Here is a 72,089-nt window from a genome sequence, read left to right on the forward strand (position 1 = left end):
AGCTCCAAAACGCGTGTTTAAAACGAGTTTTTTTCGATTTTTAAATCGATTTTTCAAATCGATTAACACATTAAAATAAATGATTTTTCAAATCAAATATACTCATAAAATGATTTTTCAAATCAAATATTTATTTTATTTTCAATAAAATAAACTTGAGAAAATAAATTCAAAATAAAGCAATAAAATGAATTCACTTAAAAAAACATTTAATTTAAATATCATTTAAATTAATAAAATACTCCGTCGACAACGCTCATTCTACATCGTAAAACGAACCCAAATAATGACAATGACAACTAAAGAATACATGTATCCTATCATCATCAGGTGTTTGTCGGGTTCTCTATAAATTCCAATATCGACGGATACGGGTATCTACAGAGCCCCCACTTTGACTGGGGCTTGGACAAGGCGAAAGTCAAAGTATACCCCAGGTCCCTTTCGACCTGAGGATTCTGCGGGTCATTTATAGTCCATTAGACTTGCGTATATAAGCTCGCCAGCCATAAGAAGAGATCATACCTGAAACTTCGTTGGGGATTGACTCTTGCTTCTGTTGTGTCAAGTTGTCATCGTTGGTCATCGACCCATAAAATTGCATATATGGTGGATTGAGCCTTATCCTTAGGCGCCTACGTATCCGTTTCTGACGGAATCAAACCCGCGTCGTAGTTCGGCAACTGCTGACACATGCCGAAAGTTTATCATCTGCTGGCGTTTGTCCAAAATTCATCATCTGCTGACACTTGCCCAAAACTTATCATCTGCTGGCAGGTGCCCAAATGGGACAGGACTTTCCAAGGAGGTTGCCGCCGCTTTCATCATTTGCTTTCAGCTACGGAATTCTTCCATTTCATACTCTTGTATTGAATTGAATTCTTGGTGGATGTCATCCTTTACATCTTGATAATGGTCTCTGAAGCCAACGGCTTCAGAGCCCCCAGTTTGCAATGGCTCTAAAGTCGAAGACTTTAGAGCCCCCAGTTGAAGCATATCCTGCTATATTTGAAACACAAAAAAATGTACAAGCAATAATCATCACATAAGCACATCTGGATCATCGATCTTAAAATTGGATCATTTGAAATACTGGGTCATCGACCCGAAAATTGAATTTGAAAATTTTGAATAATTGGGCCATCGACTCGAAGTTTAAATTTGACATCACTTGGTATGTTAGGCCATCGACCCTTCAAAAATTGAATTTGAAATTTTGAATTTCGAAAGATTGGGGTCATCGACCCGAAAAGATTCCACTACTTGGATCATCTATCCATAATTCGCAAAAAGTTTTTGGAATTTTGAAATTTTGAAATCGAACCTTGATGGGTGAGCATGAAACATGATACAGACACTGCGTATGACTTGTAAACAACGTGAGCGTAGCCCGCTACCGTAAAACAAAAAAAGAAAATAAAACCGTAAGTGTGCACGGGCTTTAATTCAAATATGGACTTGCTGGGGGTAAAAATGTAAATTGGCCATTCTGGCACCAAAAGATGGCAAATGGGAATCACTAGGTCGCCGGACTTGAGACAGAGATATCGTATGGCATGGGCGTGCTCCCGAGGGCACATGGGAATCAAGATCACTTGGCATTGACAAAGAGGTTTAAACTCACAGAGCAACAACGTTGGCTTCGCCCAGACACTAAACACAAACTGATTTTATGAGAACACTTAGACATCACATATCACTCTTGTTGGGAACATTCTGTCACTCTTCTCCTCGCCTCCTTTCTTTTCAGCGAGTTTCATCATTTCTTGTCACCGCCTTCTTTCTTTTCAGCGGGCTTTTACTATTTTTCTTCCACGCCTTCTTTCTTTTCAGCGGGTTTTTCATATTTTCTGTTCCCAATACAAACCCACATCAATGTGACTCAGCATCTTTGCCTAAACCATTAGATAAAGCTCATTCCGAGACTTGACACTACTTATCTGAACCTATATCCTTATCCTAGCCTACATCGAGTGCTAAGACCGACTCAAATAAAGGTGGCTTCATTTGGACTTGGTTAAGACCCGTAATAAACCGACAAGACGACAACTTGGTTGATGAGGGGATTGAATCCCTTATTCTGAAGGACTGCCTACGAATTCGCGTGGAGCGAAATCAAATCCGACGTAGTTCGATCTTGGTGCATAAACATGGCATTTTGATTGTGTGTACACACTCAAAGGTTTCACCTAAAGTATCATGTCGTATCCCATTCTAGCCTGTAAGGTACCGTTGTATCCCGTGTCTAGGGTTGGTACAAAAGGTTTTGATTCTTTGGGATGTGGAGCTTGGTAAAAATAGGTTCGTAAGGTAAACCATCATTCTGAAGATTCGCTTTGTGGTGCTAAGGCCAACGGGTTATGGCTTACATCGTGGTTGGAAAAGGTGTCTCGGTTTTGATGAAATCCGAGTGCAAATGGGTTGGAAAATAATGTGGGTTCAAATTTCCATATCTGGACCCTAAAGGTCAAAACAAAGACAAGCGGAATGATTCTCAAAATTCCCGACTATCCCCAGAATCGTCTCGGAAGGACTTAAAGGGTAAAGAGGTCACTACTTACGCTTTTGGGCTTCGCCCATTGAACCTCAACTATGGGTACTTGACTTGACTTCTGGCTTCCGTAACTTCGACATCCAACCAAAAGCACTCTGCAATAACTTCAACATTTTTTTTCTTTTTTCTTTTTCTTTCATCTTTTTTTCATTTTTCTTTTTTTTTTTTCATTTTTTTTTTCATTTTTCCAATTTTTCTCTTTTTCTCATTTTTCATTCTTTTTCATCTTTTTTCTCTCTTTGAAAATGATCTTCTATTCATTCTCTTAGTCATAAATGGATACACCTTGAAAACTGGGCTTCGCCAACTAATTTGGGTAGGAACTAACAATTCCTTGTTAGAACGGGTTGATATCTTCTCTCTTCGAGATGGGATGATTTTGTTGGGGAAAAGGCTTGCCTTCCATCATCGATAGGGGAAACAAGGAGCTAGTCCGGGTTTGTCATAGAATCATCTAAAAGCTTGTCACAAACATTGGTTCAGATGGAGGTTTTCCACCACCAGACATGGAATAGGTAAAGGAATCTAACACGGGATCCTAGTGTACCTTACATTTTGAAACGGGACATATTTCTACCCCAGGATGCCTTTGAGTGTGTTGTGCATTTTATCATGTTTCGGAATGATTGAGGATTGGAAACAATACATATTTGGAAACGAAACTGCAACTTTTATTGGAATGACAAATGCTTAACAGACTCGAAGGAACGATTCCTAGGACACACCCTAGGTCATCGCGGAACAAACGACTCAACTTCAAGAAAAGAAAGTCCTAGACTCGACTCGACTAAGATAAGAAAACAGATCCCGGCTCATAATTTTCAAATCTGGTCTTGAGCTTTCTCTTGTTCAGCTGTCAGCTTAGATGCCCGGCTCTGGTCCTTGACCCCTTTGATGGTCTGCCTCCATCCCGAGGTAGTCCTCTGAGGATCTACGCCAGTCATAAAGGTTGGTGAACCGAATTGTCCTTTATTAACTTCGTTAATGAGAGGAGTACATTCTAGAGCAAGACTCCCGACTTGAATTTCATTCTTCGGGTTTGGCAAGAATTCAGAGAAATCCACAAATATCTTCCCGATAAACACCCCTTTCAAGTGACATGGGCGGATAAGATGGGAGTAATCGACATTGTCTTCAACAGAAACAAAGTTGGTATGATCGCCAAATGGATTGGTGATGTTATTGGGTTTAACAGTTGGGATCGGGAGTGTTCCACTCTCAATCATGTCTTGGATTTCGTGCTTCAGTCGATAGCACCTTTCAGTATCATGGCCTTTCCCTTGATGGAAGGCACAATAGGCATTTGGTTTATACCATTTACCTTGTTGCTCAGCGGGTGGGTCCGGAGTTGGACCAATAGGTTTCAGCTTTCCTTGGGCTATGATCCTTTGGAGAGCGTATGTATAAGTGCATCCGATATCGGTGAATGCCCTAGGTGTTTGGCGCTGCGACTTCTTCGACTGCCCTTCTAAGAGATTGATGGCTTCATCAATATGGGTCGTTGCTGGGGCCTTGGCCTTAGACGATGAGGCCCCTTGGTACCCTTTCGGCTTTTCGGCCTCTGCCCTTATGACATCATCTTCTACCTTTATCCCGATTCTTATAAATTCTTTGAAAGAACCAAAATTCTGGTATTTCAGAGCATTACGGTAAACAGGTCGTAGATTCTTTACGAACTTATCTACCATTTCAACTTCATCAGGCTTCTTGGCTAATTTCACACTTTCAGCGCGCCATCTTGCAAGGAATTCAGTAAAGCCTTCTTTTTCTTTCTGTGTCATAACCTCTAGCGTTCTTATATTGGTTCGTATCTCGACATTGTCAGCATAGTGCTTACAAAACTCCACCGTGATATCTTCGAAAGTAGGGAAGTTCTTAAGGTCCAGATTGTAGAACCACGCCTTCGGTGTTCATCCGAGAGATTGAGCGAAAATTTCGGAGAGCATGTCGTGAGCACTCCCTTTAGTGCTAAGTACCCCTTATAGGCCTTAACATGGTGGACTGGATCTTCTGTGCCCTTAAACTTTGGGATATCAGTGAGTACCATGTTTGTGGGCAACTTATCCTGAACTGGGGCATAGGCCCTAGCATTTTCATAGTGGATGTTCTTCCCCTGGGAGAGTTTCAGACGGTCTTCGATGAACTTGAACCGTTTCTCCAGATCAGTCAGCGGTGGGGTAGATAGAAGGGAATCTTCACCCAGCTTAGATTCGATTGCATCCATTCGGGTCATCATGAGGTTCACGGCCTCAGTGAGTTTGTTAACAACATCTTCCATTACTTGACGTCGGGTTTTTGGCGGCCTTTCTACAAGAAAACCCCGAACTGAGTCAATATTCGAATGTAAGAGCCCCTGCACACTTAAGGACACGACACCACCTTGACTCAAACAAAGACTCGACTTGAGACTGATTAACCAAAAGGTTCGACTCACGGTTGGATTTAGACCTTGATTCATTTGGACTCGACAAAACGACACGACCCGAATCATCATAATTCGGTTCTAAACCGGACTCGGTGTGATTAAACCCGTGATTGGACTAACATAGCCCATAGGTTCGTATGAAACGTCCACAATGGCCTACCTTGGACGTTTCTGTGGACTATCCTAGACAAAAAGGTGGACCAACATGACTCGAATCCTAAGAGGTGAGCTTGGGCGACCCAACAAGGTCGGGTTCTAGACTCTTAGAACGAAACATGCCTAGCCAAACACGGCCAGGACCCGGACACGACTCGACGCATTTCATGCTTGGTTAAGGTTCGAGAAATATTTTGGATTGAATTCGAAAAAAACGAATAATCGATTTGAAAATGAGATTTGAAATGGGCAGCATGCCGGCTATAAAAGCTTATTTTGGGCCGAAAAATCTAGTCCTACTTGGGCAGCATTCCGCGTTTTTAAAACCATGCTATTTTGAAAGTAAGTTGTCCAAAAAGTTCGGTTTTTGAAATTGATACGGAAAGTTTTGAAAAGACTCGGGAAATTCATTTCGCACATTGTCATTCTCATGTTACAAGGATGTATGCTCCTAGACATCTCTAAGTCTCGGCAAGTCTTCTACAAGAAGGTCTATGCCCTCCATCCTTTTTGGGTCTTATAGAGCAAGGGCCTTTAGGTAGAGTACCTAGAAGAGCATCCCCACCATCAAGAACCACGACGAGGCGGAGTGGAAGCAAGCAATGTGCGAGTTCCTAGCATAGTGGGACGTCACCCCCCACGCATCACAAAGAAACGCTGGGACGGCCCGGGAAAGTCCTTAAGGGTTTATGCATGAATCGTAGCACTATGAGTAATGTTTTACTTTCCAATACTTTCTTTTCAAGTTTCACCTCGGAGGAAAAGACCCTAGAAACAAAGTGTAACTAGTCCTCTTTTCCCCAGTAGTCGCCAAACCGTGGACAAGGCCCTCGGGAACGTCGTCGGGATCCACACTAGGCATAATCGACTCGAGGTTCTTTCGAATCGAATTAAGACAAATTAGAGTCGCCACCAAGTTTTTTGGGAACTTGGAACCGTTCAAGTCAACTTTACACCTTTCATCGAAAAGCATAAAGCCAATCGACTACGAGTGATTAAAGATAAAGACTTGTACCCTATATCACTCGATTTGAATGACTCTCGTAATCCAATGGTATTTAGACGGATCCACAAACCATAGATCTTGAGTAAGGGGTGAGGGTACGTGTTAGGAAGCCCATAAGGACACCTAACCCCGCCCGTCAATAACGGCCTCTACTAAGTCAAGTATCGGATTTCAAACAAGGTCATAGCTACTACGATATATGATATGCAAACATCGTTTTAAAACCCTAACATGTGACAACAATTTCTATGTCGTTTTAGATGCAACTAAACTAACTTTGTCAAAGTTGTAATTTAGCATGTGGGTTGATTGATCTAATAACATATAAACGAAACAAACAAGGCTTGATGGGGATGGGGGAGCCGTTGGGATCTACCCTATTACAACCCAGGCATTTCATGCCGACACAACGAGAAATTAGAGATACAACTCGATCTAAAATACAACGCTATACACAAAACCGTACATGACGCATTACACGGCCATTCGGCCCAAGAAAACGTGCACAAAGGGGTGGCCCACGGCTTACATGCCTCACGGCCTTGGGTCACTCCTCGTAATGTGTGCTTTCACTTAATCTCACCGAATTAGACATAGGGCTACGCACCAAAGCATGCATTAGCATAAATCGGGCCATGTTGCTTTAAACAACATGCGATTTACTACGCTCTTACATACATTGGGGCACAACCATCTAACCAAACAAGACTAAGGTTTTTGGAAGAGGTTTTGACTCGATAAAAGAAAGCTAACTTGAAAATTACAACTCGATAAACAAACGATAAATCACAAGCGACAAAATAATAAAGAACAAACGATGTAAAACAAACGAAACAAGAAAAACCAAAGGACACGGCCAAGCCACGGCCACTCTAGACACGGCTACCCTAGGTCCTAGGTCAGGTTCATTAGTTAGATCAATTGATTGCGAAACAAGTTCGAAAGCGGGCTAGAAAACAAGTTAGAAACGACGTTGATCGATTGAAAAGATGTCTTGCAAACGTGTATTCTACACGGCCTAAAGGGGTCAAATTAGGTCAAGAAGTTACGATATTAATGCTACTCATCGAGTGTTAATAGGAAGGTGCTAATCACGCACTCCTATGCTAGCGAGAAATCGAGTGAAAAGTGAGATGCGTACAATTAGGTTATAGAATTGTTAGTTGATTTTTAAAGCTATGTCGATGTACCCTAACGTGTCTAATTAGATTATTAAATTGATCTAATGTCATCTAAACGAGTTATATGTTAACAATCAGAGGTCATACTAACATGTGAATGGTCCTAGGGTGGGTCGAATTACACGAAACAAAAGAGGGGTCAAAAGCGAAGAGCGAAGTTAGAATTCGTTTTATTAATGCCCTACCTTCAAATCAAATATTTATTTTATTTTCAATAAAATAAACTTGAGAAAATAAATTCAAAATAAAGCAATAAAATGAATTCACTTAAAAAAACATTTAATTTAAATATCATTTAAATTAATAAAATACTCCGTCGACAACGCTCATTCTACATCGTAAAACGAACCCAAATAATGACAATGACAACTAAAAAATACATGTGTCCTATCATCATCGGGTGTTTGTCGGGTTCTCTATAAATTCCAATATCGACGGATACGGGTATCTACAATTATGAGGTGTGAAGGTTGGTATTTATAGAGAAATGTGGAGTGGTAGGTCGGTTGAGCTTGCTTAGAGGCTACGCAGGAAGCCTAAAGAGGCGCAAGCCACCCTGCTACGCAATGGGGTGCCCTGTCCTTTTCAATTTGGACGTGGCCTTTCCCCTATCCATTGTTTGGTTGGTTTGATTTGTGGTAATCAAATAGGATGTCGTATAACAATATGGGCATCTAATAAGATGATTTTGGGTGTTACTTGAGGTAGGTTTTTTGTGTGCTTGACTCGGGTTTGACCCGTGTGAGTCGGGATTTGAATTTTGAGTTGGTTTTTGGCCCGATGTCGGTTTTGACTCTAATTAGGGTCATTTTAATGGAAATGACATGATAAAGACATTCATGGCATTATTTTCGACATTCGAGACTCGGGTTGACTTAGGTCGACTCATGTTGCGGGTTTCTGAGTCGGTTTTGGGTCCGAAGACGGTTTTAACTCTAAATAGTGTTGTTTTAATGCAAATGAAGTTAGAAAACCATTTTTGAAATCATTTTTCATATCCGAGTAATGCATTAAACCGTCTCATGTATAGCCAAACCACGCACGCATATCAAAAACACGTTATAGTCCGATCATCATCGGGTGGTTTTTGGAAGGTGCAGATACTGGGTATCTACAAATGTGCATGCTTAACATTCATTCTATTGCACTCGATGATTAGAATAATCAATTGACTACCTATGGTTGGCCGTGTATGGTTTGTGAGCTTCTCGGCCTTCATGCCTCTTCGTTTTTGCATCGTTTGTTAATTATTGTAATTTACCCAAGTTCAACCACATGTTAGGATACTCTAGAAGAGCATTTTCATTGTTAATCATTTCTTTCACAGAAGTGCAAACACCGTCTGTTAATCATTCATTTCACATAAGTGAAGTATTTTCATTGTTTTCGTGAGACCAATAAGGTAGCTGACTTTATGACCAATTTGAAATATTTATGTCCTTCTTCTTCGCGGTGGGTTGAAAGTCATTAACTTTTACTTTTCTTACTCATGCGAAAAAATGAAATATGTTAGTACACGCTTAAGTTTCGAGCAATAAACCTATTTTTCTTTCTTAATAATAAAAAAAAAAGTATAAAAAGAAAAGAAAATTGTATTTCCTCTTATTACAGTAGGTCCCACTAAAAAGTCAATTACACCCCCACATATCGGACTCCTCAGTCCTGACTTCTCTTTTCTCCTCAACTTTCTCTCTTCTGTCTTTCTAACACTTTGAACCCCGGCAAAACTAAATGGAAGCCAAACCAGTAGACCAAAAACTCACCCCTCAACATCCAACCGTTATCGAAGTCCAACCACCATCACCTCGCTACACCGGGACTTCCTCCGTTGCCGGAGCACCGCGGAAGATCGCGATCCCTGTTGATCTGAGCGACGAAAGCGCCTACGCCGTCCGATGGGCAGTTCAGAACTATCTCCGCCCCGGAGACGCCGTCACACTCGTCCACGTCCGTCCCACCTCCGTCCTTTACGGCGCTGACTGGGGTTCAACCCACTTCACCACCGCGGCGGCTGACTCCGGAAGCGGAGACGACGAAGTCAAGAAGAAGAAGAAGCTGGAGGATGATTTCGACAGCTTCACTGCTGGCAAGATAGCTGAGCTTGCACAACCATTGGTTGATGCAAAAATAGGTTTTAAAGTTCATGTGGTCAAGGATCATGATATGAAGGAGAGATTGTGTTTGGAAATTGAGAGGCTTGGTATGAGTGTTGTGATTATGGGTAGCAGAGGATTTGGTGCTTCTAGAAGGGATAGTAAGGCCAGGTTGGGAAGTGTCAGTGATTATTGTGTCCATCATTGCATTTGTCCTGTTGTTGTTGTTAGGTACCCTGAGGATACTGAGCCTTCTGCTGCCTCCCTTCACCCTGTGCCGGAGGAGGACCCGGAGCCTGAGACCGAGCCTCATGACGTCTCCAAACTGCATTTGCACTCAGGTTCATTCTACCTCCTTCTATTGTCTCATTTTCTTTATTTCATCTCATTGTTTTCGTACTGCCAAGTTTGATTCTGCTATATTGACCCACTTGATTTACTTGAATAACTCCTTGGATTTCTTGCATCAGTCCAATTGCCTTTCTTGGCTGGGTGCTTGATTTGTCTTTAATTACTGGGTTCTTGATGATTGATTAGTGTTATCAAATGTTTGTTTGTGGATAGTGTTATCGAGATGAGCTTCTGATCTAGCTAATGTATTCACACTTCGTAGTTTTCTCTAGATTTTTAAGATTAATTATACTCAGAAATTTGGCATGAATTTTAAAAAGTGAAGGTTGAGGAAGCAAATGTTTTAGCTATTGACTAATTACTAGAACTTTTTACTTTAATAAAATGTGAATGAACTAAAACTATATATTTAACAAAGTGGGGTTACTTTGAAAGTATTTATCAAAAATGGGTCCATGTTATCATATGCTTACTTTTCTAACAATATTTTATTTCTTTTCCCAAAAATAACCTTATTCATCCATAGTTAACCTTCTCCTTTCTCCATCCCCTTCCCTCTGAATCTCCATATAAGAACTAAAACGAACATCAAATCAAATAAATACCCTAAACGAAGATCCTAGAATCGTTAGGAATTCGCAACTCCTATACAACCCTACCCACTAACTTACAGAAAATCTCAGTTTTTGTTAAGAGAAGGCTGGGCTTTCAGAAGAACAACACTCCATATCACTTCAATGTCGACGCTTTAGCCATTCGTCGACAACCCGACATTTGAAATAAGTTTCTGCAAACTAGCTAATGTAATGTAACAAGAGCATTTCTTATAAAGCGTAATCTTACTCTTATCACTACCCATTACAATCCTTAAATTTGACAATTTATGATTCAAATGTGTAATAAAAAACATGGGATTAAGAGAAATAACACAAATCAAAGAAAAACCATATGATCTTAGAGAAGCTTAAGTTCGGGTTTTAGGGTTTTATCAACATTAGAAAATAAAATGGGGGGATAAAAAGATACAGTCTTATGAATACGGGAATCATTAAAACCATGTTGCTTTAAGAAATAAATCACAGAATCGGCATTATCAGAAAATTTGAACCCAAATGATTCCTTGTTGTAGTTGTTGTTGTTATGGAGTTTGGTTTGTAGTAGAGGTCGATTTTTTAGGGGAGAAACACAGTGAATTAGCCAAGTAATTTGCGATAGATAGATTGAGTGGATACATATGCAAAAGTCGTAGTTAGAGTAGAGTGTAGAAAGGAGCAGAGGATGTTCACCTCAATTCTTATATAGAGATTGAGAGGGAAGGGGATGGAGAAAGGAGAAGGTTAACTATGGATGCATAAGGGTATTTTGGGAAGGGAAATAAAATATCTAATATCTAACTAGTATAAAAGCAGAGTTTTTTCTTACATTCTTATTGGTCCCTGATTTTTAGGGATTGAAAAAACCTTTATTTAGTTAGGACCCTCCATGTAAAACTACATATTTAATTACTCTCTCTCCTTCGGTAATTAATCTCTCCCCTCCTTTCACTAATTCTACTTCAAATGTGGGTTTAGAGGAAGATTAATAATAGATCTAGCTAAGATAGATTAATGTAAAATTTCCAAGAAAAACATGCTTTCTACTATACACAAATTAAAGCTCTATTACTTACAAAATTTCTTTTATTTCTTAAATCAACTAAGGGATGACTAACCATTTACAAAAGATATAAACGAAAACGTATTTCAATAATTTGATGTTGATGCATGTCGAAAAGTAAATGAAAACTGATAATCAATGGACTATACAAGGTATGACAAAATAGTATACCGATTCTTCATCTTTTATTATAAAAAAATCAAACCCATAAAATAACCGATATATTTATTTCAATTTTTGACAAAAAAAATTAAAATTACCAACTGAAATGAGTTCTTTTTTCACCATGCATTCATTTTAGTGCCATAATTTTAGGTTTGTGAAGTAGGAATGACTAATGAGGTGAAGATGAGAGTAGGCTGGATGAGAGGGGGGGGGGGGGGTGATAAGAGCAAAAAGGGTAAGAGTAAAAATAATTGAATATTGTGTGGAGCGGTTAATGATTGAATGTAGCGGATTCTTAATTTAGGGTATGAATAGTGGTATGAATTATGATGGACATGAGTTACATGGTTCGTCCGACTTTTGGTTGGTTTAGGCCCAACTCACTAATCAATTTTTATAAAAAAAAAAATTAATTTGTTAATATACGTGCGAAAAACTTTAGACTCTAGATAAGATTAGTTTGTTAATATTTGCTCATTATTAATCGGATTGGATGTTGAACGTACGAATATTAACATATAGTATTTGCTCATATTATTAAATATAACTACTATTAGATATTCCCTCAATTCAACTCCACATTACACTTATGCTTTATGCACAAGTATTAAAAAAATCAATAGAAAATAATAAAAGGTACTACAAGTGGAAAGTAAAAATGCTTTATTAATATGCTTATCCAATTAGAGTGGGTTATTGAGTGGCATTGTATGTAAATATGCTTGTCCAAGTAGGATAATATGGACCTTTATTTGCCATTTTTAGAAAAGTGTAGTGTGGAGTTGAATGGCCCAAATATGAATAGGTGTAGTGTGGAGTTGAATGGACCTTTATTTGCCACTTTTGTTCATACTAAGCTTATCACACGAGAACTCGACTTGGTTAAATTCCCCAACAATAAGATACGGGTAATTCAAACTTCCCAGAACAACTTTAACTCCAAAAAAACCGAATTCCTCGAAGCGAGATCCCGCGCACCATAAAACAATACAAGATACCATAAACTCCCATTATATTTTTCAACTAGTAGGACAACAAAATGATTACACGAGTTAACAAGACTCATCTTAGCTTCCTTTTTCCATCCCACCCAAAGGCCACCGGATGTCCCACATGCATCAACACCCGTAGCCTCTCCAAAACCTAACGACCTAAATAGGGGACTTATTGAGCTTACATTACATTTAGTTTCGATAAGAAAAATAAATCATAACATTTAGTACTAATAAGCGCTCTAATCTTAGGAATTGTAGGGGAGAGCGCATTATTTAGTCCCCTACAATTCCAAAACAGTCCACTCATGGCGAAAGAGGAGGTTGTGATGGCCCAACCTCCGCAAAGCCCTTGATCACATTCACAGAAGAGGAGTCACTGGACTCCTCCAACCCATCCTCATCAACTTGCATATGAAAACCATAACTCTGCCCTGTCCCCTCTTTAGCATGAATACCTCTCCCCCAACACCCTTTCTTCTTCAAATGACACCGATACTCCTTGCGCTTACCCACTGACTCAAATTCCTCAGAGGGCACAAGATCATCAGTCACTTGGGTGCAACATTTCCTCTTCCTAGCTCGTCCAATAGCATCCTTGCAGCTCTCTCTCATATCAGCCTTGTGATACGCGTCCATCAAACCCATACAGCTGCCAGAAGAACTCTGAACAGGTATAGCAGCAATCAACCTTCAGGGATTACCAACAGCAGGTACATCAAAAAACCTCTCCTCCTTAGACAGACCAGCATCATTCTTCCTTTTGTCCGCATCCACTTCAGACCCCCAGGCCCCCCCCCCCACACCCACACCCACACACACACACACACACACATAGAAACCACTGGCAGAGCACAAGACGGACCGGCCAGTAGCTCTTGCTCCTTCTTTACTATGGCACTTGGTGAAAGGAGATGCCTCAGATCCTTCCCCCTCCCTCCTGTGAAAGGAGTGGCAGCAGCAGTAGTATAGGACTCCCCTGAGTCCTCAGAAGATGAGATTAAAATAGCTTGACTATTATGAAATTCAGAGGATTCCTGGGAGTCAGTATCCCAATTAATACTAGTCAGTGGTGATGATAGTGGTGATGATGGTTCCTGCTCAACAACATCAGTATCAGAGTCACTGATGAAGATAATTTCATTCATAAATTGATCTACCTGAGCCTTAATTTCCTGAGCCAAAATTTGTTCCTGAGTTGTTGACTGAGTTGTTGACTGAACCTGGGGTTGCTGCTGTTGTTGTGACTGTTGTTGTTGAGATTGTCCTGAGTTAACATTAACCACCTGGACAGTGGTCCCATCAGGATAATGGTAAATGATTGGGAGTCCTTGTGGAGGGGGGTCAAAAGTTTGGTTAACCCCTCTATTATCATCATCCATTCTGGCCCATTCCAGATCTCCCTCAACCCTATTCAAAATCTCTTCTTGAATTCGTTGATTATGATCCAATACCCCACTTAGACTGCCTTGACCCGCATAAATCAGATAGGGATCATTCTGTAGAACTTGATTTAATAACCCTCTCTGTTCAATGGTTAACTCCCCCTGCCCATGACCACCTTCCTCCCCATTCTGAGCTCCCACATTCAGATTCTGTCCCTCATCCAGCCATCCACCAATCCCAGGTGCATGACCAGTCACCCCATGCCCAGGAGGAGCTGTCTCATTACCAGCTACAAAATTCTCAGGTTGCTGATCTTGTCCCCCCCATCTCCACATCCCCTTCCTGATACCCAGTCAAACCCGTACCCTTACCCTGATCCCCCTGCAGAGCCTCAGTCACTGGAGCTTCATTCATCTCCACATCCCCATTACCATTCTGCTGATTAACCATGTCCCCATGTCCCTCACCCTGACCCACCTGAAACACCACGGGTCCTGCAAAAGGTTGTGCAGTGACAGCAAATTTCATTCCAGGCAAGACCCTACCCCCCGGTGTCAGTCCTAAATCAAAGTCAATAACCCTTTCAGGGGACCTCCCCCTTTGCCCATTGTTACGAATCCTCCCATTTCTGAGACGAATCCTAGAGCTAACAAACCTAGTGGTTGGAGGTGTTGCCCTTAAATCCATGTTAAACATCGCGTGGTTACTTGTTGCCTGAAAAACAACAAACCCCCTCTTCTCAGACCTGTCTAGCATACCATTAATACTCGACACTATTGTCATGAGCCCTTCCCTACACTGAGAACCTTTATGTCCTACTTTCCCACACCTTATACAGTATTTGAATATCTCTTCATACTTAAATTGAACTCAAAGCAAGTGACCCGCTTCCATGGCAAGAAAGAAGCCAGGCATCAAGGGTTCATTAAATTTGATACACACCTTTACCCTAAGGTAATCATTCTCAGGTATTACTTCAAAGGGCTCAACTGAAAAACGATGGCTAAGAAGCTTACCCGCAACCACTGCCATATCCATAGTAAGGTACTCAAAGGGTAATCCACATACCCTAACCCAGACTTCAGCAAAGGGAAACCTAATAGTACGTGGAACCGTATCTGGGAACCACCTGGCAAACACCATTACAGCACCCTCAATACTAGCAGTACTTCTTTCCAACAGACCTTCCTTATCCTCAGTATCATCACAATGAAGAACATAGATTTCTCCCATCCTAAAAGCCCTTACCCTTGCCTTAGTACTCCATTTTTTACTAATGACCTCATTCACTTTCTCAGCTTCAAAAAGCCGGTAGTCAACCAGAAAACCCACAATACATTTGTCCCAGAACTCTCTAGATTTTCCCAGTTGTGCCGGATCCACGTTGATCACTCCCCCAGACCTAGGAAACCTCCAAAGGTTGACATGTAATGGATTATTGGGGTTAAAGGCAGCATTTGGGTGTGGTTGATGGTAATTTTGGTGATTATAAATATTATGATGGACAGAATTCCCACTTCCACTTTCGTTTCCAAAACGACCAAATTGGTTTTCAAATTCCATTTTTTTCTTAAAAGGTAGCTTATTGATTTGTTTTTGAAGGTAATTTTTTATATAACTATTATTGGAGTTGTTTATTGTTGAAGAGAAGGAGTTTGATTGTGATGAATTGAAACTCTCCATTTTCAGGGATTAAATAGAAGAACGGAAACCCTCTAGCTGAATTAACCCCGGCAGCTCAAAAGCCACTCCCAATCCCAGTAGGGATGGGGCTGGGGCTGGGGCTGACACTGCACTTGGGAAATAAAACCTCGAGCCTCCCCAATTAAAACCCCAATTAAAGCCCCTGAAAAGTAATGATTTAAGATGTAAGAGAATAAGTTAATGCAGAAAAATAAAGATTTTGAAGGAAAAGGAATGACTGAAGGAATTCCCCCTTTTCCAGAAAAATTAGGGTTTCCGACACCCAATTAAATGCTAAGCTTTACAATCATTACAGATAGGTAGTAGCTGATAAAACTCAACAGACGTTATCTTTATCGATAACAGAAGGAATTTAGAAGGATAAAGTGAGATTTTCAGAAGGATTTTGGGGTTAAACGAACACCCAATTGAAGAAGAAGGGTGGCTGTTTTTGGGGAAAAACAAAGGCTCTCGAAAGAGAGAAAAGCTCTCACTAGAATTTTAGAGAGAGATTGTAAATCAGGTTATATTTCCACCAATTATCACGTTTGGTATAATATAGTATCATGAGCAAGTGATTCTTATTTCTTAGTTCGTCATATTGAAACATAAATACCGTCTCACCTCAAGCATAATTTCATCCTTGTTATATTATAGTAAGCTTGGAGCTTCAATTACCTCGAGTTTGCTGTTGTACTTACTTTTCCATCAAGGTGTTAAGTCATGAACTCATGATCAAGATTCATTGATTTACTTACTTTTACCAACACTAGTTTTCAACCCGTGCAAAATTCCACGGGTATGCTATTTTAAATATAGCTTTAAAATCATTTTACTAACATATGTGAATCGACAACGTGATTATTGAAATTTTTGTTGTTCAGTTGAATTTCATACATTTTCCTTTTCGGGATGTTCAATTTAATTTTATACGTTTCTATATTGTTTACTTTTATAGTTTTATACAACTTAAAATACCAGTATACCCTCATACTTTCTCAATTCATATACCAAGTGAAATATATATTTACATTTGATCAAATTTCTCTTATTTATTTACATACTTATGAGATGCATGTGGATATAGTTGATGTATTATTAGATTTGTTTTTATGAGATTTTATTATTTAGTGATGATATTAATATATTTTGATTTCTTAGTTTGATAATGGTTTTATTCATGTGAATTTTTTTTATTTTAAAACACATACATCTTGATCTGAATGAAGGTTGATTAAATTTTCATGATTTTAGGTTAATGTAAAACTACTAATAAGTACAATATAACTATATCATTGCATGTTGATTTGACACTGTAATATTATTTTGAGTGATGATTTTAATACTCGTAGTTAGTAATGAGTTGCGGTAACTAATTGCATTTTTTTGAGCAAATCCTTATTTTCAAGTCTAGTTATTTTTCTTTACATGATAAATTTTGATTTGATCTATTTTTTTTAATTGATTTGATCTATTTTTTTTAATATGACGACAATTTTTGTGATTGTATATTTTAATTTTATTGTTAAAGCTGATGTAATTTATTGTTAAATTTTGATTTGATCTAAATTTTTTTATCAATTAGTGTAATTTATTGCACTTTATTATTATTATTGTAATTTATTATTGAAGTAAAAATTTGGATCGAATTATATTTTTCTTTAAATTATTTATTATTCATTATTCATTAATATTACATATAAAAAATAAACGTAAACATTTACGTACGAAACATTAGAATAGACATTTTTTATTAATTAATTCCTTAATCTTTGTGGTGGGTCCCACGTTTAATGTTTTATTTTAAAAAAAAAACTGAATTTGGTGAGGTGGCTTCACAGAATTGGAAGAAATGTTTCTGTATTTATATAGATAAAATTCTATACGTAAAAAGAAATAGATGCCAATATAGTATCTTGTTGGATTGATAGGCTCAGAAGGCAATTAACATGACATTGAGTACGTAGCTTGTTAAACATTATCTTCCTAATAAACAAAAACTATACCTAATAAGTTGTAAATTCATTGTTTTTATCAAGTAAAGTGTAACACTGATTTCGTGTATACATGTTCGCAATATCGTTTTCGATCATCGCTTGAAAGCTATAGTAGCCTATATTCTTGCATTTGTAAAATTGAAAGACCATTAATATAATAAGGGCAAAGTTTTATCGTCAAACACAAAAACTTAAATTTAAACTTTCAAGTTACAAATTAACAACCATTGAATTGGTTGTAAGATGAATACCCACACAATATTAGTACTACGTAGCACATTACAAATATGAGTCACACCAAAAACCTAAATTTAGATTATTGACCTATATTGTTAGATGATACAACTTTCTTTATGATGTATCTTTGAGACTTTGACTCCGAGTGCTTTTCTGCTTCTATCTACGAAGTATAATTATTCATGAAAAAAGAATTAAAATAAACAAAATAATGTCCAAGATAATTAGAGAAATAGAAACATGGAGTACTTAATTTATTTTATATGAGGTAGCTTAAACTTCGTCATATAAAAAATATGGTGTTTGTGACAAATAAGATACCCTTGCCATTAACTGCTTTAAGTATACTGTATAAGAGAATGAAGATATAAGGTTATAGATACGGAGACAAATCTTACAAAATTGAACCATGCCAAATATGAAAGACATAACGGAAATTTAAGCTATTAAACTACTTCGATTGAATTATTCAATCTAATAGACCGGAACAGATTTTGAACACATAAGTAGTTTGTCTTACCGGAATATATTCATAATTTTTTTTTACCATCTTCAGCTTCCGACAGCTCTTCAATATAATTTTCCTAGAAAAATTTTCATTAACCTGTATTACATAAATAAATAAATAACCGATGTCAGTAAATATCGCTAAAATCATGACTTACGAAAATTTAAAACACATCAGATAACATAGTCGAAGCGAAATATTTTAGTTAGGCAATCATCAGATGCAACGCAGCAAGATGTAAAACTCAAACTTATATACTACGCATAATGTCTCTGAGTGGTATTAGAATTGGTCTTAGCTTCCACTTTATCTTAAGCCATTAGGATTCATTTGGTGTGTTTTGAGTTTAAGAGAAACACTAATACTATCATCATATTTATATTTACAAACTCGCGTATTGATAAATTAGGTTATTTCAATTACAATCTCCTAACCAAATTCATAAACTCCGTAATTATATTATCTTATTCGCTCAAAGGTATTTCGTGAAAATTGGACTCTGTGTAATCGTTCGAAAAAAGCTTCCTTTATTAATATAGATAGATAGATATTGATTTTAATCAGAAGTTGTTATAAAATTGGATATTATAAATATATCAAAGGTTTTTTTCCTTCAAATTTAATAAAAAGTGAACAAATATTAATGAAAAAATTATTAATATTAATAAATTGTAGATAATTAATTTATTTCCCGTTTCTAATAATAAAACCGTAAAATAATTAATTAATTCTCATTTCTAATAGGAAAATCATATTCCTAATTATAATAGAAAAATTTTAAATAATTATTATCTCCTAATTCTAATAGTATAATTAGGGAAAAGAAAGCCTTAATAAATTGTTAATTTATTTCCTATTTCTAATAGGAAAATTGTAAAATAATTAATTAATTCTCATTTCTAATAGGAAAATTATATTCCTAATTATAATAGAAAAATTGTAAATACTTAATTATCTCCTAATTCTAATGCTAATTGATTATCTCCTAATTCTAATGCTAATAGTATAATTAGAAGAAAAAGCCTCCTTTAGTTATATACTAGATTTAACACCCGTGCGATGCACGGGCCTGTTGGTAGAGTCTTATGCTATATTTTTAATTATACTATAAAGTATAAACGCTACTTCCTCCGATTCTTAACTGTTCTCAACTGAACTTATAAGAGTTGAACTGAGGCTTAAAGGGATTGACTTAAGTCCATAAAAACACGGTCTAACTGAACTAAACTATAAAAACTAAATATTTATATTTAAGTCTCATGTACTCAGATTAATACCTTTTGCACAAATTTTAGATTAAGACTGTCTCACACCATAAAACTCTTGTGTAGACCATCACATACGATAATCATTGTATTGCGCCACATGTCAGCGGTGAATAATACCTTTTGCACGAATTTTAGCTTGAGGCGATTTCACATCATAAGATGGTCTTTTCCAAAAAGAAAACATTTATTTATTGCTGTGAACAAAAGAAATAATTTTTATTCATTTTCTATATTTCTCATTGTTAAGACTATCAACATTTGAGGATAAGATCCCTTTTACGGGAATTATAATACATCGTAAATGAGAACATCAATTTTTAACTCTCGCATTATCAATTCATATGAAAAATATAAGTATTTTGATTATAGAAGTGTATAGGTCAGAGTAGAGATCATGCATATAGCTTTCTGTAATAGTAATTGACAATTTGATTAAATCAATCAATAATTAGACATAAAATTTCAAGAGATCAATGACAAATGAACTACAACCATTACAAACCAAAATTAATTCACAATTTCACATTATAAACAACCTGTGCAAGTAAATATTTGTGACTCATGAAATCAATCAATATATATATTGGTGGAGAAACGTCTATCCCATAGAAGTCTACTCTTAACAGCAAAGAGGTGCGTTTTAGCATTAGAATTGAATTTGCTCTCACATCAAACTTATCTATACGGCTTAGGATTAGATTTAGAAATCCAATACATTTTGTATATACGTAGTCTATGATGGAATTTAATTTCTATGGAGTAATTTAATTAGTCTCATTATAGACGAATATATCCATTTAGAGTAAAAGGCGGGTCAAATATGCTTAAAGTGGTGATATTTTTGGGCTCCATCATGCAACTCATTGTTTGTCTTATGCTTAAAGTGATTGAATATTTGACACGTTTATAACTATAGACGGATATCTGCCGTCTATAATGAGAATTTGTGGAAGTAATTATCATGCATATATTATATGGGCTCTTAGTAAACTTCTTTCTTCGTCGAAAATATAGTTCACTATTAAGTACTACATGTTCCAATTATTACCTTTTTTGTGTCGATCATTTGTTCACTTTTTAATTATTGTTGAAAGGTATTTAAGTGAAAAGTCTCTTTTTAATTATTATGAGAGGTATTTAAGTGAAAAGTAAACAAATAATTAGGACGGAAGAAGTACAAAGAACAAACGACAATCATGTTGTTGGGTTGAGTCTACAACTCTAAAAAGAGTTAGAGTTGAATAGGGGAGTCTACAACTCTAATCTCACACTGTGGACGTCAATATTCAATAGATATTGTAATATCTAATATATTTTGAGCGCTTTAAAATTACGATACACTCTTAGTATATGAAGTAATAGACTATTACGTACTAAATTGTAGTAATGAAAAAGCGTTTTTACATACAAATAGATAATGTCTCCTAATCCTACTTAACTAAATATTCTAATCCTACTTAACTAAATATTCTATCGTTCATGAATCACGTAGTCGTCAAATTCATATAAAGGTGTATAGAGTTCCCTACGCATTGAAGATAGTACGGAGTAATATTTTAGTAACATCTAATAAAATTGGGTATAATACAATCAGTAAAGATCCTCTGTTTTACTTTTGTGTTTCATTCTGTATTTCACTCCATTTATCTTCTGCTATGAACTGCAAAATAAAATCATTATACGTACTATCAAGTATACTACCAATTAAACTCCCGAACTTAATTAAGTTTGAGCTTACTCGTAGATATCATAATTGATCTGCTTTCTTGTTGTAAACTCTTCAAAAAATGATACAACACAATATGTGACCCTATAAAAAAAAGAATAATATACGTACTTTGATCCATGAGATTAATTATATTCATATAAAAACTATATAGTAGATCAACACATAACTCTAAAGACTTGTAAAAGTAATGGCTTATTGATCACATACCTTCTCCAGTAGAATTAATTATAAATCTGTTTCAAGCACAAATTAAAAAACCTTGTTACACACTCAATTCAATATTATACCTGAAATTTCAACAAAATTACACTATTAGTATATTTGACAAATCATATATAATTGTAGGAGAAACACGCACTATGAATCTATGATATATCGATTAGTGTAATAAGCAAACACGGTATTAATACAATAATTAATATACACATCAATATCACAAAACAAAAACATTCAACATATAGGAAAAACAAATCTGAAAATCTAAAAGAGAAATAAAATGTCGTTTGGTGTGTAAATTACGGAGTATAAGGGCTAGGTATTTATATTGGATACAAACCGTATATACTTTGTATCCGTTTAGGTATTTAGGTGCTAATCTAAGACCTCTAAGAACTAATGAGTGATTCCATCATAATATGATTCATTAACTTGTCTCACGAGCAACTTCTAATTTTTAGCATGTTGGAAACTTCAAAACATTATCTTTAATTAAATTTAAGTATTAATTTAATTAAATTTAAGTATTAATTTATTTAGTAGTTCGTAAAGTTGAGACTCTAATTGTGTTTTACGAAAGTTGGAGACTTTGTAATCGCTCGAAAAAAGCTTCCTTTATTAATATAGATAGATACTAGATTTAATGCCCGTGCGATGCACGGGCTTACAAATAATATCGTCTTATTTAATCTTTTTAAGGCTATCAATAGGTTATACCATGAGAAAAAAATGATTGTTTCGCGTTATTTTTATTAAAATCATGTAAAACCATTTACATAACCATTGTTGGAAACCAAGAGATTTTTTTACCTAAAAACCCTCCACTAAAATAACTTCTACCAATTACTATTTTCCATAATAATGGCATTAAGGTCTTTTGTTATATGATTTTACAATGTGATATTGTAAAATTGTTTTACAGAGACTTACTTCAAATTTAAAACAATGTAAACATCTCTAAAGAAAACAAACCAACATCAACGCTGAAATAATATTTGAATTTATTTGACCTTCATTACTCATCAACGATATTCATAGACAATAAGAAAACAAAAGTGGAAATAATTACTATATAAATTAATGTAGAATAATGACAATAAATCTCGAAATCATTCCATGCTCATCGTTTATGCTTTATCACATTTGCCAACGCGGCTTTTAGTCGACAATTATCTTTAGTTATGTATTTGCAAAAATTATAAAAGTTAGATATTTTTAATGTACTCTTAAAGACGAATAAAATAAGATCTCACATTAATATATTTTCACTTATGTATCGAGAGAAAATTGAAGTTGAATGTCCGCTTGTGAATAGTGTGCAAAAGAGATAATGGCCTTGTGGAGTTGAATGGAGGGAGTATAGTTTTACAAAATTTTGACGTAGATTCTCATCCCATGTCGAATGTTGTCACACATAAATACGCAGTAAAGACGTTTACATACTACTCTTTTAACTATACTCGAAAACTCTATCAATAATATCAACCCATCTAACTTCATTAAATATTAATTAATTAGATCTCTTGTGCTGCACTCTTGTGGCAGAGAACACAAAACCACACTTTGTGCATGTTCTTACAAAGTTACAATTATGAGATTTTCAAACTTTTTTTATTCGGATTAACGTCAAACATGTAGGAATAATAACCCAAAGTCTGAAACTATATCTGCTGTGATTTGCTTTGTATGTTTTTTTTAAAGTTTATCAAAGGATAGTAATACTCATTATTATTACCTCTTATAGTTATAATTTTTAAAATAAATTTAAATCTTTTATTGGTAGTTCGTAAAAGTTGGAGACTCTAATATCATTCGAATTTTTTTTACGAAAGTTGGACTCTCAGTAATGTTTCGAAGTTTTGCTAATAGTTTTGAATGAGGTTTGCTTAACTTAATTCTCTATAAAAGATAAAAAGAATACTTATTTATTGTTTTTGCCGTATGTATTTTATTCCGTTTTCCACAAAGTTTTGTAGTATCGTGTTTGTTTAGCGTTTGATCTGCCAAATGTGAAAAAAACTATGGGTTTACATATTTTGATGAACCATTATTTTCGTGATTTATATTTAACTGACATATGTTCACTATTTTGGATTCAATTGCATTTTGTTAGGAGCAAGCTTAAGATTGAATGAGCCTTTCATTACATCAAAATCAAAATATAGAAAAAACTAAAAAAAAAAAATAGTGAAAATAACTTTCTGATTTCTCACGAAACAACAAAAACATGTTGAAATAATTCAAAAATCGAAACTTTATCTATTTGCTAAGCATTATGCCATTAAAGAGGTACGGAGTTATTATGTCACGATCAATAACAAAATGGTCACGAAATATAGATAAAAGAGTAAGAAAGACTGGTCTCTTAATGACTTATTGAAAGATCGTATCTCCCAAGTTTTAGTGCTTGTCTAATTAGTATTCAAGTAACTATGGGTTTACAATATAACCACAAGTAAAGAGGCCTAATATGCAAAACTACAATTAGTGTGGTACTTTACAAACACCGATCGTCAATAATAACGGAAAAGATGATCTCTATGGATGATATGATGTTTCACCCTTACACTTTCACTCTATGTTTAATATTGGGCATATTGGGCAGACAGCCAGACACTCAAGTGTATAACCTGCAAACACAACGATGCATTCAAGTTAGTGAAACCATACAAAACAATAGAAAACTGAACTTTACAGCTAGTATAATTCATGTACATACTACAAAAAAAAAAAAACAATGTTAATGCCAGAGATACTCCGACACGGCACCCCACCGGCGTATCACGTGTCGATACGATACGATACGTAATACGACACGTGATACGTGTCAGATACGCCGGAAAAGGACACGACACCGGTACGGGATTGAAGATGATGTGACACTCTTACCTGGGTTGTTGCTTTTCTCAGAAATAATCATCCAAACCTAGATAACATCGCCGGAAAAGGATAGGACAGTCGCCGGCGAAGAGAGAGTGGAGGCGCATAAATGGAATGAGAATTACTGTAAAAGTTGTGACTTGTGAAAGGCAGCGACTCTCAAATAATTAGGGTTTTTATTTTATAATTCTACTTTTCTCTTTCTTTGACTTAAACTTGCAAGTGGATCTGCTGTGCTGCCTATTTGCCATACACGTGTCTCTACTACCCAGAACTTACTCCCTCTCACAATTAACATATAATAATAATAATTAAACATATAATAACAAGGATTTTCGTAAAAAAATAAACCCGTGGCATTAAATCTCCTTTAATATTTAGAGATGCGGTGTCGTATCCGTATTGTAAAATTTGTCAAGATACTTGTTTGACCGTATCCCCGTATTATTGAATTTTCACAATCGCGTATCTGATACACCGATACGTATCGGATACGATACACCTCTCCCGTGTCTGAGTAACATAGGTTAATGCTAGCATCAAGTCTATAAAATAATGCGGAAATCGAAACATGGTATAAGTTATACGCATAAGAGACATATGACCCTCAACTTTTGATTGAATTAATTGTATATATAGGCCTTCGGTTTTCCTTTGTAACCGAGAGTGTAGCCAACCAATGTAATAGCGCACCTACTCGTTCTCCCATGACAAATACCGATCGTCAATAATAGCGCCAAAGATGATATCTACTGATGATAACAGTATCCGGCCAATATAATAGCAAACCTACTCTCTCTCCCATGGTCTCAACCTACAAACAAAAGGCCAAAATTAGAAATTCAAATTAGGTAATCTCAAGTATACAAAAGTACAACATAAATAACATGTTATTTTGATTTAGAAGTATAATACACACCCTATAAGAGAGAAAAAAAAAAAAACAAAAAAAAAAAAGAGAGAAACATCCAAAGTTTGAAATATAAAACAAAATAAAAAAAATTAGAAAATATGATGCATATAAAAAAAGGCAAAAGAGTTGTTTCAAGGATATAAAAATTGAGCGTGAAATTCATATATACAGTATTTTTTTCACAACGATGTTTGAAGTATAGTTAAACACACATTCTTTACTATTTGTTTTTAGATGGAATAATTCGTTAAATATTGTTGCAGTAGGGTAGTAACTCTTAATTAATTTTTTATTTTATTTTTATTTTTATTTTACTATTAGGTGTTTCGAAATAGTTGGACTCTCTGTAATCGCTCGAAAAAAGTTTCCTTTAATAATATAGATAGATAGATAGATATTGATTGATTGATTGATTGATTTCTAGGCAGATTCTTTTATTCGTTTGCTTGTACGACTTTGCTCATTCGTAGTATTAGGGTAGACTAACACTTGTAACTTCTGTAGAAATTCTTCAAACTTTAATGGTATAAACCCAGATTTACCCTACCACCATTTACTTAAGTAGTCATGGCAACCTCAGAAAAGAAAAAAAAAACACACGGTCAGAATTAGATCCATGAAGTTTCCCTTCAAAATAAGCAACCACCCATACACACCACCATGGTCATTCCGAAATTCAACTTATGGACCACCTAATCACCATAATCAAGCGTCAACCCCAGAACTCAAGTCCTCCATCTTCTTTCACAACCAAAATCAGCCACCTCAAGTATCACCCCACAAACCCGTTTCTAATGGGCTTCACCCACATGAAGTTCATGAACAATCCAACCAACACGGCAACACCTACTTTTCTGCCAAAAACCGAAACAACTAACCACCCCACCCATGAGAGCAACTCCGTTCAACACCTCGTTCCTTGTTCTTTTCTCCACCAAGAAACAAACTTTTGGAGTGTCCATCTTAAGCACAAGATAATACTTGAGCATTTTTTTTTCACGTAAATCTTTTGAGCATTTTTGAGTTATAGATATAATTATCTTTTTAAACATCTCAACATCTCATGTTTTGAGCATCTCAATTTATGAGCATCTTTATGGTATAGGTATAATATTACTTTACTATAGTAGATAGATTGCCAGGCAAATTCAATCCTCATCATGTTGCTTGTATGTGGGCTACTCATGAGTGGCATTAGGGTAGAATGGTAGATTAACTCTTATAACTAATATATTGATTGTACTCATCATTAATGAGCATATCCAATTCTGTAGAGGACATACGGGGAGAGGTGGAATGGGGCTAATGAGAGTTTATTTTAATGTAAACTAATTGACATCATTGAGAACAACTAACACACTCGGACATAACAGGCCAACAAGTAATGCTAATAACTTTAATAGGAGTATTGTTTTGTAATTAGAAATGTGCCTTAATAGCCTCTATTGACCACTAATCAATACTATGTATGTAAAAAAATTTCTTGTATAAAACAATTTTACACAATTGTTATCGTAAAACCATGTGTTGCTCAATTAACCTAACTAAAATAACTTTTCCCAACTAGCATGTTTGGGTTAGAAGGGTATCAAAGTATTTTGTAGATAGTTTACAATTTTCTATTGTAAAACGGTTTTACAAGAAACTTGCTCAAATATGAATTATTGGCTCACCTGCTTTTGTATTTGCGTACAATACATAAAACTATGTATGACAAACGAACCGCAAGACGGATGAAGCCCATTGGAAATATCTAAACTTATCGAAATATCTGAAAATATTGGAAGAAACATCAGATGAAAAACCTAAAAGGCTAAAATAATAAGTTAATTCCACCTAAAACATAAATTAAAGGCCCATTTTCCTACACACCATTTTATTGTATGAGCTTGATAATCATGCTCTATTCAATCATAATACTTGAATGTCGACTAACATTGCTCACATCGAAGCTTGAATCTGATGCGTTCTGACATTGATCCAACTCCAACTCATAGCATCCAAAAATAGCTGAAACTGATTCAAATGAGTACTGAACTAAATCGAATCAACCGTGGCCGAAACTAAGGCTCACCCTAATGAAATTCATCCGGTTTAACTCAATTTGAAAACGTAGGACACGTTTTCCAGGTCTAAGGTAATACCTAGAAGGTTTTTGTCATGAACTTATGATGATGTTTGACTGTTTGTTATATACCACCCTACCTTTGGCCACAAACATCAACGTAAAATGTAAAAGCCACGTTATCTACACACGATTAAATATGTCGAGGTGCTCTAAACAAATTGTTATTCCGAACTCAAACACACGAGGTTATCATCATACCAACTCAAACTCCTCGACACGGCGTTGAAGACGATGCACTCACTTGACCAGAGTCTTGGTTTCCTACTCTTCGTTCATGGCCTTGCCTCCATATCGTCTGTCTTGGGAAGATGTATTAGGAATATCCATGATATCCCATCACAATATTTCCGACATCTTAAGCATAATATTTCCGACATCTTAAGCATTATATGTATAATTGTTCATCAATAGAAGTATGAAATTCTACAAACTTTAATATATGGGACATCTAACCAATATACATTTAATTACTAGGACACCCTACGTCTTCTTGGACATTTAAAAGGTCGGTGAGTTAACCTTTTCTTTGATTTTTACTTTTCAGATTCATTAATAAATGGATGCAACTTTATAAGTTCATAGTTTCACACCACATAACACACAGATTTTATAAATTTCTTAAATATTTTTCTTTCTTTTTAGGCATATATTTTTCTTTCTTTTTAGGCATATACCTGGGTGACCTGTATCCCAGTGTCATCAAATTTTCAATTTAGCTTGTCGGATACTCGTATACGTATCGAACATGCCATTTCTCAGACAACTCAGAGTAACATAGGTTATGCTCGAGTATTTGAAATGATGTACTAGAAATTAGGCTGGCCATGGCAATGTTGTTGTCTAAGCCTAAAGCCTCCTTCAATTCGTCCCTAGTAATCATACATCTTTGGCCATCACCTGTTTTGCGGGTAGATCAAAAGTCAAAACCATATATGCTAAGTCACTAGTGTCGTCTGCGTCTAGCTGCATAAATGACTGGGATCTTATAGTTATAGACTGCTGATTATGTGGCTGGTTACAAAATCAATATAATACTACCTGTCTAAGTGACTTTGGCTTTGTTGCAAGTTTTTAGGTACATGTGATATTGTAATGTCGGAGTGTTGGAAATGTGAGATGTGATGGTGAAGTAACACATAGTTGATAGTTGTAACAAGTATGGATAATTTTGTAATTCCAATATGCTAATGTTTTGTTGTGCTCTAATTGCAGATTAATTAATTAATTAAAGATCTGAATAAGGTACAATGCATTCTGAAATTATTCCCTCATGTAAATTTTTATTTTGTTTCGTATAAATAGAATCATGCGAGGAAATTAGAAGAGTCGGAGTAACATAGATTATTTGCCTATTAGTGCTCCTTATTAAGTTATTATTTAGTGACTGAGACTTGGTGAAGTGGCTTGTGGGGAATTTATGAAGCAGAAGTTGGACAGATTAGGGCAACGTAGCTTTAATTCCCGAAATAATTTGCGACAGAACTCAGAAGTCAAGTGCTTGAGTTACATAATGAACCTTTGTAAGGGGTTATTTCTTCGAGGGGCTTGGAACAACAGGAAAATCCACATTCTATGTCTTTAATGGAATACCGTGTCTATCAATTTGGTGGAGAGGAAAGTGAAAAGAAAAGTACTTGTCCGATTAAGAATATCCAAACAATAATATAGGTAGAAACTATTATTGGAGATTGCAGAAGTAATATAACTTAACAAAGGTCCCCGAATGATCTAGGGGCGTATGACTTTGTAACTGGAGCTGATACATAATATAAGGTCCTCGAAACCACATTTAGATGCTAAATTATATATCGAATGATTCAAATCTGATTAACTCAGGCTTGTTCCAACGTCCTTCCCTCTACCACTGTTATTTGTCATTAATGTGAAGACGTTTTAGGGCTTTTCCACCAGATTTTGTTCTTAACGCATTTTCCAACTACGCCATCTACTGTTTTGTAATTTACGATTGGTTTTTGATATTTTTCTGCAGCTTTGCGCTACTGTTCTGTAAAGGAAATGAAGCTGGTAATTGCTTCAGAAGGTGGAGCAGCAACTATCCCTGGTTTTATTCTGGGGGTTATTGCTGTTATGCTTTTGATCTTCTATTTGGTCGTGTCAAGTTGCTTTGTCGATGTTTATGATAACTTGAGCCTATGTGGATATGTTTCTCGTTTGACCTCTAATAAAGTTTGTATTTGTGTTCACTGTCTTTTACGACACCTTCATTGTATGTACATGAGTACAGGAGTACGATCTGGCCATTGACAAAAATTCTGGTAAAAATGTTCCTACATTAGTTTAAATAACCAAAGATGCAGAACTTAGTGTCGTTTGGTTGCTCCATTAAAAGTGGGTGAATTGGAAAAATATTAGGCATATAATATCGACTTGATATTATACGATATTATATGCCTTGTTTACGAGATATTGTTGACTATTATTGTTATTGTAATCCCTTGATTTATGGGATTAGTTATCTTGTAAGCTTATATATTTGGCTGATTCATGAATGAAAGACACACAATTACAAACTCAATAATAAACCCTATTCTCTCTTATCTCTCTTATCATGGTATCAGGTTCAATGGTTCGATTCTCAAACCTAAATTAAACACGCTTCTTCCGCCTCTTTCTTTCTATCTTCCTCGTCATCTCTTTGATTCACAATGACGAATGGAGATGGTACCATTATCCATTCTTCTACTTCCAAAATAATTGATGCTTTGTCTCCTTTTTATCTGGGTAATCATGATGTTCCCAGTTTATCCATCACCCATGTCCTTCTTCGGACTGATAACTATGAGTGGAGTCGTTCGGTGAAGCAATCTCTTAAATCGAGACGCAAGTATGGCTTTGTCGACGGCTCTATTCCCCAGCCGACTGACGACTTTATGCTTGAACAATGGGTCGTTGTTCATTGTACTCTGGTTCAATGGCTTATGCGCTCCATTGATCCTTCCCTTAAGAGTAGTATTTCCTACTTTGAAGATGCTCGTCTTTTATGGGACGATCTGGCTGAGCGGTTTTCCACAGTAGACGGCTCTAAAATTCATGGTCTTAAGGCTCAACTCCACGATTGCTCTCAGTCTAAAGGTATGTCCGTCACTGAATATTTCGGTCAATTAAAAACGCTTTGGGATGATATTGCTGCTCATGAACCCGTTTTTAATTGTACTTGTGGAAAATGCACCTGTGGTATTACTAAAGACGCTTTCACTCCTCAAGACTCGGAACGCTTGCACAAATTTTTAATGGGTTTGGATTTGTCAATTTATGCTAACATCCGTTCCCATATTTTAGCACTCGATCCTTTGCCTTCTTTAAATCGTGCTTCACAGATGGTTCTTCAAGAAGAGCGTCTCCGCACCGGTGTAAACAGGGCTCCGGCTGCTCCTGTGGATGTCATGGCGTATGCACTACGCTCACAGGCGGCTGTTTCTGGACCCACTGACTGGCGGGCTCTTCGCGATGCCGAACGACTTGAAAAGCGTAAACTAATTTGCTCTCACTGTTCGGGCACGGGTCATGAAGTTGGGTCTTGCTTTATCAAAACAAGCACATTCCCGGAATGGTGGGGAGATCGTCCTCGCACCGTTGAAGAAGTCCGTGCTAGACAGCGTGCTCACACTGGTTCAGCAGCATCTTTGTCTTCCTCGGGGTCTGCTCGGGTTAATGTTTTGATTGGTGCCTCTTCCCCGTCTCTCGGTGACCGTCTTTCCGGTATGTGTTTTGATTGAATAATAGATACAGGAGCATCCCGACATGTGACAGGTGACATTAATTGGTTCACTGATATTTCTTCCATTCCGCCTTGTCCTGTTAATTTACCTAATGGACACAGCATCACAGCCACAATGGCTGGCTCCGTTTGGTTAAGCGACAATTTAACGTTATCCAATGTTTTACTTGTTCCAACTCTCACCTGTAATCTAATTTCGGTATCCCAACTTATTTCCACCACCAATTATATTTTGAGTTTTACTAATGACCTCTTGCTCCATTCAGGACCCTTCATCGAGGACGAGGATTGGAGCCGGTAAGCTGCGGGATGGACTCTATTATTTTAGTGTGGTGGGATGGACAGCGGGTGTGCATCGGGTGAGCGTTGCCGACTCCTTTGATTTATGGCACAAGCGACTTGGTCATCCTTCAAATAAGATAGTTCATTTACTTCCTACTGTTAGTAAAAACATTTCTCATTCCGATGTTCCATGTGATGTTTGTCATCACGCCAAACAAGTTAGACACTCGTTTGATTTAAGCAATAATAAGGCAAAAGACATTTTTGAATTGGTTCATTGTGATTTATGGGGTGCTTATCGCACACCCTCCTCTTGCGGTGCTAAGTATTTTTTGACGATAGTGGATGATTACTCTCGCGCGGTATGGGTATATCTTCTTCTCGACAAAACCAAAGTCACCACTATGTTTCTCAATTTTATTGCTATGGTTAATACTCAGTTTAATAAACGGATTAAGATGGTCCGCTCTGACAATGGAACCGAATTTAATGTGATAGCTGATTTTTTTGACAAACAAGGCATAATTTTTCAAACCTCATGTGTCGGTACGCCACAGCAAAACGGTCGCGTAGAACGGAAACATCGACACATATTGAATGTGGCGCGGGCTTTATTATTTCAGGCCGGTTTACCCACTACTTTTTGGGGTGAGTGCGTACTCACAGCTGCCCATCTTATTAATCGCACTCCCTCAATTGTTCTCAATAAAAAGACGCCTTTCGAGCTCTTATTCGGGGTTGTTCCATCTTATGTTAATATCCGAGTTTTTGGCTGCCTTTGTTTCGCTCATAATCAATACACTAAGGGTGACAAATTCGCAAGTCGAAGCCGTAAGTGTGTTTTTGTGGGTTACCCGGTTAATAAGAAAGGATGGAAGGTGTACGACCTTGATAAGGGTGAATTTTTGGTGTCCAGAGATGTTTGTTTCTATGAGAATTATTTTCCAAATGCAATTACTCCTTCCCCTGTTTCGGCCTCCTCTGAAATTCCCGATACTCCATCTTCATTTGACACCGCTCAAGAAGCTGCTACTACTATTTCGGGTACGGATAACGCATCCCCTGACTCGAGCACTGATCATGCTACCTCTGCCTCGGTATATGATATTGAGGGCAACACCGACACTAGTCCTTCTAATGATGCTGGTACTCCGCCTGACACTCCTCCGTCTGAGAGTGCTCCTGATGACGCAACTGTGGGGCCTCTTGGGCGTGGGCATTGTCTGAAAATTCCTTCCACTCGTTTGCGCGGTTTTGTTCTTGACACCACCAGTCCGTCCACCACACCTCCGTCCTCTCCCGACAGCACCACGACTTCACCATCCTCCTCCTCAGGTACGCCTTACGCTATTGCTAATTATCTTAATTGTGATAAGTTTTCAATTCCTCATCGTGTTTTCTTAGCTGCCATCACGGCTGGGATTGAACCTACATCCTTCCGGGTTGCCATAACCGACCCACAATGGTGTCAAGCTATGCGAGAAGAAATCACCGCTCTTGAGAAAAATGGTACATGGGAATTAATGGCGTTACCTCCGGGAAAGAAGGCTCTTGGTTGTCGTTGGGTATTTAAAATAAAGTATAAGTCGGATGGTCAAATTGAGCGTCACAAAGCGCACCTCGTTGTCTTTGGTAATCACCAGGTCGAAGGTATTGATTTCGGGGAAACTTTTGCTCCCGTTGTGGAGATGTCCACTATTCGGGCTTTTTTCGCCGTCGCCGCTATAAAACGATGGGAACTACATCAAATGGATGTTCACAATGCCTTTCTACATGGCGATCTTAATGAAGAGGTTTATATGAGGTTACCTCCGGGTTTCGGTCATGGTAAGGAAGGGAAGGTTTGTCGTTTGCGCAAGTCCCTTTATGGCCTTCGTCAAGCACCACGTTGTTGGTTTGCCAAGCTCGGGACGGCCTTACGTGCCTATGGCTTCACTCAATCCTATTCCGACTACTCATTATTTTCATATGCCAATAATGCGGTTTGTCTCCATGTCCTTGTTTATGTTGATGATCTTGTTATTTCCGGCAATGACCGTTCCGCTATTATTCAATTTAAAACTTATCTGAGTAATTGCTTTCATATGAAAGATCAGGGCCATTTGAAGTATTTCTTAGGTATTGAGGTTGCGCGAAATTTCGACGGTATTTTTCTTAGTCAACGAAAATACACTCTTGATATTATTTCGGAGGTTGGGTTACTCGGCGCTAAACCGGCTGCTACCCCAATTGAACAACATCATACGTTGGGGTTAGCTGATGGTGCCTTCGTCGAGGATGTAGAGTCCTACCGTCGTCTTGTTGGAAAGCTTGTTTATCTTGCTGTCACCCGTCCTGACCTCACTTATGCCGTTCATATTTTATCTCAGTTTCTTCGTCAGCCCCGTAAAGACCACATGGACGCGGCTCTTCGCGTTATTCGTTATTTGAAGGGCAATCCGGGTCAAGGTGTTTTGTTGCGCAAAGATAGTGAATTACACGTTTCGGGTTGGTGTGACTCTGATTATTCCGAGTGTCCCTTAACTCGTCGCTCGATTTCCGGCTGGGCTGTTTTCATTAGAGACTCTCCTGTGTCTTGGAAGGCCAAGAAGCAACATACTGTGTCCCTTTCTTCTGCCGAAGCTGAGTACCGCTCTATGGCCGCCGTCTTGTGTGGACTTAAATGGCTAAAGGGTCTTTTGTCTAGCTTGGGTATTTCCCTTTCTCGTCCTATGTCACTATTCTGTGATAGTCAGTCTGCCCTTCATATTGCTCAGAATCCCGTCTTCCATGAACGGACTAAGCATATCGAGGTAGATTGTCACTTTATTAGGGACGCTATTTCCGAAGGATTGATTACTACGTCCCACGTGGAGTCCGAGGCCCAAATCGCTGATATCTTTACCAAGGCGTTATGGTTCGTTCAGTTTCATTTACTACTCCGCAAACTGGGCGTCATGAATCCACACGCTCCAGTTTGAGGGAGAGTATTAGGCATATAATATCGACTTGATATTATACGATATTATATGCCTTGTTTACGAGATATTGTTGACTATTATTGTTATTGTAATCCCTTGATTTATGGGATTAGTTATCTTGTAAGCTTATATATTTGGCTGATTCATAAATGAAAGACACACAATTACAAACTCAATAATAAACCCTATTCTCTCTTATCTTTCTTATCAAAAAATAGAGTTTTTTTTGCTGCATTTGAACATTATCCTCATATCTTAACAATGGTCTCAATGTATTATAACGAGTTGCTATTTAGAAAGCCTTTTTTTAATAGAGTTTTTTTGCTGCATTTTGAACGTTATGTGATTAATAGTAAAGACTAAAGAATGGTAGGTTATTGACGGTTCAATTAAAATGAACCGTATTTTGATTACTGTTTGAAGGGCATGTTAAAAATTTGTCAAATCTAATCGAGTTGGTACTAAATCAGCCCCATCTTAATTAGCTTATGTTTAAATTGACCTATTCTAACGCTACATGTTACAAAATTTATACTATGAAGGTGAAATTGAGTATTTTTTTTTCGCTTTTATAAACGGTGTATATAACTTTTCACAAATTCTTGTTTGTGACGGCACATATCCGTCACTCTTGAGTGACGGATACCATTTTACCTCACAAAATACCCACTTTTTCTCTCTCTGCAACACTATTCATGTGGTCCCCTCTCTCCACTAACCCATTTTGTTACCATTTTATCTCACAAAATATCCACCACAAATGGTAACCCGTCACAAGGGAGACCAATTGATAACTTTTTACTCCGTATTTGGTCAACTATGAGTCTCTGACCCTACCCCATTCATGACAATCTTATTTTCCTATTATACAAATAAACTTAACGTCAACGGTCAAAAGAGTTGCTTAAATGTTCAAAATGTACTACCAAGATAATTAATTACTAGTTTTAGGCCCGTGCAAATATATATACGGGTATATTTCATGTAATAATAAAATAACACAATAATAATAATAATAATAATAATAATAATAATAATAATAATAATAATAATAATAATAATAATAATAATAATAACACAATATTTCAAGCGGATCCAGAAATTCTCGGTATCTCAGGATGCGGGGGCTCGGGTGGCCGCTTACATTTTTACTAGACTTAGCTTTCTTTGTTCTTAAGGGTGTGGGAGCCCAAATTGCTTTTTACCCCCACCAATTTCATGTAAACTTTTGATTTTCATTTAATGAAAGCTGCGCGCATCTTATAATAATAATAATAATAATAATAATAATAATAATAATAATATTGTTATAATTATGCCCGTGCGGATAGAATTTTACGGAATTTAATATTTAAAAAATTGAATAAATAAGGTACTAATAAATTTATCATTTGAAATTTCGGTGTCAGTGACGAGGTGGTGTTGGTTGTTGTTTTTACGAGGTTGCTGGTTGTGGATGTGGAACTCATGGACGTCGACGCCATTTCAGCTGTCTGGTAGTGGTGGCAGCGTCTTCGATCCTTCATTTTAAACTCTATGCAATCCGAAAATTGATGCGCCTTACATGAGTGAGTTGTTTGTCCTGTTTAGCACTAGGCCAGTCTTGTATTGACTGCTGCATAATGCCGAGAGAGTGGACTACGAATTTTTTTGCGATATAGTGGATGGAGCATGCGCGCCTGGTAGAGCATAACCTTCTTGTTAGTGATATAATAATCGGTGGTATATAAGATGAGAAAACGAGCTTTGAAGGACAATTTGAGATCAAGTGGTCCAAGTGTCTTACATTGGCAATGTTGTGGAAGAATTTGTGTTTCTCTTGAATCATTTTTTGAATGAATTAAGAGGAAAAGGAATAGTTTGGCAAAGGGAATTATATAACTTTAAAATATGACTGTTTCATTAACTTTAATTAACTTTGTAGACAACTTGTTATAAATGAGCTAAACCAAAATAAAAAGAAAAATATATCCCGTATATCCATTGCCATATCTTTTGCTAATAAAATACGTTCTTTTAAGTTATTAGATACGAAGTATATATCTTTTGCTAGCAAGATATGCTCCTTCTAGTTGTTAGATACAACCCTTTGTCTTGTTAGATACACTCCTTTAAATTACTAGATATATACCTTTAACTAGCTAGATACATTCTTTTAAATTGTTAAATACAACTTTTTATCTTGCTAGATACACTACTTTGTGTGACTAGATACATACCTCTAGCTAGCTAGATACACTCCTCTAACTTGCTAGATATATATATATATTTAATTATCTAGATACATTCGTTTAAGTTTCTAGATACACATCACTAACTTGCAAGATACATATCTCTAATTATCTAGATACACTCATTTAAGTTGCTAGATACATACCTCTAACTAGCTAGATACACTCTTTTTATGTTGTTAGATACATACCTCTAACTTGCTAGTTACACTCATTAAACACGAGATAAAATTTCGTCAAAATTCATAAAATGAACATTATTTTCTCATTATGAATATGGCAAAATAAAATAAAAACCTCATTAAACCTCTAGCATCTTTTTTCAACTAGAATTTGGTGATTTGCAATCATGAAAAATAAAATAGAACAAAAATCGTTCTCTTATTGGTTTGCTACACATTTACTACGCCACGGTGTATTACTAGTCGATTCTCGATATACATTTTTCCACTTATGAGTCAATTAGAGCGTTTCTACGCCACCAGTATACACAGTCGATACTCGATATTGATTTTTCCACTTCATACTACACATTTGTAAGATTGTGTGTTGATGTATAGGGTGAAATGTTAAATGAGATGGTCAGAAACAGTTGTTGATACGATTTAGAACATACTTCATTGCTTGAAATGATGACCAGGCTCGGAGAGATGTGCAGCCTGGCCGACAGTAGGCGCATGGTGAGTGTTTTTAACACTGATAGGGATGAGTTTATCAGTAGAGATTTTGACTATGATGAATAAAATTCTACAAATATGAGCGTTACTGGTTAATGAAATGATTATGGTCTTATAAGGTCACAAATTAATATAGACACATTGCATATTTGTAATTTGTATACTAATTGATTGCTGAAAGGAAATTGGGAAACTGAAATGTTTGGTATCAATTCGAATTTTTTATTAATTGGCAAATTACATGTATGAATTCCAACTTATTAGGAAAGGGCAGTAGCAAAATGATGCGAATACACACCATTAGAACCAATATAGAAGATGAAAAATAAAACACAATTATACTCCGTATAAATAACACGATTAGTTAATCAATCCAAGTAGCATTAACACCTTGGCCATAAAATTATACCGATCCGCAGCTTCATCAATCTACAGAGAAGGTGGGAAAGCAGATCAAATTAGAAGAATAGATAGTAGAGTGTGAAATTATACAGAAAGTGAAACAATGTAGAAAGCCATCAAGGATACCAATCTGCTTCTGTGCTGGACATCGGGCGCCACGTCCAGCTTTGAACTCTATCCTACCTATTATAGGATTTTTCTGTTGACTGTTTTCTAGACTTATTCATAGAATGTGCTGCATCGTCTGCAATTCCACAACATGTAATGACTACTCGACCAATTAGCCCTAATGCATCGAGAATAATGGGACAACACAACCTTGAACCGAAAAAGCTCACCAGGCTGCAAATCTCTCATCATCTCAACAAGTCGCACCGCTCGCAAATTTAGTAAGAGATCGGGGAAAAAAGAGAAAACATAGTGAATCAGAACAATGAACTGAGTTTGAGAATGGCGACAGATCTATGGCAGTGGCACCTCCAGATACACAAGTCGATTTTGTGTATCTTGTTGTACTAGCTTGTGTATCTGTGGTCACATATTATGCAACCACCACTCACCACCTCACGACCACCACCACTGACCAACCGTACCCATGACCAACACCTGACCCACCACGCAACGGCGTGCACTAACCTCATCCATAAACACCGACCCTTACCGGCGAACTTCCTCCTACCGGTGACCTCTCTTCTATTCGAATCCCCTCATCATCGATAGCCCATCACCACGGCGACACACGCAACCCAACTGTGACTACCACACAGAGTAACTGATAAGCTCGTATTTATACTATCTATTTAGCTTATTTTATGCATAATAAAGCGGCATTTGGGACGTGGTTTCACATGATTTACGTCACATTTACCATATTCTTAATGCCGAGTAAGTAATGGAGTTTTGAGCAATGATCGGAAGCAAAGGCATGTCTTGAAGTCTACCATGGTACAAAATATCTACAAGCAAGAAGGAAGACTAGCTAAGAACTGAAGAAGTGAAATGATGAAGCAATTGAAGATTTGAAGCGTCGTTTGCATAAGGATCGACTTCAAATGGGTATATCTTGAGTTCTAGAGCTCGTATCGATGCAAGGCCAAGTGGAGGTGAAAGCTTATGTTCTTAGCTTTCCAACGGTAGGTCACACGCCTCATTTGGCCAAGTAACGAGAGAGATATGACCTTCGGAAAAAATGCTGTCCAGCAGGGAACTCGCACCGTGCGAAATTCCAGGACCCATATTTCGCACGGTGCGAAATATCTGGGTTTCAGTGTGTTTTAGCATGTTTTGATTACGGGCTTGCACCATGTTATGACCCATTAATCCCTTTCATACCTAGACTATATATAGATGATTGCCTCTAGGTTTTCAACATCTTTTGTTCACTTTAATTAATCAAGGTTGTAATTTGGGAATATTTTCATCTTTTGAATTGGATATTAGATCTAATTATGGAGAACTAATCTCCTATCTTAATCCGACTCAAGGCTTAATCTTTGGTTGTAAGATCCTTTAATCCTTCTTTAATTTTAATTATCATTGTTAATCCTTTTGTGTTTATTGTTTGAATTTTGGAATCCTTGTTTATATTGAGTAATTAAGTGTGATTTCCTTGTTGCTTAATTAATCAAGTTCCTTAATTTATTGTTGTTGGGATTATTAAGTGTGATTTCCTTGTAATCTCATCTTTGCAACACCTTGTTATTATGCTAATGAATGTGATTTCTTCTTGGCTTAATTAGCAAGAAAAGGATTAGCTTGTAATTAGGCATTAATTGTGATTTCATTGTGTCTAATTACCCCTATTGAATCTCTTGTGCTCATATCATCTTGTTAATTTGACCAATGTATGTGATTTCTACTTGGTAGAATTGATAAGTTGGGTTATTTGATTAAGTGTGATTTCCTTGTCATTTGGCCATTATTAAGGAGATTTAGAAGATTTATCTTCACAATAGGGTGATAATATATAATTGAAGGATTGATTGAAGGGTTTTGTCAACTAAAGTGCCAAACTTTGGGTCGGATTAAGTCTCTCTTAATATTGATTAATTTCCATCTTGAACTCTTGATTGTTTACTTGTCTTGCACTCTTGTTTGAATTTCCTTGCTTTTGTTACAATTGAAAACTCAACCAACCCCCCCCCCCCTTTTATTTATTTGTTGTTATTGTTGTCAGAATTGTTCTAATTACTCTTTTAATTTCACTATTGCAAAACCCATCTTCTCTTGGGTTCGATCCCTTGCTTGCTATTTTACTAGTTTATAATAAGTGCTAATTAGTGTGTTTAGTGGTATATAAATTGTTAATTTGGCCGTCTTTTAGTGCGACATTTTAGGCGTGTCAAATTTTGGCGCCGTTGCCGGGGAAGGTAACGGTTTTGCTAGTGTTTTTGTTGGTGTTTTTAGAGTATTTGTGTGTTTTTGTAAATATTAGGATTAGTTTAACTAGTTTCTATTGCTCTCTTGTTTGTTTTAATGACTTCTCTTGATTTTCCTCAATTTAAGGATGAACCATTTCACAAGTATTTTGATAGGTTGGGTGAGTATGTCTCTAGATGTCGATACCCATATCAAACTTGGGAGTTATGTTATGTGGTGTTTAATGGTTTGAATGATGAAACGGTGTTACATGTTTATCATTTGAGTGAGGGGAAATTTAGATATATGTTTAGCTATGAAGAGAAGTGGGAATTTTTTCTATACTTGGCTAATGAAACTTATCAATGGGAGTTTCAAAACTCTCAACAACCCCCTCCTAAAACTTCATCATCTTTAGAAGACATAATGAAAACACTTGCCATGAATCAAATGGCAATGCAAAACAATACCAAGGAATTTCAAACCACCGTGCTTCAACAAAACCGACTCACCGACTCTAGGTTTGTTAACCTTGAGACCCAAGTTGGTCAAATCCTCAATACACTCAATTCTCAACACACTCAAGGAGGGAGCCTAACTTCTCACACCATTCCTCCACCCACCAAGGAACAAGCAAACGCGGTCTCTTTGAGGAATGGTAGAGAGTTGGTAGAGGCACCCAAGGCTCCTAAGAAGTCAAGACCACCTCCTATTGTTCATGAAGTGGAAGATGTGATTGAAGTGGTGGTAGAACATGGGGAAACATCTACACCCAAACAAGTGAGGTTCAATGAACCTCTTCCGGAATATGAGCCACAAGCTCCATTTCCAAGTGCTTTGAATGATGCAAGGATAATTGACAAGAAAACTTCAAGCCTTTATGATATCTTTCGTAAAGTGGAGGTAAACATTCCTCTTCTTGATCTTCTTAGTAGTGTGCCCAAGCATGCAAAATTTTTGAAAGAGTTGTGCACTACTAAGAGGACCAATAAGGCAAAAAGTATGAAAAAGGTAAGGGCTAGTGAACATGTGTCGGCTATGTTTCAAAAACGTTTGCCACGAAAATGTAGTGATCCGGGCATGTTCACCATTCCTTGCAAAATTGGTGACTTAGATTGTCAACATGCTATGCTTGATTTAGGTGCATCTATTAATGTTTTGCCTAATTACCTTTATGAGTCTCTCAAGTTGGGGCCATTGAAATCGACTCATGTAGTCATTTCATTGGCAGATAGGTCCAACATCTACCCCAAAGGTATCATTGAGGATGTTTTGGTCAAGGTGGGTGACATGATGTTTCCCGCCGACTTTTATGTGATTGACATGGAGCCCGAAAAAGGCTCAACACCAATCTTGTTGGGAAGACCTTTCATGAAAACCTCCAACACTAAGATAGATGTGTCTAGTGGGTGTCTTACCATGGAGTTTGAGGGTCAAATGTTCAAACACAACATATATGAGGCAATAAAATACCCTCTCGAGACTTCTTCTCTATGTTTTCTTGAGATATTTGAACCTATTGTTCAAGCCATTTATGAATTGTGTGGAGGTGACACTTTGGATGTTGCCTTAACTAATGGAATGGTTGGAGAAGATTTGGGGTATGTTTTGTCTTGTGATTTGGAGACAACCTTACAAGATTTGGAGGCAAATCCACCCATGGATGAATTAGAAGAAAACGAGAATGTTGTGGTACTTGAGGATGTTGGTTGTGACCCTTCTTTGGCTAAGAAGTTAGTGAGTATGAATTTTAAAGAGAATGTTAATAGGGTAGAGAACATGATGATTGTTGAATTTTTGCCACACAAAGAGGAACCTCCCCTAGTTTACATGAAAGAGCCACCCATTCTAATTCCTAAAGAACCTCTTGTGTCCTTTCACTCTTACATGGTTTTTACCAAGTCTAACTCTTGTTTCAAGGAGGTTTATCGTGACATTGAATTGTTTTTCGAACATGCTTCAATGAATCACTTGTCATATGCATATGTTCTCATCGTGAATGCTTGGTATGCCTTGACTTTCTACTATTATTGTCACTTCTCTTGTTTGTGGGCTAACATGTTTGATAGGTTACTAAGAGCATTGAGTTGCTCCGCTCTTGACCATTTATAGAAGATGAAACTTGAAAAGGCGTCGAGCAAACGACGGAAACCAAAAGCGCTTTACGGGAGGCAACCCGTACTTCTTCTTTAATGCTTTTATTAGTTTTTTTTTCCTACTAGTATTTGTACTTGTGTGTAAAACTCAACTATTTGAGTAGTGCACACAAGGTGTTTGTGAAATGGTTCAAGTGATTTATTAAAATCTTTTGATAAGTCCTTGCGAGAGTAAAAATTATCATGCTTGACAATTCCACCAATGCTCCTTATCAAGCCTATTCAAGCTATCCTTGTGCCTCATTATTCCCAATCTCACTTTTTGACACAATCACTACATACATCACCACTCTTCTTTGCCTAATTGTCTAAACACCTTATTTCCCTATCATTACCTCAATCATGTGAAATCACCTACAAAAGAATTCCCACTTTCACTCCCACAAATCAAACAATGAAAAAGAAGCAATCAAAAGTTCAACTATGGAGGAGTTTTGTTAGAAAAATGGTGAAGTATGTTGAGTTATCACTTTGCCCATGATTTGTGCTTGGTACACCATGATAATACCAAGTGAAGTAGATGAAGATGAGGTGTAAGGTGTGAATCTTTGAGCTCATCATCGAGAGTCGAGGGTGTTGGTAGTGTAAGTTAGTGAGCTTGTGAGATGGAGTTGAACTTGTTCTAATTTGAAGAGAAAGTGGGTGCCTCAAGTCATTTCATTGAGGTTGATTGTGATGTTCACCATCACTTTGGGGACAAAGTGAAAAACAAAGTGTGGGGTGGACATGTGTTGGTAATATCATGTATATATTGTAATATATTCATTTCATGCATCGTATTTCAATTCAAAAAAAAAAAAAGAAAAAAAAAGAAAAAAAAAGAGAAACGAAAAAAAAGAAAAGAAAGACAAGAAAAACCCGGCTAGGACGAAAACCCGAAAGGGCATCCTAGGCAAAAGTGGGAAAGTGGCCGAGGTCGGAGTGAAAACCCGAAAGGGCACTCCGGGCAAAATAAAAAAAGAGTGCGAGCCACGAGAGTAGAGGTGAGGAAAAGAGCTAAACCGAAAACCCGAGAGGGCGGTTTAGGCAAAATGAGATAATTAGGAAAAAAAAAAAATTTGAAAAACCTTTTTGACTCTTTGAAGCCTTGAAATCATGTCACATACATGACTACTTCCATTTGGTGTTGGTGACATAAGTGGTGGAGCTCTAGAAGGCCGGAAGGGTAGGCTAGTAGTGTGTCAAGACTAAGAGGGGGATTTGGAAGCTCATTTTGATACTAGTGCTTGGCATACTTGTTGTTTGGAGTTGGATTGCTTTGACTTGTCTTATGCATTGATAGCGTGGTTGAGTTTTGGTTATTTGAGTTATGAATTGTTGGAGTTGTGTGAAATATGGAGGAATTTGAGTTTGCCTACTTATTGAGCTAGGAGATGCTATGATGAATATGGTGACCTTGTGTTGAACCAAGGGAGTAATAAGGAGGATGTTATGTTGGATTATGAAAATGAGATTGAATTGGTGGAAATTAGGATCATCTTAGATGAGGGAAGACATAAGGAGGACGCGTGAGTGAAGAGCGTTCATTATGGAGGCTTTGGGTCACTTACTTTTGTGATGATGTTGTAATGGAATAGTGACCATGTTGATAATGTGATGAAGGTGACATAAGTAGGATGAGGTGTAAGAGAAGAGGGATGGATCGATTGAGCTTACCCATACTTTTTTTTTTGTGAGCCTTTTGTTTATTGATTGGTTCTATAATAGTTTGCTCGGGACGAGCAAAGACTTAAGTGTGGGGTATTTGATAAGCTCGTATTTATACTATCTATTTAGCTTATTTTATGCATAATAAAGCGGCATTTGGGACGTGGTTTCACATGATTTACGTCACATTTACCATATTCTTAATGCCGAGTAAGTAATGGAGTTTTGAGCAATGATCGGAAGCAAAGGCATATCTTGAAATATACCATGGTACAAAATATCTACAAGCAAGAAGGAAGACTAGCTAAGACATGAAGAAGTGAAATGATGAAGCAATTGAAGATTTGAAGCGTCGTTTGCATAAGGATCGACTTCAAATGGGTATATCTTGAGTTCTAGAGCTCGTATCGATGCAAGGCCAAGTGGAGGTGAAATCTTATGTTCTTAGCTTTCCAACGGTAGGTCACACGCCTCATTTGGCCAAGTAACGAGAGAGATATGACCTTCGGAAAAAATGCTGTCCAGCAGAGAACTCGCACCGTGCGAAATTCCAGGACCCATATTTCGCACGGTGCGAAATATATGGGTTTCAGTGTGTTTTAGCATGTTTTGATTACGGGCTTGCACCATGTTATGACCCATTAATCCCTTTCATACCTAGACTATATATAGATGATTGCCTCTAGGTTTTCAACATCTTTTGTTCACTTTAATTAATCAAGGTTGTAATTTGGGAATATTTTCATCTTTTGAATTGGGTATTAGATCTAATTATGGAGAACTAATCTCCTATCTTAATCCGACTCAAGGCTTAATCTTTGGTTGTAAGATCCTTTAATCCTTCTTTAATTTTAATTATCATTGTTAATCCTTTTGTGTTTATTGTTTGAATTTTGGAATCCTTGTTTATATTGAGTAATTAAGTGTGATTTCCTTGTTGCTTAATTAATCAAGTTCCTTAATTTATTGTTGTTGGGATTATTAAGTGTGATTTCCTTGTAATCTCATCTTTGCAACACCTTGTTATTATGCTAATGAATGTGATTTCTTCTTGGCTTAATTAGCAAGAAAAGGATTAACTTGTAATTAGGCATTAATTGTGATTTCATTGTGTCTAATTACCCCTATTGAATCTCTTGTGCTCATATCTTCTTGTTAATTTGACCAATGTATGTGATTTCTACTTGGTAGAATTGATAAGTTGGGTTATTTGATTAAGTGTGATTTCCTTGTCATTTGGCCATTATTAAGGAGATTTAGAAGATTTATCTTCACAATAGGGTGATAATATATAATTGAAGGATTGATTGAAGGGTTTTGTCAACTAAAGTGCCAAACTTTGGGTCGGATTAAGTCTCTCTTAATATTGATTAATTTCCATCTTGAACTCTTGATTGTTTACTTGTCTTGCACTCTTGTTTGAATTTCCTTGCTTTTGTTACAATTGAAAACTCAACCAACCCCCCCCCCTTTTATTTATTTGTTGTTATTGTTGTCAGAATTGTTCTAATTACTCTTTTAATTTCACTATTGCAAAACCCATCTTCTCTTGGGTTCGATCCCTTGCTTGCTATTTTACTAGTTTATAATAAGTGCTAATTAGTGTGTTTAGTGGTATATAAATTGTTAATTTGGCCGTCTTTTAGTGCGACATTTTAGGCGTGTCAGTAACCATACGCCAATTACTTTTTTTTCTTCATAAAACTTGATTTAAATGTTAAAATTACCAAAAACGAAGTAAGATTTCAATAATTTATTTGATCCATTGAGGTTATCCGGAAAATTGGAGCCGGATAATGGTCTCCGTCGACGTTTTCGTCGCCGACGAAGGTTGCCAATAAAGCTGGCGGTTGATCGAGTTCGTCGGCGTAGCTAGCATAAGTAGAATTGTCAGGTTCCGATAGTTGTCATGATGGCCGGAAGCTGCGACGAGTGGTGGTGGTGGTGGTGGATAAGGATAAGGAAGAAAGGAGTTGGGTAATGGGTAAGGATGAAGGAAAGAAAGGTACGGGTGGGATTTGTTTTTGGACATCTTAATGTGGTCTCTTAACTGAGTTCGTACAGTTCGTACCCAATTCTAGTTCGTACGGGATCTCGACCATATATATATATATATATATATACAATTGGTCTTCCTTGTGTCGGGTTACCATTTGTGCCGGATATTTTGTGAGTTAAAATGGTAACAAAATGGGTTAGTGGAGAAAGGGGATCACATGAATAGTGTTGCAGAGAGAGAAAAAGTGGGTGCTTTGTGAGGTAAAATGGTATCCGTCACTCAAGAGTGACGGATATGTTATGTCACAAACAAGAATTTGTGATATATATATATATAGAGCCTTTCTCATGAGTCCACTACATCTAATAAGTCCCTAAGTCCTCATATGGACCATTAGATGTAAGAGATGGATGGATGAGATTGTATCTAAATGGAAGGCTACAATTTCATCTCAGCTAATTATCTTCCTTAATCACTCAAACTCCCTTAAACACTCAGCCTATCCTAACCTCCTCTCATTATCCCACCCACCTACTCTCTCTCTATATCTCATTTCTCTCTAAAATTACCAACAAAAAAAAAACCAAAAAAAAAAAAAAAAACACTCTCTCATCCTCACGGTTACCGCGCCACCACCACCACCACCAACTCCCAGCCCCACGCCGCCACCCCCGCACTACCGCAACACCCACTACCGCCGTCCTCATAACCTCCTCAACACCCACTACCGCAACACCCTCCCTCCTCTGCCATGTCGCGGCTCCACTCCTCTGCCACCATCGCCGCCACCCCGACAATCCATCCACGTCGGCCTCGACACCCCCGTCCTTATTCCGCCTCCCTACTCCTCTCCTCCTTGCCGCGACTGCCACCCCCTCTTTTTATATCTTTTTTTTTTTTTTTTCAGATCTGTTTGTTATTGGTTGTTGTCGTCGTGGTTGTTGGCGTCGTGGGGCGTTCTGGTGGTGGTGGTGGTGGTTGCTGCTACAACCACCATTCTTTGTTTTTCAATTTTTTTTTTAATTTTGTCGTGGTTGTTGGCGTCGTGTGTCGTTACATTTTTTTTCGTTATTGTGGATCCTTTTTGTTTTTAGTTTCTAATTTTTTATTTTGATTTTCGTTATTTTCAAATCTTTTGTTATTTTTGTTATTTTTTTCAGATTTTATTTTATTTGTTATTTTTTTTCAGATCTTAAATCTATTAAATTTATAATATTTATTATTAAAGTTATACGATTTGGCTAAAGTTATAATATTTACGGCTAAAGTTATTGTTGGTTTTTTTAGATTCTAATCTTAAAGTTCAGATGGTTTTTTTTTTTGCAATATTATTGTTGTTTTGGCATTATAGTTCCATGTCATTAGTTTTGTTATTATGGATTAATGTAGTATTGTTTAGTTTATTTCTTCTTCTCATTTGTTTTTATTTTTCATATTTAAAATTTAAACTTATAACTTTAGTGATATTATGTGTAATTTCAATGCCCATATGTGCAACTTTAGTGGTCATTGTGTACAACTTCAATGCCCATATGTGCAACTTCAGTGATCATTGTTATTTGTTTTTTTTATATTTGGTTTTTTCTTCCATATGAGCAACTTTAGTGGTCATTGTGTACAACTTCAATGCCCATATGTGCAACCCTTAAAACATTAAAGTTACACTATTTACGACTAAAGTTATACCCTTAAAATATTAAAGTTATACAATTTACGACTAAAGTTATACCCTCTAAACATTAAAGTTATACAATTTACGACTAAAGTTATATAATTTGTGCGTTGGTGTTGTTGTGAGACGGTTTTGTTTATTTTTAGTAATAAATTAAATTTTTATTTTTCATTGTTAATTTTTTTTTTATGAATCATGATTAAAGTTATACAAAAATGGATTAAAGTTATACAAAAATGGACTAAAGTTATACAAAAATGGACAAATATAGACTAAAGTTATACAAATAAGGACTAAAGTTATTCAAAAATGGACTAAAGTTATCCAATTAATTTATCGAAAATGACTAAAGTTATACAAAAATGGATTAAAGTTATACAAAAATGGACTAAAGTTTTACAAAAATGGACAAATATGAACTAAAGTTATACAAATAAGGACAAAAATGGACAAATATGGACTAAAGTTATACAAATAAGGACTAAAGTTATTCAAAAATGGCCTAAAGTTATACAAATATGGACTAAAGTTATACATATAAGGACTAGAGTTATACAAATATGGACTAAAGTTATACAAAAATGGGCTAAAGTTATATAAATAGGGAGTAAAGTTATACAAAAATGGGCTAAGGTTATACAAAAATTGACTAAAGATATACAAAAATTGACTAAAGTCATTGAAATTATACACATTTCTACTGGAGTTATACATTCGTTGAGTAGAAGTTATTCATATCGTTACTAGAGTTCTATATTCATTGAGTAGAAGTTAAACACATTCCTAATGTATTTGTATATCTTTAGTCCATTTTTGTATAACTTTAGTTCATTTTTGTGTAACTTTAGTCCTTATTTGTATAACTTTAGTCCATATTCGTATAACTTTAGTCAGTTTTTGTATAACTTTAGTCCTTATTTGTATAACTTCAGTCCATATTTGTATAACTTTAGTCCTTATTTGTATAACTTTAGTCCATATTCATATAACTTTAGTCAGTTTTTGTATAACTTTAGTCCTTATTTGTATAACTTCAGTCCATATTTGTATAACTTTAGGCAATTTTTGTATAACTTTTGTCCATTTTTTGTGTAACTTTAGTCCATAACAGTATAACTTTAGGCAATTTTTGTGTAACTTTAGTCCATTTTGGTATAACTTTAGTCCATAACAGTATAACTTTTGCCCATAACTATGTAACTTTAGTCATTTTATATCATTTTTATATAAAAAATGTGAAATATAAGATTAAAATCAACAAATTATAAGAATTTTTATATAGCTAAGATTAAAACAACAAATTTTATGAAAAACATTTTAGTAGATCTTAGATGAAAAAAAAGTATCTCACAAAAAAAACGAGATTTAAAACCCGAAATCTTAAAAAAAACGTATAACAAGAAGAGATTTGAGAAAATAAATAAAAAAACGAGAACTAACAAAATAAAAGACAATTAAAAGAAAATAAAACACAACAAAAAAAAAACGAATGGAAAAAACAACTCAAAACATAAAAATTAACACCAAAACGGGGAAAAAAAACGAAAAAAAATACCGAGGTGGTGGCGGTGTGGCGGCGGCGGCGGTGGTGGTGGGTGGTGAGTTGGTGTCGGGTAGGGTGGTGGTGGGTGGTGGTGAATGAAGATGAGAGGAGTGGGTGCTTTATTTGGGTTTTGGTTTTTTGGGATTTTGGGTTTTTTTAGAGAGGAGAGAAAAGTGAGATGTAGAGAGAGGAGAAGGAGTTGTGATAATGAGATGATGAATGATTAGTGAGGTTGGTTTATTGAATTGATGAGTTAATTAGAGAAAAGGTGGAGGGATTAATTTGTAGTCACATATTGACATCAAATCCTAGCCTTTCATTGCCTTGATCCAATGACCCTTAGAAGGACTTATGAACTCAAATATATAAGGTGGCCTTAGTTGATCCCTTCTCTGTCTCTCTTTCTCCCTCTCTCTCTCTCTCTATATATATATATATATATGTGTGTGTGTGTGTGTGTGTGTGTGTGTGTGTGTGTGTGTGTGTGTGTGTGTGTGTGTGTGTGTGTGTGTGTGTGTGTGTGTGTGTGTGTGTGTGTGTGTCAATGCCTTGTTTACCTTCTGGGATGTATGGTCTTGATGAGTAAAGCCGTGTAGACATATATGGTTGTGTGGGAAAGGATGTGTAATGGGAGTGAGTCGATGAGTTTATGAGGGAAAAGGAGGTACTAATAATGTGCAATGAGTGAATAGAGTATCTTAAGAGTTGGGAGCGGGAGACATGGGTTATGGTAAGTTGCTCAATGGATGTGGATTTGATCCAAGTAGAGAGTTACATGTATGATGTGCTAGAGATTAAATTGGAATTGGTTAAATAGTGATGAAAGTATTATGGGTAAAGGAATAGTGAATGGAAATGGGTGTTTATAAGCATATGTTACCAATGTAGAGTATAAATTTAGAGATATGAGGACGTAACATGACTATTGACTTTTGAAGAAGCAATCTTTCATGCTAAGTAGTGTTGTTTTGTGATTAAGGAGCTATTATTTTGGGTGATCCAAAGTTATGAGTGTGTTTAGTAGATTAAAAGGAGAAGTTGGGTGTGATTTTGTATGAGAATTATGTCGGAAATTGGGAATACAAGAAGGTGACTTAGCTTGCGTAAGGAGTCTTGAATTGAGTAAGAGGATTGTGTGAGGTAAATTGTGGATAATGAGTGACGTATGATCTAGGTCGATTGTTTGTTGATTGACTGAACTTATGGATAATGAGTGAGGTTTGGGTTGCATGTTAAGAGATATTATCATTATATGCGGCTTGGAAATTTAGGTGATAAATGAGATTTGAATGGTGGAATAGTGAGAAAGCAATTGAGATACCTAAGGGTAGACTAAAGTGATAATTTGGGTTGTTCACAGTTGTGGGAATATGTAAATCGAATTCAAGGAGTGACGAGAATTGAAAGATGGTAAGAAGAATTTATAAAATAGGAATATAAGAGGTAATTAGATGGAATTTGAGGTGATCAATGAGATTTGAGGGTACAAGATGTCTAGTAGAAGCCGTAGTAAGAAGTGAATGACAAGGCTATTTGAAAGTTAATGTACACGTGTGATATGGTAACTGATGGTTGTCCTTTGAAAGTCGGTTTTCGGGGAGCGGTAAATTGTGTTGTTAAACTAGTTGATCATTGATGCTATATAGGGTAACCGTTTAATTTAAGTATGCGTGCATGGTAAGTGAGAGTAGTTAGTGGGATTTTGGCCTATCACTGATAATATAGATGTTGTTTGTAAAGTTGCTTCCCAACTGTCAAGTAAAGCGTCCATGATATAAATCGTGAACTTGTGGTAGTGTCCATTTGGGTTGTGATGTTGTTGTTATTCCTTAGAGTAATGAGTGGTTAGGGCTATGTCCATGAGATAGTATTTGTGTTGTGCCTACCAACGTGATTATTGTGGTTGTTGATGACGGTATGGTGATACTGTCGCCGGGTATGGGGGTAAAATAGAACGGTTGCGAAAAGAACTATAAAATAGTATTTTGTGTCAGTAGTGTGTCTCGGATGTTTTATCTTAATTGTGTAATGATGATGGCCATAGGGCCAAGGGTTATGCTTAAATTGGTTTTAATGGTGTGTTAGGCACCATCAGGGCCTATTAGCATTTTTGTGATGAATTAAGGAAGTTTGGAATCCAGTTGAGAATGAAAACATTCTGCCCCAGGTGACACTTGACCGAGTGCACCATGCACTCGACCGAGGGGTCGCCTACTCGGCCGAGTGGCTTCCTACACTCAACCAAGTGGTCTGCTTTGACCCTTCTTTTGTTGATATTTGACCAAATATTGAACATGTACCCTTATTTAGCGGTTTCTATTAGTTGACTTGTGTTGGATGACTATGATTGACCTTACATGGGTGATATGCGTGAATTGTTTAGGTTTGATCACATGGTATGGCATTTTGCAAGTAAATGGATATCATTGATTCAACATGAATGGATTGATGACGGAAATGATGTGACAACCTTGTTTGATGTAGGTTAATCAGCGTGATTTTTATTTGGTTGTGTAAAAGTAAGAGGAAATATGCAAATTTTGTGTTGCATAATAGTCGTTTGCATGATTTTGATTATGGTCTTCCGTTTAAGCGGAAGTGTTGATAATGGATGGGAACGGATATGGAAGCACGTGTATGATCACGTGGTGGATTTGACGCCGTATATGCGTAGCATGATGTCCGGAAACGGGAATGTTGAACATGGTTGAGTCACATTACGAGTAATTTTGCATTGTTTAATTGTTTCATTGAGTCCGCATATTCATGATTGTTGTGAACACATGTGAAAGTTTGAGATGGGACATGATATAGATACGTAATAATAATCGAATTATACACGTGATAGATGCATATACTTATAACGAACATGAAATGGGAGTTAAGTATGGGATTATAGATTGGAATCGGGGGTTTGACCTGGTGCTTGACCTTTGGGAGGCTTGTAGATGGGAGATTATATCAATGAAATTAGAACTATATGAGATATGAGATTTGATAATGGATTTGCAATAGGCAAGAGAGAGTTGGTCATTTGTGGAATTTAGTAAGAATCGTGTTAGAGGACACCGTGAGGTTTGATAGTTGAACTTCGAGACAAAGTTCTCTTTTATGGGGAGTGAATGTAACGATTCAGAAATTAAGGAAAGAGAAAGTACGGAATGTGAGGAAGTATGGGAGTTGAACAAAGAACTTTGGGATGAGTGTGACATTTATAAATGAACGTATACGGTAAACGAGCATGTGAGACGAGAGAGAGTGCATGAGAATCAATGTGAGATTTGAGGAAAAGAGAGAATGAGGTGAACTTCGGGGACGAAGTTCCTTTAAGAGGGGGGGGGGGGGGGAGATTGTAATACCCCATAATTATAAGACCTGTACTCGGCCGAGTAAACCGAGTACTCGACCGAGTTAAACCCACTCGACCGAGTAAGGGACCGAGTGAGCCTGCAAAGTTGTTAATAACCCCTGATTCGTAGGCCACTCGATCAAGTGGAGGTTCACCTGACCGAGTGGAGCCGCCACTTGACTGAGTGAACCGATCACTCGACCGAGTGCTGCGGGAACCGCTGAGTTTTCACGCGTGAGCTTATCTTTTAATGGACCTTGACATATATATAACCTATTTTTCATATTTCTCCCATTTCCAAACCCTATTTCTTTGTCTCTAAAACCCTCCTACCTCTCTCTACAATCCCTACTTCTCAATATCCTAGATCTACAACTATGGGTGAAGATTTTGGAAGATTCATCCACATATCCTTGTTCCTTGTCACTTGGTGAGTCTCATACTACCTTTTCCCTTTAATTTAGATAATTCGTTTTAAGACTAAACCCTAAAATTTGGGAGTTTTTAATGGGTGTTGTTAATTAGTACTAGGAGTAATTAGTTGGTAATAATGAAGGGTAAATTAGTAGCATTAGTTGTTGTAGGATATTTTGTGATAGTTGTTATGGTATTATGTAGGATGAGACAGTCTTATGATATGGATGCTTGGTGGTTTCGGATTTGCTTGTGTAGAATGCTAAAAGGTAGGTTAATCCTACTCGATTTCAATATTGTGGTTGTCACAAGTTTTATGGTGGATGTTGTAATTAGTCTCATGTAATTAGATTAGTTGCATTATAACATGTTTAGTCACTAATTATGTCATTAAGAGGTGATTGTGGTGGTTATGATATATTATGAGACAATGTTGGTCAAGATGAGTCGGTATTCGGTACACTAGTGTGGTATTGCATTTGTTGTTGGTTATCTTGTATAATGGTGGTTTATGATGATGTTATGGTTGTTGAGGAGACGGAAGGCTGTAGGGAGACCGTCTTCCGCTTGGGTCGCCTCTTGGAGCTTCCCACTCCAAGAGGGATGTGCACATTAATGACTTGAGTTTGGAGGGACTCGTGTGATTGAGACACGATGTCTGGCAGGGGATTTGGTTGGCTTTCGGACCCGGTACGCCTGGGCGTGTCCCGGTACTTGTTTGTGGTTATCGGTATGTCTGGGCGTGTCCTGGTACTAGTGTGATTGAAGGTATGTCTGGGCATGTCCCGGTACCAGTGAGGTGGTCGATATGTATGGGAGTGTTTCGGTACCGTGGTGGCGGTTCTTGGATATCATGTCATTCATATCGTAGTCATGTTGTATGTTCACACACTCGAGTCGTGTCACACTTTTTTTATCTGTTGAAACTGACGTTTGTGTGTCTGTGCATTGTCACCTGTCTCTTTTGGGGTGGCCTGTGTCGATCCATATGATATTCTTTGGTTATATGGGAAGCAGGTTATGTTAAGGTTGTTTGGATAGTACGCGGGAGACGGGACGAGCTTGATGATACCACGAGACGAGTCTAGTTGGCTAGAAGAGTATAGATGTAACGAGTTGTATTTTATTTATTCATTTGTTTATGTTTATGTAATTCACTAAACATTACGTTTATTTATAAAATGTTCTTTTATTGAAGTTTTGAAACACTACCTCGGGAAACCGAGATGGTAACGCTCCAATTATCTTGGCCGGATAGTTGGGGTGTTACATTGTCCATATGGTTTATTATGGTTTGAATGAGGAGTATGTGTGTCGTGTGCTTGGCTTGGGTAATGAAAGGTTCTTTGAATGGAGTTATGAAGAGAAATGGGAACACTTCCACTACTTAGCCAATCTTACTAGAAAATGAGAGTCTCAAAACTCTTGTCAAACCCAATACTAACAAAGTGAGGCAACTCCCACCCATGATACACCTTCAATGAGCACCCAAGAAATGTGTCAAGCTATCCTTAATAATCAAAATAAAGTAACACAAGATTTAAGGAGGGAAAGTGAGCTCACCCAAGCAAAAATGGATACCTTTTAAAATCAAATGAGGCACAGTTTTAGTAATATTGAGGAAAATGAGACCGATGAAGAAGTTGTTCACACTTTAGGCAATAAGTATTTTGATGATGGTTCCTTTTTTAAAGAGAATGTGTGAGGTTGAAGACCTTCCTCCCCTTAAACTTGATACGAGTGTTGGAATATGTGTCCTCAACAATAGTGCGATCACATATTTAAATCTCATATTAAGAATACGAAAGGGATGATTCATTATATAGTCAACTAATCATCATTAATCGGTAATGATTGGCTAACTAGAGTTTGACATTACTGTCGTATGACGGTGGTGGTCAGTTGATCCCTTTAGGTCACACCTATAGGATGAAGCCCAAATAGATATTTAATTAATTGTATACAATACAAATTCAGTAATTCCTTAATTATGGGAGTGCGATTTTATATCTTATTGTAATATGATTAAATAAGATTTAATTTAGTAATTAAATGTTAAGTTACTAAATTATTTGAGGTTTTATATAAGTTTTGAGGTAGATGTAATTCGTTATTTAAAGTTACAAAGAGTTGTAATTTTAACTAACTAGCAATTGTAGGACCCATTATATATTGATATAATGGTAGTATACTACTCAAAAGTGGAGTGTATATTATATTATTAATTGTAATATTTAATTGTTAAATGATTACATTAATAATTAATTATGTAAGATAGTTGAACATATGACTTATAAGCATTTGTGGGACAAATAACAAAAGGCAAAAATGGACCTGAGAGGCTCCATATAGCCGGCTATATAAGAGCAAAAGATGCTCAAATTTTGTCTTGTTCATTTGTGTTGGAATAAAGTGTGATTGTGACACTTCTATGACACATCTTAAATAAATGTTTCCTACACCCTACCTATGCTATACAAACAAGTAAAAACAAGAGGAAAAGATTCCCCCATGTAAGAGGGCCACCGATTTTATGCTCTTAAATAGGAGCACTTGTTGCTCATTTTTCCTCTCTAGTTTTTGCTTGCTTTTAGTGCTCATATATCCTCACATGCAAAATCCTTCAAACACTCTCAAATACTAATACTCTCAAACTATTACTAGAGGTAGTAATACTAGAAATATTAGTAATATTAAGGTAGCATTTCTACTACATATCTAGTTAATATTAGTATGAATTTTTGGGTTGAATCTTGGGTGCAACTTATTGGAGTGTCTTCTATACTTGGAGTCTTAGGAGGATCATCCATCATAGTAAGCTCAAGAACAAGTGAAGGAAGGTGACCTTACTTGTGCTCATATTTTCGAACCAACCTACAATGTAAGGGACATTGTTTTTCTTATAAATCTCTTATTTTGTTATGTATGCACTAGATCTAATAAATAAATAATTAATAATTTAATTAGTTCACTATTAGAGGAGTCTAATAATAGGTATATGAACCTAACAAGTGGTATCAGAGCATAGGATGTTGCATGCATAATCAGTTATTGTTTTTCCGAGTTAAAATGTTAACATATAAAACTAAAAATTTGTGATTTATATGAGTAATCCACAAAATAATTATGCATGTTATATATTATGGTCCTAAAATGTGTTTAGGTCATTTTTATGATTTATGGAAATTTATAGCTCATTTTAATGATTTTTAGTGATTTTATTATATTTTTATGAGTAAAATGAACTTTTATTCACTAAAATAAGTTAACCTTCACTACTAGCCGTGGTATTTTCGTATGACCTCACATGAATATTTTATGTATTGCATATAAAATAGCATATTAATGTGATTAATATTTCATGATTTATGAATTTTTAGTGTAAAAATTGCATAAATGGAGGTTAAAATGACTAAAATGGTTAAACTTACTCTCTGACCTTGAAAAGTTTATATGACCTCACATGCATATTTTAAAAGTTGTGTGTAAAATCCCGTATTAATTGGATTAATATTGAATGATTTATGATTTTTATGAGATAAAATTGGATTAAAAGAGGTAAAATGGTTAAAAATAGTAAAATTTCGAATTGGGCCATGAAACAATATGAGGCTGCTTCTGCATTCTTTGACCTCAACATTAAGGAGGACCAAAAAGTTAGCCCTCATGTGCTCAAGTTGATAGAGCATGTCGAGACCTTAAAAATGCATAAGGTAAAGATTCCCGAGGAACTCGTGATTGATCGGATTCTTCATTCCCTCAACAAAGTCAAAGCATATGTTCAATTCCGGGTGAATTTTAATATGCAAGACAAGAAAGTCTCCCTTGATGAGTTGCACAAAATGCTTGTGTAAGACGAAAGGGACATGAGGCTAAGTGTTAGCACCACCAAAGATGTGCTCAATGTTAATCATAAGAACAAGGGAACTTTCAAGAAAAGTGGGAACAAGGGAAATAAGCAAACTCCCAACAGGAACAAAGCTAAAGCTTGTAAAGCTAGTTCCTCCAAGCCCAAGTACAGTGCCTCATCCGAGGACAAGTGCCACTACTGTTGTGGTGTTGGGCATTGGAAGAGAAACTGTTCAAAATATCTTGGCGATGTCAAAGCTGGAAAGGTTATTCCAGTAGGTATATGACTATCCGTATCTTTTATGTTTCAATCTCAACTTTGGTATGTTGATACAAGTTGTGATAATTACCCTTTTTATTGTAATTAGGGCATCCTAGTAAGGACAAGGGCAAAGAAAAGCAAGCTTGAAGGATCTTGAGGGAAGCTAGAGGTAGCCGCCCATGGAGCTAGATCTATGGAAGCTTGGCTTTATGTTTCTTTGTCTTTATTTTCATGTTGAACTTTGAAATTTTAGAACTATTTTGATTTCCTTGTGTGACTTGGAAATTTGTTTGTATCCTTTAAACACGGGTTGTATTTTGGATATTGGTGACTTGGTTTGCAACCCAAGTCACTTGCTTTATTGTATCGTTTGTTCTAAAATTTATCTTCATACACTACTTGCATCGTGAAACATAAGATTATCGACTTAAATTGATCAAGTAGACAAATATGATGATGGGATCATTATAAGTCCATAAGCTATGAATTTGATTCTCCTTATGCCATTGTTACTTAAAGTAACAACTTACTAATGTAAGATCAACTATAAAGTTGTGATGAGCTATTGAACTCATAAAGTAGGGAATTTGAGATACCAAACGGACACATTATTCTAATCGGATGGTCAACCATGATATACCTAAAATAAAGAGTCTATTTAGCAAATGACGTGGATCAGACTCACATATTACATGAATCAAACTGCCATGATAGGGATGACCTTTTGAAAGCTAATGCATAGTCTAGAAACTCCTAATACTCCACCATATATATGTTTGTAACTCACAAAGCTATCTCTCAAGAAGATAGATGTATTTTTGAGAGATAGAGTGGGAGTAGATTAGATCGTCACAAACATGCCTTATAGTGTTACTTTGTGAAAGTAATGGAACTATAAAGTGGTAGTATAGTTGAACTATAATCTATAAAGATAGAGTGGGAGCATAGTTCAGTGGGAGTTTATCGCACATATCTTATTGGTTAAAATATTGCTTTGTGAAAGTGATAGTATTATGACCTTGTTACATACGAGCCGTAGCATTATAATCCGAAAATTGTTACTCAAGAGTAGATTTACTTTAAAGCGAGGGTCTCATTAAAGGTAGATAGAGCTTTAGAGTACTCAAATGCATAAGATTAACATAAAGATGTTGATCAAGATAAATTATGTTAGGAATTGCCACATTTCATTTTAATGAGGAATGGCAAATGATATTAAAATTCGCTTTTCTAAAATGAGAATTTAGAGAAGGATGTGTTTGGAACACAAAACCTTAGATAAAGATCTAAGGATCCTAACATTCTATGCGTAGCTTTCTTAAGTGATCCTAGAATGGTCTTAAGCAAGCATTAAAGGATTATACTTTTCGTTTATGTGATAATAGTGAATAGTTTCATTCACATGATTGAAGAATCATGATTATGCATAAAGTTAAGTGGGAGCTAGAAATGTTTTTCCATGTCTTACATGTTGATAACATATTACTTATTGAGTATAATGTACCAATGCTCTCTTATGTGAAAGAGTGATTGGAGACTTGGAAAAGGATGCAAAGTATTCTAGATTTTGAATCTATGTGAGAGAATATTGGCATAGAGTTGAGAGTCTTATGAGGATAAGATCTTTCATATCTGTTTAACATCAACAAGGTCGAATAGGTTATTCATGTTGATGGAAGTGGAATTACTATGATGGAGTCATAGTCGTTCACTGAACCTATTAAGTTGTTGATCATATGAAATTGATTGCTAATGTTTCCGCCATTAGAATGATCATGTATGCCAACAAACGCACATGCCATGATGTGATATATGCCTAGGGCATGATAAGTCATTAACAAGATAATTCTCATGATTTGGCTTGTGAAAGCCTTAAAGAACATCCTTGAGATTCTTGAGAAGAATTAAGGATTTGTTCATATGGATGATAAACTAAGTTAGGTGTTGAAGGGTTGCACAAACTTTAGTTTCCAAACCAAAAGGGATTTGTTGAAATCCTAGGATGTCTTATTGACTTGGGAGTAAGAGACTAGAAAAGTGTTTTAGCTTCACGCATTGCAAATTCTACAAAAGGAATCTAAGTAGATTGTAATAAAATGGTCAACGTAGGGATTAAGGGTGAATCTCTCTACGAATGACTTTGTCACAAGTTATGCGATAACAGTGGGAGTATCTTTCAAGTAAAAGAGCCCAAGTCTAGCAAGAAGACTAGACAAATACTTAGAGATAAATTCAAGTTATTAGAAATAACATTGAATAGAAGGAAATAACAATTGAAAAAGTTGGAATATATGGATATAGGGTATATCCGCTTGCCAAGCTTTTATTGCATTTCGACTGGTGTAAAAAGTATACTAAAGATTATAAGATATGAAGTAGTAATAGTGTATTGACTATTCATATGTGATAATCACATTTATCGTTTGAGTTTTTATTAAACTCACCCATTACTTTGTTAAATCCAAATGGGTTGTAGAGACAAATTGAACCCCATTAAAGTGAACTGGATTGACATGGTATTCGCCCCTAGTTACTTATATGAGGTGACGTCTCGAAGTGATTAGAGTGTGATGCGATTGATGGCAAGTTAAAGTGCCATAGAGTCATATGGGATGACTAGTCGATCACATAGGCAGACTGTATGGGACACTCTGTCGGGCAGTGGCCGCTTATAGAGTTCTGGTAATTCATAAAACCTAGTCGTGGCAAGAGCTGCTATAGTATTCTTATGAGTCAATTATTTTGACTAGAGACTGTTCGCCCAAGTTGGCACAAATTTCTGATTAGTTTTGATTTATGCTCTACGACTGTCGTAAATGAGGTCAAATGGGTATATTTTGGGTTAAGATGAACTGTGGCTGAACAAAGGGAATAGTGCGATAGGAATTGTCCACCCCCTTGTCAGGGTTGTTTGAAATCTCAAGGCCACTCGAGGAGTAGTGAACTGGAAATGCGTGGCCACGCTCGGAAGGTATCTATGGTAGATAATTCCGGCCAGATAGTTACACTCCAGATCGAGGAAACCACTCAAGATATGATCAAGTGCAAGTACGACCTGCGAGACACCTTGCATTGAGTGGGAGATTGTAATAAGACAAGAGAATTGGTGACGCACACTTGTCTCGGACAAGTGGGAGATTGTTGGAATATGTGTCCTCAAAAATAGTGCGATCACATATTTAAATCTCATATTAAGAATACGAAAGGGATGATTCATTATATAGTCAACTGATCATCATTAATCGGTAATGATTGGCTAACTAGAGTTTGACATTACTGTCGTATGACAGTGGTTGTCAGTTGATCCCTTTAGGTCACACCTATAGGATGAAGCCCAAATAGATATTTAATTAATTGTATACGATATAGATTGATTAATTCCTTAATTATGGGAGTGCGATTTTATGTCTTATTGTAATATGAGTAAATAAGATTTAATTTAGTAATTAAGTGTTAAGTTACTAAATTAGTTGAGGTTTTATATAAGTTTTGAGGTAGAGGTAATTGGTTATTTAAAGTTACAAAGAGTTGTAATTTTAACTAACTAGCAATTGTAGGATCTATATTGATATAATGGTAATATACTACTCAAAAGTGGAGTGTATATTATATTATTAATTGTAATATTTAATTGTTAAATGATTACATTAATAATTAATTATGTAAGATAGTTGAACATATGACTTATAAGCATTTATGGGACAAATAACAAAAGGCAAAAATGAACCTGAAAGGCTCCATATAGCCGGCTATATAAGAGCAAAAGATGCTCAAATTTTGTCTTGTTCATTTGTGTTGGAATAAAGTGTGATTGTGACACTTCTATGACACATCTTACATAAATGTTTCCTACACCCTACCTATGCTATAAAAACAAGTAAAAACAAGAGGAAAAGATTCCCCCATGTAAGAGGGCCACCGGTTTTATGCTCTTAAATAGGAGCACTTGTTGCTCATTTTTCCTCTCTAGTTTTTGCTTGCTTTTAGTGCTCATATATCCTCACATGCAAAATCCTCCAAACACTCTCAAATACTAATACTCTCCAACTATTACTAGAAGTAGTAATACTAGAAATATTAGTAATATTAAGGTAGCATTTCTACTACATATCTAGTTAATATTAGTAGGAATTTTTGGGTTTAATCTTGGGTGCAACTTATTGGAGTGTCTTCTATACTTGGAGTCTTAGGAGGATCATCCATCATATTCAGCTCAAGAACAAGTGAAGGAAGGTGACCTTACTTGTGCCCATATTTTCGAACCAACCTACAATGTAAGGGACATTGTTTTTCTTATAAATCTCTTATTTTGTTATGCATCCACTAGATCTAATAAACAAATAATTAAGAACTTAATTAGTTCACTATTAGAGGAGTCTAATAATAGGTATATGAACCTAACAACGAGCTACTCCTATAAAGAGTGGTATTGATAATTATTGTTTTTGGGATGATGAGAAGGATGCTTATGTTTTCGCCACACTTCCACGCCACTCCCTCGTTGTGGTATCTACCGACACCTTGTGCACTTTTGATGATGGTTCCTCAAGTAATAGTCATGTGGGTGAGGACGAATCCTCGGTCCTTAGTGGCCTTGATAAGGAGTCATTGGGTCAAATTGTTGAAAAAGATGAATATGAGGGAAGTAAGGTCGAGGAAGAGGTTATTTGCGCCTTTGACAACTCTTATTTTGATGATTTATTTGATGAGGAAGATGATATATATGACTTGAAACCTTCTTTAATTTGGTCTTACCATTCATTGAGATCCCTATTGACATTCCTTGTACCGAAGTTGACGCCTCACACCTTGGAAACAACTCTTTGGTTCGTAGTAACTCTTTCCTAGAATTGACCTTTAAAGAATTGGGGAATGAGGTGTTTCAGAAGAATGACTAAGGAGCAATGATTTTTGAGGTGGTTGGGATAGAAAAAGAGAAGTGGAGGCTCTTTAAGACGTGATTTGTGAACCTTCAAAACCTATGAAACTTATAAGTGTGGGGGTCAAGGAAGATGCTAAAGAAGAAATGGAAAATAAGTTTTAGAGGTGTACCCCCGTAAGGAAGAACCACCTCAAACTTTCTTTGAAAAGCCATCAAACTTATCACCCAAAGAAGCTCACGAGTTGCCTCATTCTTACTTCGTTTTCACCAAGTTCATCACATCCTTCAAGGAACCATACCGCGACAAGAAACCGTCGATTAAGCATGAAAACTTGCGACACTTGTCTTGTGTTTACTATTTCGTTGCTTATGTCTTCTATGTGGTTGATCTATGCTATGGTCATACCTCTTGTCTATGCGCTAATGTATTTGATAAGTTGCTAAGGGCTTTGAGTTGTTCCGCTCTTAACTCTTGAAAAGAAGAAGATATTAAAAGGCGACGAGCAAACGACGAAAACCAAAAGCGCTTTACGGGAGGCCACCCATACTCCTTTTATATTTCTTTCCCTTTGCATTTGTAGTACTCTCCTCCATATTGAGGACATTGTCGAAACTAAGTATGGGGGAGGAGCATGAGTGTAACATATGTAGGCTTTTTTTCATGTTTTGAAAAAAAAAAATGGAAATCCTGGTTAGGTGAAAACCCACAAGCTGGGCGGGCGCATAGGCAAAATAGGGCACAATTGAGAGGCGAGAATAATATAAGGTGAAAATCCGAAAGGGCACCTTAAGAAAATTGATGGATTTTCGAAAAAAAAAATAGAAAAAGAAAAAAATAGAAAGAAAAAATTGGAAAATAGAAAAAGATAAAAAAGATGGAGGGACAAGAAGGGAGTAATAAGGAAGGTCTTGGAAGGAGGTTAGTACTAGGATTTAATTTCTCTTTGAGTCACAAAACTTGTTCCAAATAGGTTTTTGCCATGGTTACTTGTGTTGTTGATTAATGAAGGAGTTGGCCCACCAAGTAGCATGATTTGCATCACATGGAGTAATAAGGGGGTGATATAAGAAGTTGAATTGTGATGGATTTGAGGATGTGTATGTCACTTTGCTACCACCTTGGGATAAGGTGAGAGTGACCATCTACTTCTTGGTGATATAAGGAGGGCGGATGTGTGAATGGTAAGAAGTAGGTTATGTATCGAGTCTAGTGTAAGAGGGATGACATAAGGAGGGGGAGTAAGAGAAGAGAGAGTTACCAAATTTGAGTCTAGATTTTTCTTTAATAGGTAGAATGTTTTGAGGGAGATATAAGAAAGACGCGGTGAGGGAAGAATGCGCAAAATTACCCCATACTTGCTTGTAGGCTTTCTCAACTCACTTGTCTTGAGTTTTACTCGGGACGAGCAAAAGTCTAAGTGTGGGGGAGTTTGATAGTGTTTGTAACACCCCACGTTAATTGAAGAGGTCTAGTGATAGGCTTAAATGACTAGTGCTTAAAGGGTTTGGAAATACTACTCATATAAACAAAGTGCACTTTCTTTTATGGCCATCCATACAAAAGAACTCCACAGTTAAGCGTGCTTGGTTGGGAGTAGTCTTATGATGGGTGAGCTCCTGGGAAGGTTTCCGGGATGCGCATGAGGGGGGACAAAATGCGCTATAAAGGACCCGTGTTGATCTGTGTGCTATGTACGCAGCCTGATGAGCTATCATAAGTAACCGCTCCCGACCCGGTTTGGGCCGGGTTTTTACAAGTGGTATCAGAGCAACCCTGCGACCGTGTGGTGATGGGAGGCAATTTTTTTTTTTTTTTTTTTTTTTTTTGGTAAATGTAAAAATATATTAAGAAAAACAAGAACCAAATACATCAACATTTCAAGCTGACATGAAAATCAGCTAGCCATGAAACTAATTACAGATTACATAAGCTTCTCAAGCCAACTACGATCTCTCCTAGACATTGTGCCCTTGCATTGCTGTTGAATTTTAGCTCGAACTTCAAACTGAATCAGTTTCAGACAACCTGCAGGAGCTTGGATTTGCAATTCATGTCTGCTGCCATTTCGTTGCCTCCAAATGTGGTAAGTAACAGCATTCAGAATGCTATTAATGATTCCAACTTTCAGTCTGGACAATCTAGCATTCCCCCTCCAATCCTGGTCTCTAGTTTCAGGCAATGAGTAACCAGTCCATTCACGAATCAAAGCCAACACTGCCTTACTGTACTGACATTTAAAAAACAGATGCTGCATGGTTTCTTCCTCACTTCCACAGATGCAACAGAGATTATCACTAGCAATGTTGAGCCTAAAGAGCTTGTCCTTAGTGTTAAGACCCCGATGATGATACATTCAGGCTATAATTGAGTGTTTAGGGACAGTCCACTTATTCCAAACCTGATGATGCCACTCTATATCTGGAATAGAGTGATGTAGCCAAGCATACCCTTTAGCAATGGAATACTCTTTACCAGGGCAGGAGCTCCATTCATTCTGACTGTAAGCAAGCTGCATCTCAGTTTTCAGTCTACAAACCTTCTTCCAAGTCCAACTTGCTGCATTAGGACATTGATAATTATCCCAGGTAGTCCCTCTCATGTATATGCTATGGACCCATTGAACCCAAAGTTTGTTAGGGTGAGCATGGAGCCACCAAAGAAGCTTACCAATTGCAGCTTTATTCCACACGACTTCATTCTTAAGTCCCAGACCTCCCTGCCTTTTTCCATTACAAATTTTATCCCATGCCACTGTAGGGGTCTTAAAGTATTCAGAGCTTCCACACCACAGGAAGTTCCTACATATGGCTTCAATCTTAGCAATGACACCTTTTGGCAAAATGAAAATAGACGCCCAATAGGTGTGTAAGTGTTGGGGCTGGTGTCCTTAACAGTTAGTGCAAGGACTTATAAATCTCTAAAAGGATCAAAGGGTATACTTTTGTATCATAATCAGTTGGTCCACGTTTATCAATAACGGTTGGCTTGCTAGATAAGTTTGACGTTATTGTCATACAGATGGCGGTGATCAACTGGTCCCTAAAAGTCACACCTATAGGATACGTTTGAGAGATGTGACGGTATGAAAATACAGTCATGTAGATGCCAAATTTGACTAACCAGTTAGTCTGAGTTATTTGACTAATAATTAGTCAAAATGTGATGTTGAGATATTTTATTTAATACGGATTAAATAATAATGGCTAAGGCGAATTAAGCAGTAAATTCGTAAATTGAATATAAGCGTTTTATATTTAATTAAATGTATATTGAATATAATTATACAATATCGTCTTTGTCGGACATGTATTAATGTTTCAACTAATCCGTATTATTAGTTGATGCTTTAATAACCGATAACCGATGACGATTTATAACAAAACCGTGTCATATACATTTAGCGCATTTCGGGTCGTACCATGAGTTAAAAAAATAAGAGAAAGTGGAAAGCCCACTCTCCCTATCAAAGCTCACGGCCGAACAAGCTAAAAGGAGAGCTTTCTCTCCCATTTGCCCTAATGATTCATTTGAGAAAGAAATTAGGGTTTTGAGAAAAATTGCCTCTCAAAATTCGGATCTCACATCCAACCAAAACTCACAAAACAATCCTCTCTATATTGCAAGGCAATTAGAGGATTCTTTCTAGTACAAGGGCATTTCTCGGACAATCTTGGGTGCAACAATTAGGAGGAGATCTACTTTGATCTCTCATTGCCGAATTGCACTAGGACCGGAGGTTATTGCTTAATCTTTATCGTTTCCTTGTTATTTTCGTTTTATGACTATAAATCACGTATTAAATTTGCGTTATAATCCTATAAAGAAAGGGTTTTATACGGATATTACCCTACAAGTGGTATCAGAGCGAGGCCACGTAAATTTTTCTATGTGATTTTCATGAAACGATTTTTGAATCGATAATTTTTTGCTTTAAAATCCCCTCGGCACAATTTTTTTTGCTCTCGGCAATTTTTTTTTTTGCTGCGTTTTTTTTGTTGTTTTGTGCCTTGGGATCCGTGTCTTGTATACACGGTGATGGTTGTCTTTTGTTCTTTGTTTTCATTTTGATCTTTGCATATTGTATTGTAATCGATATTCATTGCAATGTGTAAAAGATGTATCAAAATGATTGCATAAAATTTCGTGTGGCACAAATTTTTGTCTCAAAAATTTTTGAAAACCGTGTGGCCTCATGTCACGGCCTGTTTTCTGTTTTAGCATTGATTTGCGTGCTACACATTTTGTTAGATCGTTCGATCTCTTGTTTTCAATCGTTCTTCACATGTTGTAATTTTAACCGATAATTATTGCAATATGTTGAAGATGTAACAATTGTAGTTTGATTTCTATACGGATTAGATTAAAATTGCAATTGTGTTTCATCAAACCGTTTTGTTTTGATCTCTTGTTGCTCTCGTTTTAAGCCGATTGATTTTTTTTTTTGGCCTTTTGAGGCTCTCGGCATTTTAGCCTTATAAAAAAAAAAAAAAATTTTTTTTTCTGGTACTGTTCACGTACAGCAGTACAGGAGAAAAAAAAAAAATTTTGTTTGTTTTTTTTTCTTTCGGCCAATTTTGCATAAAACGGATTTATGCTCTCGCTTGATAGTGAAACGGTTCACCCACGTAAAATTAAGTTACTTTAAAACGATTTATAGTAACGGATTATCTCGGATTAAAATTAACTTGACTAAAGCGGTTTTGTCATATAATTTTAATTATCTTTGGTGGTTTGGATAAATTTAACATAATTACGGAATTATGTCACGAATAAATTTAAATTTAGTTGATGCATTTTATTTATCGTTCTTGTTTAATTTGAATGCTTTTAATTACCTATTTATTTATTTTTGCAAACTGTTGTAACTTAGTGTGGCCTTAGTAGAACGTGTTACCGTAATGATGGAACACGGTCTTGGTTGTATTTTGAGATCTCGTATCTCCATTTTTATTTCTTTTAATTACAGTTTTTATTTAGAATGTAAATAGGTTTATATTTGTAAATTTTAAATTGTAATTTTTGAGAAGACCAAAGATGGAGACCGGATGCTCACTCCCGCTACATGGATCAAGATGGAACATCAAGACAAGCTTCTCGGGTCCAACGGTGGATTCCAAAGTTGTTTTATGTTCTTTTTATTAGGATAGGCCACACTAGGATTTTATTTACGTATTGCATTCTTTTTACTTATTTTCGTAACGATAATATGCATCATATTCCGCCTAAAAGACCAAACCACCAAATTATTGCATGAAAACTGACACATATAGAGGTCACGAGTTAGTTTTCTTTGACATTCTTATGTCACACGATTTAAGCCATCATCTAAATTAATTCATTCACGCAGTTGCTAGTTATTCGTTCACTTAAAATGAATTGAAACTTAGTTGATGGGATCTTCCTCGTATAAACAAAAATTGAGAACGGTCTTTATAGGTCAAACTCCAATGAATCCCTTCTTCGTCGGTAGGCATAATATGACCCCTTCTACGTCGGGTAAATTGGAACCGATTGACTTATTTTATCTCAACACTATGGTCACTCGTACGATCCTGTGACTATGGTGGACTATAGATAAGATTTACGGAAATCTATCGACCAAGAGTTCTTACTGAAGAATTAGCTAAAAAGTTGGCTTATCAATTTACAGAAATTGAGTCTTGGGATCACTTGTATCATTCTTGAGGGAGATCAATTATGCAAGTGCAAGAGTCTACACGTTAAAATGAATTTTAAAATAGACTTAAATCACCTCGATGAGTTGCTTATTTCGTTCTTGTTTTCCTTTCTTTTTCAAAGGTGTAGATCACGAACTTTTAAACTCGCTAATAACAAATGGCTGGTTCTACGATAACCCAATGCCAAGTGCCACATTGGACCGTGAGTCCTGGCCGGATCTTCATGAATCGGATGAATCGCCTACTCGATCAAGAATGATGGATCAAACTTCGCGGACTGGGAGGCGGCATTACGGAATCTGCCGCTGGCGACGGAAGCTCAAATATCTATTAGAGCCCATCCCGGCAAACCCAGGTCCCACGGCTAGAGCTGCTGAAATCACCAAGTTTAACGATTTCTGTATGGAAGCGAGTGCGATTAAAAACGTACTCATTTTTGCAATGGAACCCAATTTGCAGAACCGCTTCATAGCCCATGGTGCGAACAAGATTTTCACCACGCTCACCAAGGAATTCTCGAAAGCACCGAGAATCGTGACCTATGAGCATACCACTCGCTTCTTTGATGCGAAACTCCGAAAGGGCCAACCGGTTAGCCCACACATTCTCAAAGATGATTGAGAATGTCGAGAAGTCGAGACCTTTGATTGTAAGATCAGCGAGAACATTGTGATCGACCGCATGCTTCACTCACTCCACGATGGTTTTTCGCAATTTAGAGCGAATTACTATATGAATGATTTGAAGAAAAGTCCCCATGAACTGCACTCCCTTCTCGTACGGCACCGAGAAGGACATGAAGTTCAGTGGGAGCTTGAAACAGGATGTTCTCGTTGTGACAAACAAGGGGAAAGGTAAGGGCAAAGCTCGGCAAACCTAGCGAGAGGTAAACCGAAGTTCAAGAAGTCGGGTTCAGGTAAGAGTGGGCCTGGTGAGTCGAGCACCTCATCAGGCGCGATAAAGAGCAAGAATGAAAACATGGAATGCCATCATTGCCACAAGACTGGGCATTGGAGGCGTACATGTCCTGTTTATCATGAGGACTTAAAGGCAGGTCGTGTTAAACCTGTTGGTATGTCTTCTTCTTCTACTTTTATTCATATGATTGAGATTAACCACGCAAGTTACGGAACTTGGGAACTTGATACTGGTTGTGGTTCTCATATGTGTAATCATGTACGGTAGGCTCCGAAACATCGAACCCCTCGTAAAGGGTGAGGTGGATCTGCGTGTTGGGAATGGAGCACGAGTGGCTGCCGTCTCAAGGGGAACATATGTGATCCGACTTCCTAGCGGATTAGAGTTATTTTTATATAATCGCTATTATGTACCAGTCTTTTTCGAAAAACATTATTTCGGTTTACGCACTTGACAAACTTGGTTTTTCATTTGTAATAGAGAATAATACTTGCATTTTCTCTTTACACGATATGATTTATGGCAAGGCAGTCTCCATGAACGGAATTTATGTTTTAGATCAGACCACCGAAATATTACACGTAATGAATAAAAAGTTAAAGGTTGGTGACAAAGATCAAACGTATCTATGGCAATGCCGTATGGGACACATTAATGAGAAACGCGTAAAACAACTCATCAAGAATGGAGCTATCTCGGCCTTTGATTTTCAATCATTTGGCACGTGTGAATCATGTCTCATCGGTAAGATGACTCGTATTTCCTTCAAAGGTGTTGGAATGCGCGCTGCTGACCTATTAGGACTCATACACACGGTTGTATGTGGACCTATGTCAATCACCGCACGAGAAGGCTATAGGTATTTCATCACTTTCACGGACGATTTAAGTAGATATGGCTATGTCTACTTAATGAAGCACAAAAGTGAATCCTTTGAGAAATTCAAGGAATACCAGAATAGGGTACAGAACCTATTGGGTAGAAAGATTAAAACACTACGTTCGGATCGTGGTGGCGAGTATCTTTCTCACGAGTTTGATCAACACCTAAAGGACTCGTGGGATTGCCCTACGCTTAACTCCACCGAACACCTCAATTGAATGGTGTGTCCGAACGGAGAAATCGAACACTACTTGATATGGTTCGATCCATGATGAGTCACACCGTGTTGCCCGATTCATTGTGGGGTTATGCTCTTCTCGTCACCGCTCTAATACTTAACAAAGTCCGTCTAAGGTCATGTTGACAAGACTCCATATGAACTATGGAAGGGAACGGTCCCTAACTTGTCCTTTATACGGGTTTGGGGCTGCGAGGCTTATGTCAAGTGGAGACACGAGGATAAGCTCGGCCCGCGATCGGTCAAGACGTACTTTATAGGTTATCCTAAAGGAACGCTTGGTCATTACTTTTATTCGCCAACCGAACAACGTGTTTTTGTTGCGGCTAGTGCGACATTCTTAGAGAAGGAATTTCTCGAGAATGCAAAGAGTGATAGAACCTTCGAACTGTCGGAGATTCCAGAACCAAGTACCGAGCAACCATTGGAGGAACCTATTCCTTCAATCCCTACTGCAGTTAACATTCCCGAGGAACCTAGGAGGTCGGGAAGAGTCTCTATTCCTCCGACATGATACATTGGTATGGTCGAGGAACATGACATAGATGACGTTCTACTCTTAACGAGTAGTGAACCCGCAACCTATAAAGGTGCCATGACTAGTTCCGACTCAAAGCTATGGCTTGAGGCCATGCAATCCGAAATGGACTCTATGTATGAGAACCACGTATGGGATCTTGTTGACTTACCTGCTAAGGTTCGTCCCCTTCAATGCAAATGGCTTTACAAGATAAAGCATTATGTGAAAGGTCAACAAGATATCTATAAAGCACGACTAGTTGCTAAAGGTTTCACCCAAGTGCCAGGTTTGCACTACGATGAAATCTTCGCACCCGTAGTCAGTCATCTTTGCGTTCCATTCGGATTATCTTAGCGATTGCCGCTTTTCATGACTATGAAATTTGGCAAATGGATGTGAAAACCGCCTTCTTAAACGGTTTTTTGAGGAAGAGTTGTACATGGTACAACCCGAAGGTTTCATCGATCCAGAACATCCTAAGAAAGTGTGCAAGCTTAAGCGTTCCATTTATGGACTTAAGCAAGCATCAAGGAGTTGGAATCATCGCTTCGACCAAGTGATTAAAGAAAATGGATTTACTCGATCGGTCGAGGAACCATGTCTTTATATCAAGTCGAGTGGGAGCAAGATTGTCTTCCTAATATTGTATGTCGATGACATACTCCTGATTGGGAATGACATACCTCTCTTAACTTCGGTGAAAGTATGGTTGAAAAACCATTTCCAGATGAAAGATCCGGGAGAGGCACAAAGAATTCTAGGCATCCGTATCTATCGAGATAGATCACGACGGATGCTATCTCTCGATCCAGAGTCTTACATAGACAAAGTCCTAGAGAGATTCAAAGATGACTAACTCCAAGAAGGGGTTCCTTCCTATGGCTCCAGGGGTGCATTTGAGCAAGTCTCGGGCACCAGAGACACCGGAAGAGAAAGAGCGCATGGCACGGATTCCCTATGCTTCGGCTATAGGATCAATCATGTATGCCATGATATGCACACGTCCGGACGTGGCATATGCATTGAGTATGACAATTCGATTCCAACAAAGATCCAGGTGAACCACATTGGCTGGCTGTCAAGAACATTCTTAAGTACCTACGGAGGACTAAAGATTGGGCATTGACTTATGGAGGCCCTCAAAAGCTATGCGCAACCTAACTGCAGATGCTAGCTTCCAAACGGATCGAGATGACTCGAAATCTCGATCCGGATTCGTTTTTACTCTTAATGGCGCCGCATCACCGGAAGAGTTCCAAACAAACTGTTTCAAAGAGATTCTACGACCGAGTCCGAGTACTATGCCGCGTCTGAAGCTACAAAGGAAGCGATATGGATGCGTCAATTCTTACATGGGCTATCTGTAGTGCCTAGTTCGAATGACCCGATCACCATCTATTGCGACAATAGTGGTGCCATCTTCCAAGCTAAGGAGCCAAAGTCTAGCAACAAGTCTAGACATGTACAACGGAAAGCTCATCTAATCCGAGATTACGTGGAGCAAAAGGAAGTAGTGATAGAAAAGATTGCTACAGATGATAACATAGCAGATCCTCTCACTAAACCATTAGGACAAGATAAGCATGAAGGGCACGTCAATTCCATGGGAATTAAACGTGTTCCTAAGTTGTAGTACCCTTTTATGGATCAGATTCATTCCCTTTTGTACTCTATACGACATCATCGTTTTGATATTTATATATTTTGTTTTTTCATGTGGAATTGTACGACAATTTTTGAACACCACAAAGTGAACTCGAACGAACATTATATTTTTTTTTCCCCTTAATTGCCCACATGAGCCGATAACTCTGGCAATTATTTTGTGATGTTGGTTGATGGTGGGTTCAACGAGCCATAAGTCAACCGGTTGACTGACCAATCACAGAGGCGATTTATACGGATA

General features: G+C 36.9%; 3 protein-coding genes and 1 long non-coding RNA gene across 4 annotated transcripts in view; 1 reads left to right on the forward strand and 3 right to left on the reverse strand.

Annotated features, from left to right (window-relative positions):
• The first annotated feature begins 8,952 nt into the window (after window positions 1-8,952).
• Window positions 8,953-29,873, forward strand: LOC141642797 (universal stress protein PHOS32-like). The gene is made up of 3 exons (XM_074451739.1): window positions 8,953-9,756; window positions 28,737-28,766; window positions 29,515-29,873. Exons 1-2 carry the CDS (start codon window positions 9,054-9,056, stop codon window positions 28,739-28,741), a joined length of 708 nt encoding a protein of 235 aa, XP_074307840.1. The 5' UTR covers window positions 8,953-9,053; the 3' UTR covers window positions 28,742-28,766; window positions 29,515-29,873.
• Window positions 29,874-37,732: 7,859 nt separating this feature from the next.
• On the reverse strand, window positions 37,733-38,582 carry LOC141629785 (uncharacterized). The gene is made up of 2 exons (XR_012537353.1): window positions 37,942-38,582; window positions 37,733-37,842 (listed from the first exon to the last, which is right to left on the reverse strand). It is a non-coding gene; the product is annotated as an uncharacterized LOC141629785 (long non-coding RNA).
• Window positions 38,583-63,868: 25,286 nt separating this feature from the next.
• On the reverse strand, window positions 63,869-64,300 carry LOC141640938 (uncharacterized). The gene has a single exon (XM_074449616.1). It carries the CDS (start codon window positions 64,298-64,300, stop codon window positions 63,869-63,871), a length of 432 nt encoding a protein of 143 aa, XP_074305717.1.
• LOC141640939 (uncharacterized) overlaps window positions 64,301-72,089 on the reverse strand; it is a 9,737-nt gene continuing 1,948 nt past the window's right edge. The window contains exon 2 of the mRNA XM_074449618.1: window positions 64,301-64,745. Within this exon, the coding sequence (XP_074305719.1) occupies window positions 64,301-64,745 (445 nt within the window). The remainder of the gene's footprint in view (window positions 64,746-72,089) is intronic.

The sequence above is a fragment of the Silene latifolia genome, chromosome 2, assembly GCF_048544455.1.
Source record: "Silene latifolia isolate original U9 population chromosome 2, ASM4854445v1, whole genome shotgun sequence".
In the NCBI taxonomy this organism is placed as follows: Eukaryota; Viridiplantae; Streptophyta; class Magnoliopsida; order Caryophyllales; family Caryophyllaceae; genus Silene; species Silene latifolia.

Bases quoted from the DNA above. Each gene is read 5' to 3' on its own strand.
- LOC141642797 (XM_074451739.1), top strand. From the start codon at position 9,054: ATGGAAGCCAAACCAGTAGACCAAAAACTCACCCCTCAACATCCAACC.
- LOC141640938 (XM_074449616.1), bottom strand. From the start codon at position 64,300: ATGTATCATCATCGGGGTCTTAACACTAAGGACAAGCTCTTTAGGCTC.